The following is a 71,720-nucleotide window of genomic DNA, read 5'->3' on the forward strand; positions in this document are numbered from 1 at the left end:
TTTTGGTCGACCCTTTTTTCAAAACTTTTGTTCGTATTTTGTGTTTGTTTATTTCCTTTTCCATTTCACAAGCTTTTTTTGTTCCTCGAACCTTTTTCGTCATTACTTTTATATCCAAAGTTAGCCCCTAGGGCATTTTAGACACGCTCCCCTTTAGCAACATGACCTCCTGGTCCGGTTTCTCTTATGGTTCACTAGATTTTATTTTTGGTTCACCCAAATTTATATGTTTTGAAACTTTTTATTTTTGCATTTCATTTCCTTCATTTCCTTTCCCCGTTCACAAGATCATTGTCAAAAAAATTGGTTCACCCAAATATGTGAAAGTAAATAGCTCCTTTTTTGTTCACATATTTTTTTTATATAATATTCATTGTTTTTTTATTAATTCCTCATTTCCTTATGTTCACTTTAACAACACATGTGCAGAGTTAAGCACTTTCTCTAATAAAAAAATCTATCACAATTTTTCATCTTCGACTATAGCATTAAAGAAAAGACTATATTCAATCACAATTTTTCAGCACCAAATAAGGTTTTTAAATGTCTGAATCAGCAGAGTATCCAGATAATTATGTGATTTTCACAATGAAAATAGTATATATGTTCTATATTTACTATTGTCTTTCCGCTTGATTTTTTTTTAATTTCTGTCATTCGACCATATTTTGTAGATTTTGCTTGTTAGAGAAACCTTTCACCTTCATATGCACCTATTTGTCTCGCTTCCTTCATCGCAACAACATTTACTTTTTTTTGTTTCCTTTGCTTCCTTGAGGACCCTTGCTAGATTTTCAATTCTTACTTGTGTTTTCTGACGATTCTTAGCTTGTTCTAACATCTTCCTTCTTTTCTTCACCTTTCTCTTTATCTTTACCATTCTTCTTCATCCTCTTTTTCTTTGATCCAGGTATCATCTTGTTACCTTTCCCAACTAACTTTGAATTTCCCAGTGATGGATCTTTGAATGTTACGAGAGAATTGGTTGCATTTTCTTTATCATGCATCTTATCAATCACATCCATGAAATGCCGGCCTTGTCTTTCATATGTCCATATATCCGAACCAATATATATGTTCATCATCATTGCATAACCCAAAACAATATCTATCATCGATCTCTACAATGTTGCATATAGTTGTGCGTTTTGAAGTTATGCTTCTTTGTACTCTATAACGCAAAAAATATGCTCGTATTTTCATCATCATTGCATAACAAAGAAAGAAGAATGGGTAGCACTCGCGAAGAAATAAAACGGGTGAGTAGGTTCCACCACACCACCTTGCAGCCTAGTCCTGCCCGAATCACCACCTCCCGCCCTTCCTCTAAACCTCCCCTTCTCCATCTCCGGAGAGGCCACGCAGCACCACCCTAAACCCTAAGTCACCGGACCATCTCGACATCCGTACTCAACCCACCTTCCCTAGTTTTTGCCTCAGATTTTGTTGGCGATGCTGCTGCCAGCCATGTTGTCTCCATCTCCGGTGAGGTCTCGGTCTTGCCTCGCCAGGAATGCCATTCGCCATGGCTAGCCGAGTCCTTCGGCAAATGTCTAAAATGTTGGCGAGGTCAAAGTTGGGCTCAAACCGTATTAGACTGCCAGCTATCGTGGTTAGTGGGCTTCATTCCGCTACTGGGTTATAGCCCAGTCTGCAACAAATGCCTCTCATGTCTCATCCGATCCTCTGCTTTTGCAAAAACAAAAATCCGGTTCTCTCCTCCACCTCCGTTACCTTCCACGGACGGCGGAAGCCGGTGAAGACGGCGCACCCCTGTCTTTGCTCGCCATGGATCCATGGACGACGGTGAGGCTGAGGCTGAGGTTGTGATCTCCACGGCCCGTCGTCTGCCTACCAACCCCCACGATCCATCCGGTCTCCCCTTCTCAGTCACGCATTTCGACGCTGTTCATCGAGTGGTTGTGAAGGATAGTACGGAGTACAGTTTTTTTCGGGGGGCTTCATATACCCAGGAAACCTGAATTCGAGATGCCACAGAAAAGCTAAACGGATTCAGATACAGTATGAGATTTGACCTTTTCCTGGCTACTGATTACTGAAATGTGCTTTATATAATTATATCCACATTGGATTTCATTACCATAATTAGCTGGAAGGTTGGTAGTCCAGGTTGTTATTCAGTGAATTTAGCCGATGCTATCTGGTGACAGAAATTTCTCACCTATTTTCACTACAGTTTAGTTCAAAATTTCTAATCTGACAGTATGTAAAGATGGCATCTCTCCATGGCATGATCTAGTCTAGCTATAGCTACAACCATCAGGGTTTGACATTATCTTGCACTTTAGAAAATCACACTTCCTGGCTACAAGACATTGCACGCACTGTCATCTTGTTACTGTTGATGGTAAGTGCGCAAACACTAGATAGTACTAAATTTACTGTTATGTGATGTTCTCCAAATCATTGACTGGCCAAGCCATTGAGGAATCAAACCCACGGCACCTGATAGTAGGTATGTGATAACCTGATCTGACCTGAGACACTAAGAGAAAACTGGAGCGAAGAGATCGTCAGGTGATACGGTGAAGCAATTGGTCACATGTAGACACCTGTGCTCTGAGTACAGTATTTCAAATCAAATGACCACTGAAATAAGATGACATTACCTGGCTGTTGATTGCCTTTCATTTGTGCAATCAATGCAAATGTGGTGGGGTTACAAGGAATCATTAAGCGTTTGAAACACATTCTCCATTGCTAGCTAGCTTCTGCCTTAGATTTTGTCATCTTGTGGTGTAAGTCTTGCAGTACAGGATGGAAAAATGACCTACCACCTAGAGGAATCTCATTCTTATATTAAAGTTTTGCTCCTCCATTATCTTTTTTGTTACTAGGGTCAGCCCCATCATCTTTCTTCACTGTAAAATCTCAAATAGGTCTGTGAAACATTTAAAGTCCAATGTACCCACATGTGTGGATGCAGTTCAATGTAGAAGTATTGATAATCTTAAATTCAAAAGGTTATAGTTTGATCTATGTTCTTATTGCATTTCAATGCAAATTTCAAACACGTTAAAGGTTTGCATTTCCGTAGGTATATAATTTTAAGATTGATCTGATGTTTCTTAGGGATGCCAAATTCTAGTTATTTCTCCAAGTTTATAGAAACCTCACCTCTCTGTTTGGTAGCTGGGTTTAACTTCTTTTCAAATTATCTTGTAGTATTATGTTTTCATACCTCAAAGTTAAATCTTTCATCATGTTATTCATTAGTTACTGACGCCTTCCATGCAGGTTAAGGGACCAGCCCCCAAAGTGCCAGGACAGGAACACAGCTCCTGCCTTGTGCTATGATGATCAGTTTTCTCAACTGAATATCATCATGACAGCCATTGCATAACATTCTGATCTTATTACCAAAACTACACAGGTTAGTACCATATGCATATACATTTCTCTCGCATCTTACACAAGATTACCTAAGGCATGTGTTTTTTCATAGTGCAGAGATACACTTTATTGGCAGAGCGGCCTAGGTAAGACGTGAACCACATCAGTCCACACTCGACACGTTTAACGCAGAAAAGATTCTTCAGAGTGGCTCAGTTTCCCAAAATGACATCACCAAATTGACATTATTCTTTCATTACAGGACGCGGTCATTTATTGTCCTAGTTGCTATGTCGGTACAATCAGTTCTGTACCTGCAGATAGTTACTTTGTCTGCACATGTCATTTCTCTATCACCATTTTTCCTTTTCTCTGTACGTTGTCTGGAAAATAGTCTCAGAAAATGAATCCAAGTTTTAGAATTGTGAGGAGAGGTTGTTGCATTATTATGCCTGGAGTAAACCAAATTATGCTACTATGGATAATCGTTTTGGTTCCTTCTGACAGAATATAGTATGAGCTGTATTGCTAGCTGAAAGGACTCAGTGTTGGGTACAGTCCTCCAGGCAGTGTTTTCTCTGTGGACCTAACAACATCTTTCAGTGTTGACGGATAAACGCCAGGACGACTGGGATTTGGTCGAACTGCTTATTACAGGATGTCAATTGGTATCTACAGTTCTAAGGAAGGCGATGGACGGTAGTGAGTAGAAATTGCTGCATTGTTATAGCTGGATCAAAGTAAAAATTATATCACGGCCGGTAGATAATGTTTTTGTTCCTTTGATGGAAATCGCATATTGAAACTGCATAATATGTAGCTGAAAGGACTTATTGCCGGGTACCATCCTCAAGGCAGTGTTTCTCTCTAGACCTAACACATCATCTTTTGATATTGACAGATAAACGCCAGGACGCCTGGGATTTGGTTGGATTGCACGGATGTCAATTAGAACTACAGGCTCGAGGAAGGCGATCGGCATCCGTGACCCTGTTTCTGCGTGGCTGATCGCACATTGCCAATACGTGATTCAAATGTGGCAAAAGGTTAGTGGAGTACAACTCTTACCGACCTAATTAACACTATTCCTGGCAAGCTACAGGTGATCCGTATATTGTGACTCTAAAGACTGAATCAACCTTTTCATTTTTGTGCAATCAAATTATACATTAGATCCAAGGCATTCCTCAAAGAAACGCGTATAGACGATTCGCCCCTGTAGCTGATGTTAGGAGTTCCACTTTTCATTGAGTAACGAGTACAAAAGTACAGGCACCTCTCGATACATAACATGATTAGGAAACTGGATTTGGACTTGCCCCTGTACATGGACAGCTAGCTAGAGTGACATTGTAGCTGTGCACTTGCTCTCGCTGCAAACCATTCGATCGAAACACAACAGCGTATATAGTCGCCGTATCTGGGGTCGTCATCGGGTTGCTTCTCGGCCGCGTCCTCGCTTGACCTGGTCGGTTGGTTGGTCGGGGGTAACTTAGCTTGCGTAACTACAGTCTACTGCAGGTCCGAGGAAGGCGACGCCGCCGGGGCAGACGGTATGACCGACACGAGACGCTGCCGGAGCCTTACGAGAAGCCACGCGGCGGAGCCCCGGAGGCCGGGAGGGAGAGCTAGGTAGCTAGCTAGGGGCAGCGCCTTGCGCGCACGCAAAGGCCATGGATTTGCCTCCCCCACATCTACATTGCTGCTGGGGTCGATGGTGTGGGGTGGATGACGGGGTGGTTGATGGTATCCTTGCGTAAGGGCGCAACCACGGCACGCCGGACATGAAGGTGACATGCGTGTGGGCGTGGAAAACGGGAGCGGCAGATTAAGACTTGAGGGCTTGAGGCACAACACAACGAACTGTAGCACTAGCCTAGCTTTGTGCGTGGGGTGGTCCGGGTTAGTACTGTTTTTTTTTTGACATGTCCGGGTTAGTACTGTTGATGTTGAAGTAGACGAACTTCGAGAGGAAATTCTGGTGAAAACCTTCCGGCAGACATGCGCAACAGACGACTGTAGCCTTCGATCGTGTGCGTGGGTGGTCCGGGTTAGTGTACCTTGATGTGCTCAGCTGAAGAAACTTTGAGAAAAGAAAAGCAGCTAGCTTCTTGTTAATGCCAGACTTGTGGCTGGCTAGCTTTTGCGCAAAGGAAGACCTGAGAGTGTTTCAGAATCAGATCGACCAAGTGCTCCTCGTGGGCTCGGCCTGTCTCCTCACTCTCTCTGCCTTTGCCGTCGCCGTCGCCACAGCGCAGCTTAAAAGAGGGCTAGCTTGAAAACGGGCCTATATATATACTCACACGCGCGCTCGATCTCAATTGCAGTTCCGACGCACTTGTCACGCACCTTTCTCGTCGATGCACGCTTCCCCTTAGCTAGCACCACCGTCACACGCCGAGGTTGGTAGCTCTTCGCCGGCGCCGGCAGCCCAGGACCACGTACATCGATCGATCGATGGGGCGGCAGCCGTGCTGCGACAAGCTGGGGGTGAAGCGTGGGCCGTGGACGGCGGAGGAAGACAGGAAGCTGATGGCCTTCATCCTTGGCAACGGCGGCCGCTGCTGCTGGCGCGCCGTCCCCAAGATGGCGGGGCTGCTGCGCTGCGGCAAGAGCTGCCGCCTCCGCTGGACCAACTACCTCCGCCCGGACCTCAAGCGCGGCCTCCTCACGGACGACGAGGAGCGGCTGGTCGTTGACCTCCACGCAAAGCTTGGCAACAGGTACCGTACATTATTTCGTTGAAAAAACATTTGGTCTCGACCGCTGCACACACGGCTAGCGGCTGGCATCACCGTTTTGTCTTTGGTTGCGGATGTACAAATGCACACCGTACCATACCACAAATGGATACTACTAGTACGTGCGATTGAGACGATTAAGCTCTCTAGGGCCACTCACTTGATTGCCCTCTAGGTAAGACGGGCAAGTAATATTCATGCATGGTGCGCTTAGTTAATGCGCATACAAGAGAGACTATATACTAGCTAGCTCCACGCAGGATAAAACTAAATACAGTACGCACTTGCCCTAAAAAAAATACAGTAGGCACTTCGGCACTTGCCTCAAGAAAAATATACAGTACGCACAATCACCTTATCATGATCGAACGCCAACCACAGCTAATATTTCTTGAAAACGACGCACGTAAACTTAACTACGTGATCACACTCGTGTGGTGTGAACTATAAGCAAGCGATTACGTCCGGCCGTCAGTGCGTGTGCATGACATAGTAGCGACGTAGGCATGCTAGGTGCCTAGGTACGTAGATTAGTTAAGAGCTTGCGCGGATGCACCTGCAGGCCGATCGATAGGAGTCCTCAACGAGAGAGGAAATACACTTTGTTGCTTCAGAAACCAATTGTGGTCAGCAGACTCGGCATACACAACAGTACTAGAAGTTGTACCTTACTATTAAATTGAGTCCATTATGACCTTAAATTAAAGTAAGCTCATGTAATTTTGCTGCAAAATATTACTACATCCATTTGTCAATATATATGACGCCATGATGCCTAAAAAGCATGTAGTCGGACTTTTCTGACTATAGGTTTCAAAAGAAATTTATTTTGACTATGGTTATAAATATATAGGAAAATATTTAGATTTGTAAAGTGAAAATAGTACTCCCTCCGATCCATAATAAATATTTAGATTTGTAAAGTGAAAATAGTACTCCCTCCTCTTGTACTAATGTAGTACTAAAGTACCGATACTTATTGTGGATCGGAGACAGTATAGTTAATTAGCTACTACCTCCATCCCAAAGCTAAGCCTTATAATATTTTTAGAAATTCAAACTATGTCAAGTTTGACTAAGTTCTTACTAAAAATCATTAACATGCAAAATACAAAATTAATATCATTAGATAGAAATGAAATATATTCTCGTCTGGTATCTACAAAATATTATATTTGTTGATAGATTGTTTTAAAATTTTGGTCAAACTTTACTTGGTTTGACTTTTCAAAAAAATATAAGCCTTAAGCTTTGGGATGGAGGTAGTATGTCATAAAAACTCTTATAATACGAAGTTTCATAATTTCTACCAATACACTCTTAATAAAAAGTATTGGTCAAAAGGTGTATATTCAATAATGTGTCAATGTCTAAACGCCATTTAGAATTCATATATTAAATGATATCGCAACTAGTGAAGGTTTAGTCTGATTGGCAAAAGTTATAATACACATGACATCACTGAAAGATGAATTGTTTTATTGGGTCATTGAACTAATCCATTTATGTTTGAATTCCCGTACTTGATTAGAAATAGTTTCTCAGAATTGCGTTGTAAATTAGCATGCAGATCATTAAAAAAAATGCGACTTGGAAGTTAGACAGCTTCTAGAAGAATTTGGGTGCCTACAAGTGAGAGAGCAGGCAATGGTACTCGAACTTACGATCTCACGGGCAGGGCAGGTATCAACACCTCCTAGCCATCCAGGCTATGTAGATCATATAAATGTAAAGTACAAAGTGCCTGATATTCTAGATAACCTATGCCTAAGAAAAACTAAGGCCACACATTTATACCATTCAATTTTACAAATTATTGCGGACACTGAACAAATTTGTAGAATGCTTTTTTGGCAAAGTCTCACATACCAAACACATGCTATTATATATTTTAGACAAAATAAATCGAAATGATAGACTAATTAGGTTTATGACAAACATACGTATTGCAAATTCTTTGGATTTCAATAATTATATCTTCCAAAGGGTGGCATGCACTGCTCTTAGGTCAAAGAGTTGAAGCGTGACATGCAGGTGACCTATTGCAGTCTTACGAGGTACATGAAACATCAAACACATTCATAGAACTAGCTTTAGACAGAAGCTATATTACTAGTGTGTCGTTGATCCCCTATCATACCAACTGATGCTAATATTTTGAAAACTAAATTGTGCACAAAAAATGATGGTGCTACCCACACAAAAAATTATCTTCAAATCCAGAAAATACATAAGACAACTATTGGTCCATATGACTCCAGTTCTTAGGCAGCACAAATTTATGTCCCTATTTCCCAAAAAAGGAAAATAAATTAATTTTAATGTGCCTGTAAGAAAGTAATGCCACACAATCGGACAGGCTTACAATCTGTCATTGCAGAAAATTCCAGAAACATGGCCACTGCTTTTTTTCCCTTGTATCCATCACTGTCTTGATGAGTGCGCTAGCAGCCACACCACTAGCTTTGCTTGTGGGGTTGAGGAAAATTAACCTAGCGTTGTTGGACTCAGAAATGGAAAGCATCGGGCTTAGGTCAAGTTGCCCAGCACTTCAAACTTTTTTAAAGGCCACTCTCGCTCACTCTACCAACCACTTCGTTATTTTATCACTGATAAAAGGCTACTACTACTCAGACACAGATAGCTTAAAGAAACAGATGATGTCGTTGTGATGGAGAGTGAACCTTAATTCTTATTGTACTCCATATCAGCAAAAAGTTTTTCCATGTAAGTGTTCAGTAGTTATCAACATGCATATATACCGCTATGTACATAATTGAAAACAGGCATAGTGAACTTTTAATCATCATAAGGAATTTTGGTAAGCAGTAGCACTAAGCAACCACGAGAAGGACGTAAAAAGTTTCTTTTCACTTTTACCTAAGCATGCACCATAGCATGAATTAACAGGTACACATTTCGTCGCAACTACATATGAGAACTTTGACCATTTTATCTGTATATGTTAGAAGAAAATTGTAAATAAATGACTATTGCAAATAAGGTTTCGTGAAAAATAGTACGTGCCAAACTCCTCTCGTCAATTTGAATATTATTTATTTATTAATCATCAAAGTTATGGAAGTTTGACCGCATCCTGAGAATTTCATTTCTAAAATGTGAATGCCTTGTAAATTTTGTCTGTCTCTATGCAGATGGTCCAAGATTGCTGCCAAGTTACCAGGAAGGACAGATAACGAGATTAAGAACCATTGGAACACACACATCAAGAAGAAACTTATCAAGATGGGCATAGATCCGGTTACACACGAGCCACTCGACGGACGGAAACAACCGCAACAAGAAAGCCCCACTACCACATCCGCACATTCCTCCACCGTCACGGCTGAATCCAAGTCTATGGACGACCAACAAGAGAACAAACACGTTAACGACACAGACAAGGATGTTACATCGTCTGGGGAAGAGTCTAGCATGCCACAATCGTCAAGCGTGAACACTACGACTAGTGTGGGCATCACTAACCATGACCAGGACCCGTTGGTGAAGTGGCTGATGGAAGAGGAGGAGGACATGCCCATTGGCGTTGTTGATGAGTCGTGGCTTGACTTAACAGCTAGTGACAACATCGACGATCTCAACATCATCACCGCTACCACCCCATGGGACATCGTTGGAGCTACGGACTGGTTGCTCGACTACCAAGATTTTGGAGTAGAGGAATCGAGCTTGCTAGTGGACGTCTCTATGGTCGACAACTCAAGCAGATCAAATCTCTAGTGGTCTACCTACATCTAGCTAGCAAACGGTTGGAGAAGATGCCAACATGTGTTGTATAGTGGAGCAGATAATAAGATTCTCTCTCATCTGGATCCATTTAATTCTTGGATTGAAGAATTGAGTGATACATAGGTTAGTGTTATTGTGTTGCATATTTTCCCCTTGTGGTTCAAGGGGCTTAATCAAATTGTTCCATTAGAAATATATGTTTCCTCTCAAAGAGAGAGGCTGTAGAAGTCATAAATATATGTATTGGTCTGCTTGTATGTAGATGTTTCCAATACAAAATGTTTGTGTGAGAAATGCATGTCTGTTTTTTTCTTGCAAATACATGGGTCTGAGCTTCCATCAAATCTTAGAAGCTAGAAAGTCACACATTTATCTGAGAAAATGATCTAAAACATTTATTCAATAGTCTTAAGTTATAACATCATAAGAATTATATATCGATTGGTACATTAACTAAGATGCATTTATAGTCTTTATTAGAATGTATATTTTTATGACAAGTAAGTAGTAGAACTATATGAAATAGAAACTAATTCAGATTTTCTGCCATTAGTAATTCAGCTAGTTTGTTTGGAGAGACTACAATAAATATATATTATTGGCTATGTTGCATCTTTAATAGCATCCTTAATTATGTGCAAATCGCATGCATATGTGGTGCTTAACTTGAGTACTAATTAAGCAAAGATATTTTTTATATACTTTTCTCTGTTCATAGTTAGAGAGGTTCACTACAGTAATTGTGTAGGTTGATTAGTTACCTACTTGCAAGTTTGCTATTTTAAATCTTTATCGTTAACACGATAATATTGTTTAAGGAAAATGTTGTCAATTTAATGATGCAAGGGTTGTAACTGTAACTATAAAATGTTTAGTAACATTTGTCGCACTATAAGTCATTGCTTTAAATTTCAAAGCAAGCAATTTGTTGGAGGGAAAGTGGTAAAGAGTAAAAGACCGGGAGAAAAACAGAATCATTGGATGTGAAATGTAAAAAAGCTAAGGAGATGTGATGGGCTTTCATATTCTTACCAGAGGTCACAAAAGAATCAAAAAGATAACAGAGGAGACACATGACAATGAGATGGCCTTTTGGCCGGATGCATTTTCCACCATAAATAAAGGATTTATAAATCTGGGACTTGCTTGAAATACTGATTTCATAGAAAATGATGTAGCTAGTGTCTATAATATCAATAAGATTTTTTAATATCTTTTGAACAGGGGAAAAAGCTTTGCTGCGGTATGATGTTTCCAGATGTTTCTCTCCAACGATGCCTCAGATTGCTTCTTTTTAATCTTATTAGTGAAGATGGCCATCGTCATAGTGGGGGATGTCTCTAAAAACTCATGCATTGATAAGCATGATATAAGCAAGGCAATGATCCTTCTACGGGCTGCCTAAAGATTTGTGCTGGAGATCCACCATCTCTTAACCGTGAAAGAGCTCCAACGGTTGAAATTCCAATCCGTGAGCCCAAGCCATTGACCTGCCATCCTCAAATGCAGATAAAAGAAAACTGGCAACCGAAGATGAGATGGATTGCCATTTCTGGCTCCATACGACACACTAATCGATGTCAAATTACTTTGTTAGTTTTTATGTTGAAGCAATTTTTTTGAATATACTCAAGTTGGCAAGATGCATGTTGCAAACGTACTAGATTGCAATCAATACGTGCATGTACGTTCACTTGTGAAGTTAATTAATGGACGTGTTATCGGAAGTCAAAGTTATTAGCTGTCGATCCAGCTCAAGTTGGCATATCATTTGCATGCAAGAAAACGATGCAACTTAATTAGAGGAGAGCTGGCTGCCTAGCTTATCTGGTTATCTCTTGGCCATACTTCTCTTGTGGAGTACATGATGACATATGCACACGTGGAGTATCCCTAAAAAAGTTATAGACGTGCAAAGGCTTGAATAGTTGCAGTCGCACCGAAACGACGATGTGTCGCGTTCAGTGGTAAAGCATATGGCCGTGCGGCCCGTGCAGCCGTGCTACCAGACCAGGCAGAGTGTTTGCCCCTGGTGTACCACAAACTAAGCACTTGAAGTCTTGAACACACGTCGAGAGACACGCGAGGAGGTTAGCGTAAGAAACGGCCAAATTAAAGATAGATATAGCACGGTCGAGAGGTCGAGAGCGAGCACGAGCTAGCACGAGGGCGCACTTGACCTGAAAGCTGACAGCAACACCAACGCAGCACAGTCCACTGGTAGTAGCTTGTACACTTCACGTGTGATTGGACGAACGGGACATATTTCTGCCGGACGAAATTCACCAGTATTTTAAAAAATTGCTTATACTTAAAGTTCTTTTTATATATATATTTTGTACAAATTTGTTTGACAAATCTCGGACAGCACTTTGATCGGTAATTCCGAAAACTATCAAAGAAAGTTCAATCAAGTAAAAAACCTTGGTCGCAAGGTCGGATTTCAATAGGGTGTACCTGATGCACAGGTATCAGGGTCAAGCAAAAAAATTAAGTCACACATGAGATAACTAAGGCTTGTGCAACAGGTTAGACATAGAAAAGTGCATCAGGGAGGCTATAGTTTAACCTAGCAAGGTTGCAGATGTAGAAATTGTACAGAGAGGCTATTGGGTGATAGTTTTCATGGGTGACTCAATATAGTTGTATTGGATGGTGCACACAAAACACATACAGTCCAATGGCTGGTGTGTAGTCATGAACAAGAACTTGCTTGCCTCTCCAGTGCAATTTGTCCCTTGGCCTATCATTAGGGGGACATGAACTTCCACAGGGACATGAGCAGCTAGCTTGCCAAAAGGAATAGGTCATCTGTAAGACTGTAACTTGACACCTTTTGGACTCCATATGGACTGCCTGTGTCGCCGTCAGATTTGGTGATCTCCAGACAAGGTGAAAGCTTCAGCATAGATAAGGTGGGTTGGTTGGGCGATCCCAATCCCAGCTTTGTTTTTTATTTTAACGTCACTGATGTGAACCCCTGTCTCGAGATCTTCCACAGGGCCTCCACCAACTAAAGCATACATGCATGATGATATACAGATACCCCCTTCGGTGTTTTTGAGGTGTCGTTTCATAATACATGTCGCGACCTTCCAAACTTCGACCAGAAAAAGAGTGTCTAGCTGCGTGTAGATTCATCATGGAAGACCTTATCATCATGCTTATAGTTTGTGTATTAACCTGTATAATTAGATAAGATTATGGTCAAGTGTGTACTGTAGACTATCATAAAGAACAAGTAGAAAGTACGCACTAAGTAGGATATCAAGTGCTGATACTGGTCCTACGTACAAGATTCTCTACGATGCAAAGCAAAGCCAAGCACTGAAGATTGGACATCAAAGCAAAAGAGGACAAATTAATCGCACAGCGTGTATCATTCATGAGTGACTTTCATGACTGACATGATATCACTCTGAAGAACAGTGGATAGGTTGCTGTCATGGAGAACTAAAGCTTGGTTCTTTCTCGAGGGAGAAGAAGGTCGTCAGTGATTGGTAGGGTATTCCGTTGAATGGAACTGGGCAAATGCTGTGATGATGCAAGGCATGCTCAGGATGATGAAACCAAATGGTTCAGTGGCGAGGAAGACGCCTTTCTGTAGCAAACAAGGAAAACAAGGACTGTTTAGGATGGCAGGCTGTAAGCATGCACCTAGAGGCTTCAGTCATACCAAATGGAAAAAAAATAGTTTCCTATTAGTATATAATAAAAGAGTTTCTATACAACATCAAAAGGAGAAGATAAGGATAATTAAAATAATCAAGTGATAATAATAATAATAGTACTAATGATGCTACAATTCATTAATTCGTCGTCTTTGAGGTTTAAACTGGGCCAAACACTTCGGAGATCCAACTCCCTAGTACCTACCATGGAAAAGACACTAGCCAATTTCCTCCAATAAAACTTCCAACAATTCATTTTGCTGGAGGACAGCTCAGTGAAGTGATTACAATTGGCTTCCCTGAGAATATGGAAGAGAAAAAGGGAAATAGAAAGAGCAGTACATCCAATTGGCATGAATAATCATGAAGTGTCTACATCTATGCCATGTCGAATAAAACAAGTGGAGTGCAAGTAAGTACCTGCACAATGAGATCAAAAGCATGTGTGATTAGATTGGGCATTACTTGTACTGTGGGGTTCAACGTTGATTCTCTGGTCCAGATTCATAATCAAAAGCAACTTTAGGAACCACTAATAAATCAGTTGGAAGTGCAAATTGCATATCACATTCTGCCAATTTGTCATGTCAAAGAAAAAGGCCCAGTGCTAGTTTTTTCTTTCTTTCAATTGCAGTTGCCAAAATAATCGTGTGGAACATAGAACTGATGTACATATGCAATTTGGCACATCCTGAACAACTCGTTCTCTTTTTTTTATGGAACTGCTGGAAAATACATGGCATCAATGTGTTACCAAATGGCTCTGACGATGATGTTATACATACAGCCCACAGGTAGGGTTCCGTGAATTCTAAATGTTACCTAAATTGCCTTGGACTTCTCCAAAGCTGGCTTAAGTTCAGACTCATTCACTTTCATCCATTCAGACAGTAAGGAGTTTACTTCATCGGGAACTTCATCATGTGGAGCATGACCTGTTGTGTTTCATCATGAGAAACAAATTCAAACATGAAAAGCGAGGAGGGGTGGGAGGGAAAGAGAAAATTCAGTCACCTGCATTTAATTCCCTAATCTGAACCTTGCTGCAATGCTCTCTAAGCATGGAAACAAATGACTCGGATTTTATAAGTGGATCTTTCATTCCCTTTTCAAAAGAAACGGAAGTTCAAGGTTAGCCTCATAAACGTCAACAGTCGCTAAATAGGTACTGGTGAACAGATATGATGTTTGTGGGTGATATTGGGCACACACCTGAATAACTAAGATGTTTCCTCCAAAAGAATCAAACAGAAAATTAAGAGGAATTGAAAGATTGAAGTTGAATATGCTCTCAATAACTGTTGTTGCACCAGGGTCATATGACTGCATTTGTCTGTCAAGGAAAAAGTATACAGAATATATAGTGCACAAACTGGGAATTAAGCGTGTAAAATATACTGTGTGATCTGAGGATACAGCCCTTATAATCTCTTCCACGAGTGGCTTGTCAACCCGTTCAGTTCTCTACACGCGAAAAGGTTGGTATTGCTTAGTAAATAGTAACAAATAGGAAGCCCTCCGCCCAAAAGGATGTCGCAGATTTGTCTAAATTTGGATGTATCTAGACACGATTTAGTGTATAGATACATCAAAATTTTGACAAATCTGCAACATTCTTTTCGGAACGGAGGGAGTACTATTTAAAATAGCTACACACTTGAAGATACACATACAGTCGGATAGTATTTCTTGAGAATGCCTCCTGCCCTTGACCTCAAAAAGAGCAAAAGGAGGCGAGCCTGCAATCCTGAAAGCCATGAGGTTCGTCCTTCCTGCGTGTATTTGAATCTAACAGCATTAGATTTAACATATAAATAAATGCAGCTCAGATGTCACAATGCAGAAATTATGCGTTTTTTGTTTATTTCTTCCATATCATACTTCTCCTGGGACATTGGTTGAATATAAGTATCAATGATATATATCTGAGCCATAAAACTTTAACCCCAAATACATGTGTCAACACAGTTGTGAATGCTTCCATAATTAGAAAAGCTAATATCAGCATAGCATCTGAAAATTCAAATCAATTTCATAATAGAGCTTTTAACCGCTGACAATATGCTACTACACAACAAAACATCAATATGGATCAAACAAATATTACCAAGTTACACTGCATATGTTTTAAATGTTGTTGTGGGACAGCAGAGACATGAACATGTATGAGAGACGCCAAACATATGGAAAGGCAGTATCTCAGCCAATTAATATGATAAAATAAAATTATTGTTCTTGATTTTCACAACAAACATATGGTATTTTATGCCATTTCAACTGATGCAAATATCACTACTCATGTTTGACCCATAAATATCATACAGCACAGAATCGGTAAACATTATTTAAATCAAAGTAATTCGAGTGAAGTTTTGTTGCCTTACTTTATTCAATGGGATGAAGGAGTAACTTGGAACAACTGAACCAGCTGAGTTCAAAAGAACCAGAGAATTTGCAAGAGAAGGCCATAAGCCAGCAGCAATAGCACAAATATAACCTGAGAATATTACAGCAAGAGAATGATTTAATTAAGATTGTTCCAAACAAAGGAGTTATTGGCTTATTGCATGGCACCGAGCAATGTCGTACACCCAAGCATACCTCCAATAGAGTTGCCAACAAGATGAACAGGCTCCCTCACAACATCAACAATAAAGTCCCTTAGTAATTCTGACCACAAAAGTTCTGAGTAGTCAACATTTGGTTTCTCTGATCTGCCAAAGCCAAGAAGGGTAATTGCCCAAACTCGGTGTCCTCCATCAGCCATGCTGCTGATATTGTCACGAAAGTGCTGCAGGGAAGCTCCAAAGCCATGCACAAGAAGAACTGCAGGACCTTCACAACCAACCGAAGTATACTGCCAAATTTGCCAATAGAGCTTGGATGAGGAATTTCTGGTAGGTGATCTAAACAAAATTGTGTTCATTTATAAATTTAATTGCATTAGCACGAGAGGGGCCAGAAAAAAAGGTACTTCCATTGTGCACAAGCAGCTATTGAAGCATAAAATGAAGAATGTAACAAATATAAATAAGTAAAGAATACAAGCTCATTAGAGTTTAGAAACATGATCATCAAGCTATGCCTCCAGTCTATTTATAACATCTCCTAACAAATTTACGTGAACGAAACTACTCCGCGTTAATATATATGACATACAATTCTAATGATCAATTCATACGATGTAGGGTTCCACCAAAGGCCCTGCAATCAGATAGGGCAAGCAGACGGGAACCACTCCTTTTTTAGTTTTCTAAAAAGAAAATAATATGAATTTGAGAAAAGAGGTACTGCCTGGTGCATGGTTGCATGCTTCATTTGGAAGCCTGGTTAGTCTCTGTGATGCTAATTTAGCATGTGGTATATTACCCACCTGCATAGGCAGTATCCATATCTAAAATTAAATTGGACAGTATGAACTCAAATATCCAGCTGCTAGACCAAACTTGAAAGTTATATGGATCACAGTGAGTTGCCCGTATCCCTAGGAGGTGGAAGGACACAAGTGCAAAGTAGAACAACTAAAGAGGCCTTTTGAGAAATGTTGGTGAGCTCCAATTGTTGGCTGAGTCATCTATATTCGATCTAAGGACAAGGATTTCTACTTTTCACTACACGGACAAGTAATACAGCCTATAAATTTTGATACTTAGGATGCTGACCAATGGAAGCAAAGTACATTATCCTATGTACAAGAGAACATGGAACTTGAAGAGATATACTGCACCTGTATAAGATAACCCTTCCATCTCCAAAACTTCAAAGGATACTTTCCCTCAATGCATACTTTGGATTTCAAGGCCAAGAGCCAGGACCACTTTCATATGGACAAATAGATTGTTAGGGAGTTCAGAAGAGGTGAAAAGGGCAGGCTACTGAAAATAGGACTGGAGAGATATCAAGTTAAAGTACCTCCAATGAACAGATAGCATCTACTGCCGATGTCACTGTAGGTGTTGAGTATCCAAATGGTGATACAAAACCAGCATTGCGATCTCTCTCATATTGAATAGTTTCATGGTAAACTCTCCTCCTAGATATGACTCCAAGCTGAATTGCAGGACCAAACAAGGTGTAAAATGAAGCACCATCCCTGGTTTCAGCAAACCGAACTTTATCATGCAACCTGCACAAAGAATTTAAATGATCTGCTATCAGATGTAACTATTGATTTTATCAAACGTTGAGACTACATTGCACAAACAATCTGTTCCACTGGGAGCTAGGTAACATCCAGATACAAGAACGATGATAAGGTTGGTAAGTATGTAAGCTGTAATGTTCAGTTTGTGTGGACGTATCATCCGATGAGAATCTGATTAAACAAAACAAAAGGTAGGGACACATACTCTTGCCAACTAGCTTTTCCTGTGCCTTCCAGGTATTTCAAGTAAGCATCTAAAGCATCCAGAGTAATATCTGTTCCACCTCTAACTTCAAGTGAACTTTCTAATGCAAAAAATGAATCCTTAATTCTCCTCCCCGATGCACCAGCGTTTGTGGTGATATCTTCTATGTTTTCGCCATCGCTGACACTGAGTTCAACGTTACTTTTAATCTTTCTCTGTCTGAGGGTGGCTTTTAGAATAGATTTTGCTGACATGATCTTGGTAGGGACCCAATCATCTTGTGGCATTCTACTCTCTTTCAGGAATATTTTTAGTTCTTCAAGTGTGGGTAGAGAACCTGAACAGGAAACTGTTTAATACCTAAATAGACACAGCAAGATGTTCAAGGAAAGATAATTATCAGCCAAAATAACTGGAAGTGAAGTGCACCTGTGTCTAACCCCACATTTAGAGCAGTAAAAGTTGGGGAAGAGAGAGGTGTGGGCATCGGTAGTTTCTCCTTCAAAAATTGATCGCGTGATGCTGACAACTCCCTCAAACTCTGATGCAATGATCACTTTAGCAGGCCATACATAATCAAGTTGCTAGTTGATAATGAGAGAGGTTCAGAACTTCAGATATCAAACTTTAACTACCTTATAGTCATACAATGGGGCACTCCAAACCTCTATCTCAGGAGGGTTTACCCATGTAAAAGATCCATTAGACAAAGACGATTCAACATCGGCTAGAACACTGCACACACTGTGTTCAACCTCCTCTTCCGTATAAATGATGCCCGCTTGTACCTGTTACTCCACCAATGCATCCAATCAGGAGATCCGGATATGTTAGGAAGGTATGTGTAAACTCTGAAATCTCAATTCTCAACATGAACCTTGCGTAGCGACCTCATTTGCAAGCTTCAGAACAACATCTTCAGCATTTCCCAAGGCTATGAGCAGATCAGACTGTTGAAGCTTCAATGTCGACTTAAGGTCTTTCAAAGCAAAAAGTAACAGTTCCAACATTGTATCTGAATAACCTGTAAAGGACAAAGGGGTTGATACTAATGCCAACTATCAATATCTTCTCAAAAGTAAGACAACAGATAAAATGTCAGCTAAGAGCATCTCCAACAGAGGCTCTAAAATTTGGCGTTGTAAAAGTCGTTTGCAGCGCGCTCGATTCGGATACAGCGCGCGGCGCAGTCGCGAGCTTTACTGGAGGCTCTATTTTACAGCGCAACTAAGAAGCCAAAAAACAGTCCTTTAGCAGAGGCTGTAAAATAGAGCTCCACAAACAAGTTTCATACATACAACAAACAAGATTAAACAGATCACAAATAAATCTGAAAAAATCAACTAAATTGTACAACTCTACTGCGGCTTCACAGAGATACAGCCCCAGACCAGCAAGTACTGGCTCCTGAAGACGGAGCCGGGGGAGTGGTCATGGTCCGACCAGGCCAGCGCCCCCGGCGGCGTCGGGCCGTGGGACGGCGTCCGCAACCACCAGGCCATGAACAACCTCCGCGCGATGCGCTGCGGCGACCAATGCCTCTTCTACCACTCGGGCGCCAGCGCCGCCTCCCGCCGCGTTGTGGGCGTCGTGGAGGTCGCCAGGGCGAGGAGGGGGAGGCGACGGTCGGCAGCGCCGTGGACGTGCGGGCCGTCGGGCAGTTCCAGAAACCTGTGAAGGGTCAGCGCTGTGGCTGGAGGAAAGAGCCTTCCGGCCCAAAGCAGCACGGGGCCCTCGAGCAGCGACGCCGCGATGGGGCCCACGGTGGCCGCGGAGAACGCGCCCGCGGCGGTGGCGTGCCTCGGCGGGGGGCCCGGGCGGACGGCGGGGGGCAGGAAGGGCGTCTTCGCCGGCGGCGCGCGGAGGGAGAGCGGGCTGGGCACAGCGGCGGCGGCGGCGTGGAGGAGGTAGTCGCAGCGCGAAGGGCTGGGCAAGGCTGGGCGCGGCCGGCGGAGCTCCTCCTCGCAGCGTGGAGGCGAGGCCAAGAAGTTTCAGAGTTGTTTTTTTCGCGCGGTGGGAAGAATCGCTGTGCCAAAATACAGCGCGCGCTAGCCGGCGCGTCAGATATAGCGCTCTGGATAGCGCAAACTGCCGCGCGCACTAAAATATTTACAGCGCGGCCTGTTTTGCAGCGTCTGCTGGAGGGCGCAAAAACATGTTCCGCGCTGTATATTGACGGGTTTTTTTAGCGCATCACTAGTTTACAGCCTCAGTTGGAGATGCTCTAAAGTTCATCAAACTTCAACTATCAAATGTATGTACTGGTGTCTGATTAAACCATGTTGGCAATGTTCTAGAAAAGTCCCACGCCACGCCTGAAGCGTGCAACGAGGCATGAAATCAGCTCCAACGAACAGGAGTCTTACGGCATTGCGCCGAACACACCCCGTGCACTACCCCGGTTCCTCAACTCCGTCAGACCGTCACGATCGTAAGCCGTACGTAGCACCTAGAGGCTAGAGTGACCCGAGCAGCAACTCACCGGCGAGGATGCGGCGGTCGAAGACGTAGAGCGGCACGACGGGGCGGCGGCGCTCGGCGCAGGCGGCGACGAGGCCCGGGTGGTCGTCGACGCGGAGGTCATGCTTGAACCACACCACCGCCGCCGCGCCTCGGCCGCTCACTTGGGCCGCGCTGCAGGAGACGACGAGGCGCTGGTGGCTGCAGCTGCGGAGGCGGCGGCGGCGTTGCGCGGGCGGGGCGTGGAGGAGGTGGTGGTGGGCGAGGCGGAGCGTGAGGAGTGCCATGGAGTGAGAGCGGCAGCAGCTGCCATGGGTGGTGGGGATAAGAAGGGCGGGGCTAGCGCGCGCCCATGGCGAAGTTGTGGCGGAGGACGGCCGTGCTCCCTCCGCTCGGCGTAGGAGAGATCTGTGGACTGTGGTGGACGGTTGTTCAGTTGGTCACTGTTCTGTCCGCAGCTCGCAGGGAGGGGGTTCGAATCCTGACGGGCGCAATTAATTTTTTACAACAACACACATGCAGCTGAGCCGGTCGGACCGGATGGCCGGTTACTGCAGAAACCGGCAGTTGAACCGCGGTTCGAGCGGTTTATTCCGGTCCACCTGCGCGTACGGTCCAGTGCGCTAAAAAAACCAGCAGGAGCGCCGGTTCCGGTTTTTCCCAGTTGAACCGCCGGTCCGGTCCGGTTTTTAAAACTATGGTCGAACCGCCGCGGAAGAGCAACCACAGGCTTCTTCGTTATACACGTCATCATTAATCCCCGCAGAATATAACTAATGTCTTCTTCTTCTTCTTCTTCTTCTTCTTCTTCTTCTTCTTCTTCTTCTTCTTCTTCTTCAACACCGGCTAGCCAGACGCCATGAGCGACTACACCCTACCGTCGGACCCGGAGAGCGAGGGCAAGCCGTCGGGATGACAACATTGGTGGGAAACCCCTGCGACGCCAAACGACCCTGGCTCCACGCCCAGCAACCCTGCCTCCACGTCGAGTGAGGAGGAGGAGGACGGAGGCGCCGCTGCCAGCGACGACCAGGAGAAGGAGGAGGAGGACGGAGGCGCCGTTGGCAGCGACGAGGAGAAGGAGGAGGAGGAGGAGGAGGAGGAGGACTCCGACGCCAGGTTCGCCCGGCTAGAGGCGCAGGAGGCGGCGGACGAGAAGGCGGCGGCAAGGAAGGAGGCCAGGGCCCGGGCAATGATTAATGATTTTTTATTGCTACCCATATCTTAGACATTTGACCATTATTTTTTTACCACAACTCATATAGAAAAAAATAATAAAAGTATTTTATTATAGTGATACTTTTTGGAGAATGGGCTCGGTCTACATGTAGGCCGCTTTTTAAGCCTATGAATTTTTTTATTTCAAACATGTTAATTTTTTTAAAAAAATACTGTGGTATAGACAATATTGTAATCTAAAAGTGTGTAAATTTTCAGAATAAAATATTTTATATTTTTTGGACAACAAAAATAACAAATCTTGATTTCATCATTGGTGAACAGTATACTAAATTCTAGATTTTTTCATTTTGTGAAATTTTATCAATTTTACGGAGGGAAAAATATAATGTATTTCAATCTGAAAATTTAAACTGATAAACTACAACATTCTCTACATCAATTTATTTTTTCTAAAATTTTCTAGAACTGTTAAATACAAAATTTTGAAGTTTTAAAACAAGAAAAAGAAACCAGGCTACATTTGAGGTTTTCGTGCTTTTTGAGACAAATATAACCATAAGATTACCTGTGTTTTTTTACTTCTTTTTAAATAATACTTATCGGCACTTATTGTTTTTTTGACTTAAGACCTGTCCGGACCGACATATATTTGTGATATGGGGACAGTGCCCAAAGGAATGCAAAACACGTGTTGTGATTGACCTCTTATCTTATTTTTTTGCGAATTAAAAACAATTGTCGTCACAGTTGTGAAATTTATAATAGATGATCATCCCAATTTGGTGACAGCAAGAAAAATAAGACTAAAAAGAGTTAAATTGCTTCAGAACATATATATGTGCATTAAAAACATTCAAGAGATCGAGTTCAGTGATTTTGACAAAAGTATACTCTGATTAAAAAACTTATGATGACTACATATACACCATAGATCAAATTTGCCACACAAATAAGCAAAACTATCGAGGGTATCTCGCAGATAGCAAGACCTCCTCTTCTAGGCTATAACACCTACTGGATTCGCCTTGCTTTGCTCGTTTGCTGGTCCGTAGATAATTCATTGCTGCATATGTATTCTCATTTGTTTCTTCTATCAATTCATTCACACTCTCATTGGGTGTTTGAAGAGCTTCCAACGTCATCTCCACTTGCCTCATGGTCGGTCGTTCTTCTCCTCTTAATTTAATGCACGATGCAGCTATAGTAGCTACTTCTTTGACTTTGCCACCTCCCTCCTCTACAACTTGCGGATCTAGTATTTCAGACAGATTGTCATGTGCAAGTAGTGTAAGAAATTGCATGACAAGGCCATCGCCTTCAGAAGATCTATACAAAGAGGGCTTCCTCCTAGTAAGCAATTCCACAAGAAGGACCCCAAAGCTATAAACATCACTGTTTTCGGTGAGGTGGCCTGTATAATAATACATAGGGTCTAAGTACCCTATAGTTCCTTGCACTGCCGTTGCTATTCCTGTTTGATCGATCGGAATGTACCTTGAAGCTCCAAAATCTGACACTTTTGCTGTTAAGGCATCATCAAGAAGTATATTGGAAGGCTTGATATCTCTGTGTATCACGGGGACTGAAACGGCAGAGTGAAGGTAAGCAAGAGCTTTGGCTATTTCATTTGTGATCCTTAACCTAGCTTTCCAAGGTAGTGACCGTGGTTCTTCCGTGTGAAGATGGTCACCAAGCGTTCCATTGGAAATAAACTCGTAAGCCAGTAATGGGACTTGTGTCTCGAGGCAACATCCATGGAGCTTCACAATATTTCTATGGTTGATCTGGGAGAGTATAGCAACCTCATTTATGAACTCGTCGATTTCTCTTTTGACAACAATGTTTGACTTCTTGATGGCCACAACATGCAAGTCGGACAGGATCCCTTTGTATACGGTGCCATGCCCTCCACCGCCGAGCCTACGAGCTTCATCGAAATTGTTGGTGGCCTTCTCTAGCTCTTCTAAGGAAATGAGCATCCTTTCTGCGATGTCTGCCCTGTGAGATACCAGCTGCTTCAACAACTGTCCACGATTTTGACTAAAGAACTTTTCTCTCAACGCCCTTGCCTTGCGTTGCTTAAGATCGCGGCTTATTAGGAGAGCGCCAAGAACCAAGAGTAGAATACATGGACCACTAGCAACCGACAAACCAATGATTAAACCTAAGTTACCTGAAAATGAATACGCAGATCATGTATGTTTACTAGTACGTAGTATTATTTGTTCATTTGGGCATATATAGATGGAAGAAACGGCAGAACTAATTAACACTACTTGTTCCATTCTTTTGCTCATCATATATACCTGCGATTATGTCTGCAGACTTGACGCAGCCACCGGCCATGGTGTAGTTGCCGCTGGTTCCTTCCGGGCACCAGCACCGGAACGATCCCGGCAGTTCCTCACAGTCGCCGAAGCAGCCATATGTTTCTTTCCGATCACATTCTTTGATATCTACACATATATTCAGAATTTATTACTCATCATGTCTCCACTAAACAGAGACATGTGCGCATGTAAACTCACCTTGGCATCCGCCAGTGAGGTAAGGGTTGCCCTGGTAGCCCTCCTTGCACTGGCACGAATAGCCCTTGAGGGTAAAATGTGACTCGTCTCTGCAGTTGCTGTTGGCGCTCTTGCAGACGCTCAGGGCAGCGTCGCCCGGGCACGCCCCCATCTCGTTATTGGTCAGCGCCGCGCCGTGCGCCACCGCCCACTGGAGAAGCACGGGGGCCCGCGAGGCAAGCTCCATGAAATTCTGGCTCAGATCAAAGAACATCATCGGGTAGAACCAGCCCACCTCGGCGATGAGCACATGCACGCCCAAATCGCCGGGCAGGCTGTTGTTGAGCCGCTTGAGCTCCACGCCGTAGGATGCGCTGCCGATGACGACGGACGACTGGCAGCAGCCCATGTTGGAGCAGGTCATGGAGTTGATGTCAGCGCCCTCTGGCCGGTAATACTGGGTGTACCCACCACCACCGTCCGTGATTGTGGCGCAGAAGGAGACGCAACCGCTGATGATGCTCCCGTTGCCCAGCAGCGTTGCTTGCACGTCGCACCCCGTGAGGATGAACTCGTTGGACTCCGGCTTCAGGATGTACGGCGACCCGCCGGCGCCGATGGTGTCGCCGCCGAGGCTCCATCGGCCGCCGCTCATGTGGCTGACGACGCGCACCGTGACGTTCTCCAGGGAGATGTCGAGGACCTCGAAGGCGTCGGCGCCGCCGTCGCCGAGGAGTAGCCGCGTGGGATTGCTTCCGTGGTCGCAGGTGAGCTTGAATCCCGGGAAGTAGCACACGTCCGGGCCTATTCCGAACGGGTACGGCACGCTCACGTTGCCGCAGGTGGTGTTGCAGCCCGGGAGCCCCATCGTCATCGGCAGATCGCCGGCGACCGCCGGCAACGAGATCAGCACCATCGCTGCAATGGATACCCACCAGCTGGTTAGCATCATGGTGAAATGGGGACAGATTGACTTGTCGCTACAGTTGGCTAGTTGGGAAAGTTGTTTCAGTGGACCGGTGGACTTCTGCTATGTAGGAGCCCACCATTCGGCAACCACAAGGTGTGAGGCAATTTCTGCGCAGTTTCAAATTTCGTGCATTTTTTTTGTGATTTTATAACATCTGCAAATACAACAAAACTAGTACTTGCAAAAAAATATGTTAAACTTTTTTTCCGTCCAATGATCGCCTTTGATTTTAAATTAAACTAGAAAGTAAGGCATGCCTTATTTTTTCCGAGAATACACCCTAAAGACGTATCAATCATATAGAAGAGGCCGACACTCATACAAGGCCAAAATGCTACAACTCTACGCACACCCAAGACGATACAAAGCTAAGTGAAAATAACAAAATACCACCGGCGCAATCCTAGGACTATGCGCCGGCGGTAATTCGTGACCTAGGCCTAGGCCAGTTTCGACTGTGGCCCACACTTATCGTCGGCGCACACTTTCGTTGGTGCGCCAGCGGTATTTTCCAATTACCGGCGATCCGCATCAGCTTGTCGCCAGCGGTATTTAGCACCGGCATATGCCTAACCAGGCGCGGCGGCGGTAACCCTAGCGGCTATAGGCCTTTCACTAGTAGTGACCTCTCCCCTTGGCTGCCACCCTCCTCTAGGGTTTGGAGGGGGCGGCCCATCATGGGCCGCTGGCCCCTCCCCCTTTGTGGTTTGTGGCGTCCCCTTTAATGGCCTGCCACATTGTGGCCCATTAGGGGGCAGCCCTATATAAAATTCATTTAAGTCTCCGAACAATTCATGGACTTCGAAACTTCTTCTGGTACCTCTCCGGAACAATTCTAGAAGTCTCTGTTATTACTCTGACGATCCCGAATCAAACCTTAAGATTCGTATACCCTTAAGCGTGTCACCCTTAAGTGTGTCCATCATATCATTCATCAAATGGCATGAACCTAATGTTAATTGACAAAAATGTCCATGACCGGGAAACCTCAATCATCAGTTGACCAATGAGTTAGTTCGCACGTGGGCTCGCTAGGCACTCTGGTTTGTTTACATACCACACGTGTGCATCAATGTTTTCGATTAATACAGTTACAACATGGCATACAACTTACTATGAATATTAGAGACATGACAATATCTTTATTATTATTGCCTCTAGGGAAAAAATCCAACTTGACTGATCGGCTTCTCCCATATTGATTTAACCAAGTCCGACAAACCTTCCCGATGCGGCCATCCAAGTTCGAACTTGAATGGACGTTTGCTCGGTGGTCTAGTTATTTCGGTGGCCCATACAGAAACCAATCGATATTTTAATTTCCAATTGGAATCCATAAGGACGCGATCCAATTTCTCACGGGAGGCACCTCGCGCGGGAAATCCTATACACCGACCAGGTCGGTGTATACGGAGCGCCGCACACCCCTGCATTCCTTTTGGGCCGGCCCATATTTGGTGGTCGACTGTTTCTTCTCCTTTTCGGCTCGCTGTTTCTTCTTCGACTTCGTTCCGTCCAGCGCCGCCCCCCCGACCCAGTCCTCGTCTTGCGCCTCCGCGTCCGCCCACTGCTTCGCTCGAGTTCTGCCGTTCGCCTCCGCCTCCGCCACTTCTTCGCTCGAGTACTGGGTTTCTTCGTCTCCGTCGATGGCGGCGGAAGGTCAGTATCGCTTGCTTCGTTTGCTCGTACGGGGAACTACTTTGATTCACTCTAGTTAGGGTTTCTTCAGTTTAATTTTTGCTTCGATTCGTACTGCTAAGAGGATCTTCTAGCTTTTTTGTTCCATGTACAGTTGGTCCTGGGCAACATCTCATTTCTTCTGCTTTTGCTAGCAGCTTAACCCCGATGTTTATCATGCTTCACAGCAATATTCAGCCCGAGAGTTCAGCCCGCTTGCTATTTTGTTCATGTCACTGCATTTTACCTTTTGCTCAACTTCTTAAACACCAGAAAACTAGTCCTCCGTAGAGCTCTAGGAACTTGTTCCATCCAAAGCCAACAGTTTCGTTTGCCTGTGATGCAAAGTTATGCAACTTCTTCAGAATCTGACCCCTTATTTCGCCTCCAAGTTATCTTTACTTTGTGTTTCTGTCATTGTTATTTGCTTATGATTTTATAGACATTAAGGTTGTTGTTTGTACTACTATCACTTAAAGAATACTGTTGTTGGGGCTCCAATGGTTCATTAGTTTCACCCACCACCGTTACTGTTAAGAAGATCTTCTAGCTTTCTGTGGCATTTGACCTTATGTGTTTTTATGTTTTCATGATGATGCATTTTTTTTAATTCCATGTACTTCAGCTTTGGCATGACACTCTTGTTATCATAAATGTTCAAAAGGACCAGGGAAATGTGTAACAATACTTTTAGCTCGGCCTTCTTTCTTTCTTCTTCTACGACGTCGTCAATAGCCCCATACTCAAATGCAGAACAAAGATGCGCACACACTGTTTAGGACCATCACTCTATTGTTCCTTTGATCTATGATATAGTCCTGCAGCTACTGTTAACGAATCACATCGTTCCATGCGTCTACCATTTTTGTTGCCCTCATATATATCTACTCCGCCTTCTCTTTTTCTTTTTTCACTAAAATTCTACCGGTAGCTCTTCAGCTATGCATCCTCTGATCTAGTACAACTGTCTCCATCGTTTTTATCTAGCAGTAGGCTAGCAAAATCAAACAGGGAATTGGTTGATAGGATTTTTTGTTGGGATTTTGCACAATTTTTTTTTGTCTATCATATACACCAGCTGTAGATCGTTCTAAAGACCAAGGATGTGATGTGAGAAGTGTAGTTGGGAGTAGCAGGAGTAACCTGATGAATAGGAATACTTGGAGACCTCGCTCTTTTTTTCGCAGTTGATTTTATTTTTATTACCAGATGAAGGCGGATTTTCATTTTGATGTGAATGGCCCCCGAGTTGAGTGAGAATTGTGCTTTTTTGGATGGTTTATGTAAGCAGTTGGGGCCTAAGAGTTTTTTTTTCATGAATATATGGTGATTAGATTCAGTTAATTCCCTGTGTGTTTTCGGAAATAAAATGTCCTTTACTGTCTAAAGGTAGAAAATACTGTTTTAAAAAACCGTCATCATAATATTATTTGCATTATTCAGAAGCATGGATTGCTGCCTCGTAACTGTTTTCTGTTCCTTCTCTTTTATTCATAGTGACGTACTACCACTGGCCTCCTCCATGAACTTGCTCCTCCATGGATCGATGTACATATCCAGCTGGTTGTTACACTTCAGTACTGCCACAGTAGTTGCACTTTTTTTACACTTGCAACCTACGTATGTACATAGCAAATGCAGTTAGAACCGGATGGCGTACGCCGATGACTTGTCCGGACTAAAGACCCTGAAGTGCTCTTCCCTGTCTCGATACCTGTCTTCTGGTTCTCATCAAACATTTGCAAAATATATCTGAAACATGGCGAAGATACGGCCGTACTGATTCAGTTTAGATAAAGCACCCAGATTATACCTAGACACGCAACCTTTTTTAAGATTGTATTCATGAAACAATTGTTTCAGAGTAGGATTTTTTCGGGTAATACTGCTAGATATCTTTCTAATCCTATAATGCATGGTTCATATATATACTCCTATAGTACAGACAATTACACTTTGCTTTTTAATAATTTCTCTAATACATGTAAAATCTTATGCAACTATTTTTTGGTAATTCCAGGACAGTTTTTCTGATTGTTCATACCTGCTTTTCTATATTGAGCTAATATTTTGTTGCTTCTTTTATTTTTTTTGTAGTCAATGTTCTTGATATTGTTCCACCATGTAAGCCTAATATCAATCTAGGTTCTGTCGTTTTTCACATGAAGGTACATTCATCTTAATTTTTTTACATGTCTCATGTATTTCCTTTTGTGTTCTTTCTGTAGTCAACGTACCAAGCATACAATCTAGGTTTTCGATACTCAGATACATGAAAGTAGTAAAAAAATTTAATCCTATCCAGAGGTCTTTCATATCCAAGCATGATTTGGATAATCTATTGAAGCTCCCTGATCACCTTATGGTCCCTATGAATCTCCTGCAGTGGACTTCACATGGTGAAGAAAAAGTTTTTCTGCACAAAGAAAAGAATATCAACTTCAGTAAGGAAAGAAACCGTAACATAGTATCCATTCAAGGTTGGCGTCAAGTAATTTTTTGTGTATTTTTTCAGTTGTGCTTGCAGTTTTTCCCCATAAATGAGGACATATATTCACCTGATTTTATTATCATTACACACAGAGAATACCATGAAATACATTGGTGATGGAATACCAATTGGTACTAGGAGGCATTGGCGCGGCGACACGCCGCGCCCGTGGCATAATATGCATAATATCTGAGAGCGATGGCAGAGCTGTGTGCAAATGAGCTTCCTGTGAAGGTCGAAACTAATCTCTATAAATGGTGGCACAGCTAAGTTAGCTACACCTGCACAAGTATGAGGGCGCTATAGGGCAGAGTAACACGGTTGAAACAGCAGAATGCTTCATACAATCATATACGCAAACGTAGTAGTGCAGAGACATAGAAGTATGCTTTTAAGTTATTACACACAGCTGGGTAATAGGTACTTAATACTACGGTACATCAACTACACATTGTCTTGTCTAGGTTGACCGGTATTTCAATAATATTATACATAACTGATCTGTGGTAGCACACGAAATCTTCACTACACGGAACTTTTTCTGCTAATAGCTTCCAGGCTGGGTCGAGCCGTTGCTGAACATGAGGCTTTGCTTCTCTGCGAGAACAAAGAGGGAAGTAAAGTTAGGGCATCTTTATACAATTGAACTTTGTATGCTTAGCTTCTGTCTTATTTGTGCGGGAAGAGTGCCTTGTTAACATGATTCTTGGCCGATACTGAATTTGCTTGTTCGGTCTTCCTTTTTTCAGATGCAAAGCGACGCCCTTTAGCGGGAAAAAGAGGTGTTATTCGATTTTGGATTGTGTCATAGTTGTGTGCCTTTTAAGCTTGTGTTGCTGGGAACTAAGAGAATAGAAAAAAATGAGTTTGCACTGACCTCCTCTATGTCGGATTCAACCTTTTTCTATAATCTTTTCAGGAAATACATTTGTACACCCAAGCATGGGTGTGGATGTTGTCCTAGCCGTTTGATTCTTTGAGATTCGGAAAAGATAGCATGTGAGAGAAACATTTTGAGCCAATTTCCCAAATTTTACACTGTGTGTAGGTCCCATCAGAATAGTCAAAAAGCCCCTAGACATGCACCCCTCACCTCCTGGTCTTCTCTCCCCCGACACTGCTTCTTTCTCTCTCTTCCTCACGCATCCTGTTGGGCAGCTGGCTCTGGTTCTTCTTCACCATCCCCTTCCCAACTCCTCCACCATCCCCTCCTCCACTCCTTCCTCCCTAGCTGCACCATGTCTCGATATTCTCCCCGCTGCTGCAACGCATCTGGCCACCACTCCAGGGGCGGATCCGGCGGCTCGGTGGCTACGCCGATGGTGCGTACGGCGGCTGCTCCGGTGGCGGCTCCTCGAAGTCGTTGTCGAGGCGGAAGTCCGCTACACACTTATTCAATCAATGCTTCTTTGTCTCCCACGTGTCTTGGTCTTCTCCAGCAGTTGTTCTTCATCCCCTCTGCCCCTTCTCCCATCTCTGAACCGGTGGTGTGAGCCTATGGTGAGACGAATCATCTCTTTGCAGCAGCTGCGGTTCTGCCTTGGCTCCGTGGACTCAGCCCCGCAGTTTCAACGTAGACATGTCCCTCTTGGCTAAAATCGAGATTACGATGCAGAAAAGGTATTAACAAATGTAAGGAATTTTCTCCTTTTTCGTTTTAGGATTCATCTGGTTTTGGTACCATTTGCAGTCTGCGATTGGATCTAGTTTTGGGTTTGCCTTCTTTGTAACTCCCCCCATTTCATTTCTATTTTGCCGCATGAAATACATGGATAAGATGTTGCGAACAAGAATGTTGGAGAATCTTCAGAAGGAGCTGGCGGCCGTGCAGAAAGAGCTGGAAGAGAAGAACGAGGCACTCTGCTGCAGGGAGAGAGAGACGACGTACGTGCGAGCAGCCGTCGCCATCAAAGACGCCAAAGAAGTGGGACATGCTGGAGCCGGACAGGAAATCCGGCCTGACAGAGACGGCGTCCTCCATCTCACGACGGTGGCCGCACACGGAGGAGAACCTGTACCTCGGGCAGCGGTCGGGGTCCTGGGAGGCCGACGTGGCTTCGGGACACGGCGAGTCAGATAGCCCGAGCCTCTGCTTCTTGCCGGCGCTAGGGTACTCCGTGGCCGACTCCCCGAGGTCGCTGTCGAGGCGGAAGCACTTCTTCTCCAGCTTGCGGCGTCGTTTGTCGATCACACGGAAGACGCTACCGCGGCGGTAGTGTTGCAGCAGAAGCGCTCAGCCGTACCCCGGAAACGAAGGGTGAGGTGGTAGGAGAAGGGGAGGAGATGGGCAGGGGAGGCGGGTGGCCGTCGCCGTCATGGCGGCCAGCGCCCGATAGCTACCAGTCGTGCTCACCTTGTTCGATGGGCATGGCTGCTCGCACGTACGGCGGGCATGCTTGTTAGCTCCTGGCTCATTACTAATGTCTGGCTGTGAATCTGTGATACTGTATGTTTTATGTAGTGGTAATGTATCCAAGTTGTACCTCTGATGTTGCTAGCTTAGCCAGTAATGAAAAATCATGTCCAGTCAAAATCAGTTGTGATGGTTTGCTTCTTTTTGTCTTCGTTCCATTTTGTCAGATGAACACATAGCGCTCTAGGTTATTTTTAATCTCGCTTAAACTGTTCCTTGCTAATCTAGTAGAGGCTTAATCCAGATGAGGCTTCGACATGTACAGAACGGTCATACTTATTCTCCTCCCCACTTTTCAGGCTCTTTCCTACTCCCTTTTGCATGGTGGACAAAATTTCTAGCTGAGTGGTCAAATCAGCTTCTAATCTCTGGGGTATCCAGAACTTGTACCGGCAGCCATTACCTGCACGTTGCCCCATCGTCGTCAGTACATCAGCAAGGCAAAGAAGAGCAATGAACTCAATGGCGTCCAGGACAGCCCTATATTTTTTGTATGTTTTGAATAGGAGGCAGCCGGCAGCTTCTCTACCTACACCTACCGGGACCTAGGCTGCGACATGTAGCTGGCCGAAAGGCAAGGCTATCTGCGGATCAGGCGCAGAAAGTAGGAAATGATGGGACAGATAAAATGGGAAGTGAAAAAGGAAAATGGTAACACGTCCTGCAGCAGCAGCCATCTTGATGAAAGATCAACGGTCAAAGTAACACCCACACCCATGTGTGGGTGTACAAAATCCACACTCTAATCTTTTCGCTTGGCGCGGAGCCTGAATCTCTTATATCTTCTGTTCCATTTGGTACTTCGTCAGGTGGGGAAGGTGCTGGAGCTTTTTCTTGACACAATGTAGTTTTTGTGGTGCTTGTTGATGACAGCGGACAGCGGACGTGATATTGTCAGCTTCGGAAGCTTCCTGTGTGACACAGGCAGTGACCAAACATTTTGTGCCAACAACATTCTGCACAGCAGGTGATAAATCGCTCGCTTTTCCTCTGGTCGTTGCAACAACCAGCTCTTCATCATGGCCTGTAAGTATTTTACCATGATCGCCAAAAAACATGAACTCGCATATGAACTCTTTATTTTCTTCATTTGGTTTGATGTCTTTTTCCCTCACGCGCAACTTGTACCTGAAAACAATAGCAGCTTTACTTTTTCTGTTTATATGAGCAAGGGTGGTTTTGTCGGTCTAAGCAATACCTGTGTTTCTCTTCTCTGCAGGGGCAGTCACCAGTGCACCTGTAGGCGTTTCCATTAGGGACTGTCTTTTTCCAGCATACTTTGCAGGAAGAGCCAATCGCATGATAGACAACTCCACAAATCTTAAAAACATATGGGTCATTCCCAACATTAACATTCCTGCCAACATGATGTCGGGAGGCGGAAGAGCGGAAGAGATACCATGCCATCTCGACAGCAAACAGTATATACACAATGATAAGTCTTGCCTAAACGTTTATTACGCTCCGGAGCCCAGTATGAAGCGCCATAGACCACCATAGTAAGACCTACCAGGACAGGCAGCTGCAAAGCACAACCCAACACAAAATGAGCAAGAAGAGAACAAACAGCTCTAAAATAAGAAACCAATAAAAGAAAGAACAACTTTTGCAGCCTACCAAATGGGCTTATATCATAGAACAGAACAGAGAAAGCATATTTTTTGATGAAATGATCTTGTGATATGTAGGATAGAGTAGTTTAAATGTGATAGATGAATAAGTGAAGTGGGGTCAATTTGGCCAAAAAGAAACCCCTCAGGCCAGGGTAGTTAAACTGGCATATTGACTTGCATGTTCTTAAATTTTCTTGTACGATGACTGCCCTGCAAACCAAAGAGTGGCTTCATAGAACCATCACCTATACGAACGTACTGGCAACTCCTGTCTGTATTATTTTGTGCTGCTCCTTACGCTGCCTGATTCGACGCAGCTCTTTAGCACTTATAGTAGTTCTCTCAATTCCATTGCTAAACCAGTGGCCTACAATTGCTTCTCTCTTAATTAGCCGGACTGTAGTTTGCACATACGCCTGGTTGTATGTGGTTAGTCAGAACCGGTAATAGGCCTCAGAAACTTCAGCGTTAAAATGGTACAGGACAATTATTTATTACTTGCAGGACACCAGGGATGATGAAATGAAATCAGAGGAAATCTGATAAAATGTAACACCTGAAGGTACACCAGGGAATAGCACTGACATGATTTTCAAACCTGAAGAGTAGACTGCAGTAAAAGAATTCTTTACCCTCACACTTGAGGAGGCCAAAAGTATCCAGCAGGAGCAGATAACACCTCAATAGATTGGAGCAAAGTATCCGGCATAGCAGGACCGGCACAGTAGGCGTGAGGCGAGTCCTCAGAGTCATAACCAACAGTCTGAAGACGACCCAGTTAATTCAGCACCTACCAAATAAGCCGACGGCAGAGGAATCCAAAAGTTCGGACTCTACAGGGACGACAGGCAGCTGCCATCACCATAGCAAAGAAACCTGAAAAGGAACAATAAAAAAGTGAGAGAAAACAAATAAAAGGTACCAAGAAACAAAGAAAGACAAAAGCAGAAGAACGCAAGCAACGAATCATCAAACGGTAGTAACTATCTGAGCACATAGCATACATATATTAGAAAATATGGCCAGACTAATGGATCTACCTCAAACCGTAATCTTTAAACGCCTCTAAAGATGATGAAGCACCTATATATAATATTTATCTGCCACCTCCCTCCTCTTACCGCTACTTTTGAGGATAAACTTTGGTAAATTTCATGTCAAATAGGGTCAGCTAAAACACAGAAAATGAATTAGATACCTCTAGATTCTATTCCTAAATTAAGATATTGATTAAGCCTCTTCTCTCAAGCATCATGTCTAATAGTTTCGAAGTGATATGCTCCATGACATGGTTGAAACACAACAATTAGATGAACAATATCACACAGAGGGGTAAAGGTAATAATCAAAACGAAGATAGCTAAGGAGAACATAGAGGGGGTAATGAGAGGGAAAGAGATCCGCTGGACCCCCGCACACCTCCACCACGCGTTCACCGCTGCGGGATCCCCTGTGGCGCCTACCTTCGATGAAGCAGCAGCAGCAACGCGGCCATCCACCGTGTTTTCACTGCCGCGGAATCCCCGGAGCGCCTACGTTTGATGAACCAGCGGGAGCAGCCTTCCCCGCCGTCTCCACTATCGAGGAGGTCACTGCCTCTGCCGGGATAAGAGATGAAGCAGTAGAAGCTTCCCCCACCATATCCACTATAGAGGAGGCCGCTGCCCTCACCGGCGGCTCCATGGCTACCTTCTTGCTGCTTCCCGCCACCGTTTTCGGCCCCGCAGCGTAGGCGGCGTGGGCGACGCGGAGGGACGGCTGGCTGGCCAGCGCGTAGAGCGGAGCTCACGCGGCACCCGTGCCAGGGCGGCGGCGCGCGACGCGCACGGAGCGGCAAGCGTGTGCTGGGGCGTGGGAAACGCCGGAGCCGGAGGGGATGCCCACGGGCTGGCTGAGGCAGCCATGGGAAGGATCTCATCCAAAGAGAAGGAGGCGGATGGAGGTGGAGATAGCGAGGAAAGGTCACATCTGGAGGATGCACGATGCCACGACGCAGTGCATAACTGCTGGTTTGTTCGGTGGTGGGTCCAGCACCGCTTTGACCAAATTAAATCAAATTAAACACGGTAAGAAAGGAAACCGGAAGGAGATCGGTCACCAATACACACTATAAATTCGTTTGCCGGTAGCCGGTTGCCTCATCTTAAGGAAAAATAAAGGAAAGGAAAGTTACTGCTGGACATAAAAAAATTAACAGACTACGTGTCGTTCAAAGGAAGGAATGTTAGGCATGGAAAATAGCCCATCTACAGTAGACAGATCAATTAGGGAGCGTTAAACCGTATAACTTTTATATAGGGTATAATGTCTTATGATGGGTCTCCTGTGACCAATACAACAGGAACAGATGCAGGTAATTTTTATAACTTTAAAAAATTATTGTCATGTTCTACAAGCTGTTACTTTCCACTGGTTCTCTGACATTTAATTCGGATGTATGTTGTTCTTTTTTTTGTCGTACGAATGGTGAACAATGATGTGATTGTAATGCGTGGAACTATATCTGATCGGAATAGTTTTGAAAAGAGGAACATCAATAAGCGCGCTGCAAAAGCAACAACACATGAGAGGAACATGCCAGAGTTGGTTATAGATCATTTCATTGAAGCATTCAACAATAAGCATCTCAAGATCAACAGATTCAAGAAACCAAACCAGTAAGTAAAATCTCCCTGATTTGGCCAAGTATGAATATTGTTTTTAAAAATGACATGTAATTTCAAGATTACTTCCTTTTCTTCTTTTTCCATAATGCTTGCTCCATCGCATTTATACATGTTTGAAATGCCAAAATAATTGTTAGTATTTTTTTATTGAAACTTTTTTGGATGATGTATTGTAAATAAATATATAGAGAGGTCTTTTATCATAACTACATGTATTTAAAAAAATCATTGAAGTAAACCGTTCATGTTTTTTAAAATGTTCAAGAAAGGAAGCCGTTCATCCCAAGAATCCGTTCATGGTTTCTTAAATGTTCATGGAAGGAAACCGTTCATGACAAGAATCCATTCATGATTTTTTAAATGGTAATGGAAGTAAACCGTTCATGCCAAGAATCCGTTCATGCTTTTTAAAATGTGCATGGAAGGATACCGTTCATGAAAAGGATCCGTTCATGCTTTTATAAATGTTCAAGGATAGAAACCGTTTATAAATGTCCAAGGATAGAAACCGTTCATGCCAAGAATCCGTTCATGATTTTTTTAATGTTCAAGGAAGGAACCTGTTCATGACAAGAATCCTTTCATCCTTTTTAAAATGTTCATGCAAGGAAACCGTTCATCCAATAATCCGTTCATCCTTTTTTAAATGTTCATGCAAGGAAACCGTTCATGCCAAGAATCTGTTCATTCTTTTTAAAATGTTCATGGAATGAAATCGTTCATGACAACAATCCGTTCATCCTTCTTAAAATGTTCATGGAAGGAAACCGTTCGTGCCATATTCGTTCATGCTTTTTTAATTGTTCATGGAAGAAAACCGTTCGTGCCAAAATTCGTTCATGCTTTTTTAATTGTCCAAGTAAGGGAACCGTTCATGACAAGAATCCGTTCATGCTTTTTAAAATGTCCAAGGAAGGAAGTCGTTCATGCCAAGATTTCGTTGACGTTGTTTTAATTCCAAGGAATGAAACCGCTCATGCCAAGAATCCATTCATGCTTTTTTAATTCCAAGGAATGAAATCGCTCATGCCAAGAATCCGTTCATGTTTTTTAAAATGTCCAAGAACGGAAACCATTCATGCCAAGAATCCGTTCATGCTTTTCTAAATGTTCATGGATGGAAACCATTCATTACAAGAATTCGTTCGTGCTTTTTAAAATGTCATGGAAGGAAGATGTTCATGTCAAGAATGCATTCATGCTTTCTAAAATGTTCATGGAAGGAAATCGTTCATGACAAGAATAAGTTCATCCTTTTTTAAAAGTTCATGGAAGAAAACCGTTCATGCCAAGAATCCGTTCATCCTTTTTAAAATTTTCATGCAAGGAAACCGTTCATGCCAAGAATACGTTCATCCTTTTTAAAATTTTCATGCAAGGAAACCGTTCATGCCAAGAATACATTCATTCTTTTTAAAATGTTCATGGAATGAAACCGTTTATGACAAGAATCCGTTCATCCTTTTTAAATTGTTAATGGAAGGAAACCGTTCGTGCCAAGTTTTCGTTCATGCTTTTTTAGTTGATCATGGAAGAAAACCGTTCGTGCCAATAATTCGTTCATGCTTTTTTAGTTGTTTAACGAAGGGAATCGTTCATGAAAAAAATCCGTTCATGCTTTTTAAAATTTCCAAGGAAGGAAGCCGTTCATGACAAGATTCCGTTGATGCTTTCTTATAAATGTCGAAGGAAAGAAACCGTGCATGCCAAGAATCCGTTCATGCTCTTTTAAATGTTCATGGAAGGAAACCGTGCATGCTAAGAATCCTTCATTCTTATTTTTAAATGTTCATGGAAGTATTCCGTTAATGACAAGAATCCGGTCATTCGTTTTAAAATTTTCATGGAAGGAAACAGTTCATGACAAGAATCCGTTCATGATTTTTTAAATGTTCATGGAAGAAGCCGTTCATCCTTTTCTAAAGATATCACGGTTTGTAACATATGACTTTAACATGATATATTTCCATTCAAATACTCACTGTTTTCTATGTAAGAAATGACTGATTGCTATTTCTTATATTCTAGGATTTTCTCCCTAGAATATGTAGGCTACAGAATGCAGGACTGGTATAGTTTCTAAAAAACAATCCTCCATTGTTTTAACCAACTCTATAATTCCATATAAAGTACATTATAGTTATTTCAGGAGAAACTAGCATAATTTTTTAGTGTTAAGTATGTTCATGTGCCTAAACAAAACTTTAGGTGATTACCATTCCTGCCATCTTATCTTAAACACTATTGCTTATATTTTTCTTATACATAAGCTTATCAGGGCATTGCCATTTTTTCCTTGAGCGCAGATATGACTCTGGTTTTGTTATCCAATACATGAGATGCTACAATGGAGTTGAAGTAAAACAATTCTCAAATGTAAGTTATTCTTCCATTAGAAATTTCTATTTCCTGTTCCATTTTTGGTATTTAAAAAAAATACATATTTGATGTTTCTAAAATACAATAGAAAATCTGGAAATATTAATTGTCTATCTTTTTTTATAATTTCTAGTCTGCATATATGTTTCAATAAAGGTTGACTTGCAAGCAATCCGCGAGAAAGTCTCATGCCAGCTAGTGATAAACAAATTTAACGAGCAACAGGTCCCAATAGCACGAGAATTCATTTCGAAGCATGTAAGTATAGTTAATTTTTAGTTAGCTATCCTTTTCTATGCACTGACATAAAATACATACCCACAACACTAAACAAGTTTAACTTACACATTTCTGTAAATTGTATTTATTTTATCACAGGCTCCGCATCTTCTCCATTGATTAAGTTACCATTTATTCAAGGAGACAGATGATGTATAAAAAATGTAAGTCCCTTCAAGGTGCCATTTTTTCCAATTGAATTTTATATATAAGATCATTATAAATATATGATTTTTCAAAATGTTTATGTATTTCCTCTATTGCATTTTTTTTCAGAGATTTCAGGATCAAGAAAGAAGAGAAACAGATACTTGAAAAATGAGATCTTATACTTTGTTGAACAAAATCTTTTGTCATAGTTCCTTTCTAGTGGGATTATTTATTTTTAGTGATTTGTGGGTGACCTACATAAGTATGCACCACATGTTTTAGCCGGAAGGAACACGTTCTCTGGCATTTTGACCTTATGTTTTATGTTTCCTGATGGGGCATTTTTTGATTCCCTGTACTTTGATGTCGTGACAGCTGATTGACAAGTTACTTCAACTTTCTCTGGCAGAGAATCACTTTTGTACTTCTTACTGTCTTTTCATTTTTTTTACTAATGAAATCACTTTCTCATACTTCTTATTGTTTTTTAAAAGAATTGTAATACTAATAAATTACTAAAAGTTTCATGATTTTTTTCTTTGTGCACAACCTGTCCTCTTTTTGAATAAACTCATGCACCCATCTTTAAGAAACATTATCTGAAAGAAAAATCATGTATGATACCTAACCAAAATAGACTGAAAGAATGCTCAATTTTAACCGGAAGGAAAACAACTGACTGTGTTTCAGTGAGCAAGCCGAAACTTTGTAGCAGGAAGCTGAACTGCTTCGTGTATTCAGAAAAAGAAAGCTCGAGCGAGAGCTCGAGCGTGACCGCTTCGTATATTCAGTATATTCAGAAAGAGCGAACTGAAACAGGGCGGGAGCTCGAGCGTGACTGCTTCGTATATTCAGAAAGGACAGCGAACTGAAATAGCCGGTCAGGATCGTGGGCCGGGCCCAACAATGGCCGGGGGGCGTGCGGCTCCTCGCTGGCCACCGACCAGGTCGGTGTAAAGCACCCCCCGCCTCGCGCGGCCGCACGCCCTGCAACGGGATCACCTGCTTCTGAATGACTATCGGGACATGGGTCTATACGCTCACTCCATCGCACCGGCGAGCAATGATCTAGGATGTGGGAAGCTGTTGGTGGAAGCGTGTCAGGAGGAAAGGCCGGCCAGCTGCAGCACGCGAGGGTTGTTCGTCCCAGTACAAGTTAACCAGAAGGCGTCAGCCGTACCAAGACTAAATAGTTTCGTCGGCCACCATCCAAGGGTGTTTTGCTATGGACAAAACTACATATAGCTTAGTACTTCTGAATTTCTAGCTCAATCATTTGTCTTCTACATTGCTTGCACGATTTATTTTTGAATTTGCACTGTTCTTTCACTCTAAGTGCTGGCACTGCGTATCTCATATCCAGCTCACCTGTTCCAAAATATCAGGGTTCGGATCACGAGGACCTGCTAGATATGTTCTTACATATATGGGCGGGCTGCGGGCAGCAGGCTGCGGGCTTGATTGAACGAGTAACACTAGACCTACGGGATGTTTTCTACGGAATAACATCTACGCACAGACGTGGAGCAAGGGCAGAGGGATCACGACCCGAACATCACGGAAGCCAAAATATTTGCACCAATCAGCTACACCCACGTAATCCCGTAAGAAGGTTTCCGTAACAAACAGCCAGTAAGTGATTGAACATGCTAGGTCATGCTGACGCGTGGAACGAATATCCTAGTCTTTTCTCTCTCACTTGATCGGCATGGAGCGAACGACAGAGCTAAGACTAAGAGACACACCAGGTGCCCAAGCAAACAGGTCGATCGGCCATCCAACAATGGATTTTTCTTTTAAACGGACAATGGAAATTTCTGAATATGACTTTTTCGCTGTACTGCTTATTTACTTCTGAAATCAAGTAAAAAAGCAATGTTACGAAAATTCACGAAGAAGCCTCCATAGCCACTCATCGGTGCATGCATCCTTTCACTTTGGGCCTTCAAGTAGTTTGCCATCATTCTTATTTTGGCTAACACTTTATCACGAGTAAGGTTTATGTATTCCTTTTGCCTTCCATGTAGGAAGTGTCAATGCAAAAGAATTTCCTCTCTTCTTCCACTAGGCGTTGATACTCCTATGGCCACCTTCTTCTCTTTCAATGGTAACTTCCTCTCTTTGGCGGCCGACATCCAATGCCACCCTCTATGCCTCGGCTTTCGAGCTCCTACCCACCTTCATGTCCTGCGTTGTGTCACAATTGCCTCCATAGCTTTCGCTAGATCATCTTTGAGAGTCTTCTTTCCAAGCAAGGGCCTTCTTGTGTTGGCAACTGAGTGTGGAGTGGAGCTTCTCTTCTTGTTGTCATCACTTGATGCATCATCATCTATGATAGTGGCGGCTTCGGCGGCTGCATTCATCCATTTTGTGTGCATGTCCATCTCATCACGGTTTTTCCACTTATCCTCATTGCCTAGCTCTTCATAGCAATGGTGCAACACAAATGACTTTCCTATAATTTTCTTGCCCTTGTTGTTTCTCTTCCCCCCATATTTTGAACAAATTTTGAGCAATGGTCATCAACATTGTGAACATAAGAGAAGAATGAGTCATAGATAACAACAGACATGTGTGCACGAAAACGAGATAGTATCACACAATGAAATAACTTACCCTATCCACTTCACTCATGTCGCTTGGATTGAGTGCATCAACCGCCTCCAAAGCACCCTCCCATTTTTGACAATCGGTGTTGATGATCCTCCACCGGGACCGAAGAGAACGGTGTTCATTGCCACTTGTGTTGTGTGCATGAAAGTAGTCCTTCATTCTCATCCAATAATTATCTCTTGATTGGTACGTGATACGCGTACAGCACGCGTCCGTTGGGAACCCCAGGAGGAAGGTGTGATGCGTACGGCGGCAAGTTTTCCCTCAGAAAGAAACCAAGGTTTATCGAACCAGGAGGAGCCAAGAAGCACGTTGAAGGTTGATGGCGGCGAGATGTAGTGCGGCGCAACACCAGGGATTCCGGCGCCAACGTGGAACCTGCACAACACAACCAAAGTACTTTGCCCCAACGAAACAGTGAGGTTGTCAATCTCACCGGCTTGCTGTAACAAAGGATTAGATGTATAGTGTGGATGATGATTGTTTGCAAAGAACAGTAAAGAACAATAGCAGCAGATTTGTATTTCAGATGTAAAGAATGGACCGGGGTCCACAGTTCACTAGAGGTGTCTCTCCCATAAGATAAATAGCATGTTGGGTGAACAAATTACAGTTGGGCAATTGACAAATAGAGAGGGCATGACAATGCACATACATGATATAATGAGTATTGTAAGATTTAATTGGGCATTACGACAAAGTACATAGACCGCTATCCAGCATGCATCTATGCCTAAAAAGTTCACCTTCAGGTTATCATCCGAACCCCTTCCGGTATTAAGTTGGAAAACAACGGACAATTGCATTAAGTATGGTGCGTAATGTAATCAATAACTACATCCTCGGACATAGCATCAATGTTTTATCCCTAGTGGCAACAACGACATCCACAACCTTAGAACTTTCTCATCACTGTCCCAGCATTTAATGGAGGCATGAACCCACTATCGAGCATAAATACTCCCTCTTGGAGTTAAGAGTAAAAACTTGGCCGAGCCTCTACTAATAACGGAGAGCATGCAAGATCATAAACAACACATAGGTAATAGATTGATAATCAACATAACATAGTATTCTCTATCCATCGGATCCCGACAAACACAACATATAGAATTACGGATAGATGATCTTGATCATGTTAGGCAGCTCACAAGATCCGACAATGAAGCACATGAGGAGAAGACAACCATCTAGCTACTGCTATGGACCCATAGTCCAGGGGTGAACTACTCACTCATCACTCCGGAGGCGACCATGGCGGTGAAGAGTCCTCCGGGAGACGATTCCCCTCTCCGGCAGGGTGCCGGAGGCGATCTCCGAATCCCCCGAGATGGGATTGGCGGCGGCGGCGTCTCGGTAAGGTTTTCCGTATCGTGGCTCTCGGTGCGGGGGTTTCGCGACGAAGGCTTTAAGTAGGCGGAAGGGCAACGCGGGGGCCACATGAGGGCCCCACACACCAGGGCCGCGCGGCCAAGGGCCGGGCCGCGCCGCCCTGTTGTGTCGGCGCCTCGTGGCCCCACTTCCTTTCCCCTCGGTCTTCCGGAAGCTTCGTGCAAAAATAGGACCCGGGCGTTGATTTCGTCCAATTCCGAGAATATTTCCTTTGTAGGATTTCGAAACCAAAAACAGCGAGAAAACAACAATCGGCTCTTCGGCATCTCGTTAATAGGTTAGTGCCGGAAAATGCATAAATATGACATATAATGTGTATAAAACATGTAGATATCATCAATAATGTGGCATGGAACATAAGAAATTATCGATACGTCGGAGACGTATCAGCATCCCCAAGCTTAGTTCTCGCTCGTCCCGAGCGAGTAAACGATAATAAAGATAATTTCTGGAGTGACATGCCATCATAACCTTGATCATACTATTGTAAGCATATGTAATGAATGCAGCGATCAAAACAATGGTAATGACATGAGTAAACAAATGAATCATAAAGCAAAGACTTTTCATGAATAGTACTTTCAAGACAAGCATTGATACGTCTCCGACGTATCGATAATTTCTTATGTTTCATGCCACATTATTGATGATATCTACATGTTTTGTACACATTATATGTCATATTTATGCGTTTTCCGGAACTAACCTATTGACGAGATGCCGAAGGGCCGTTCTCGTTTTCTGCTGTTTTGGTTCCGTAAATCCTAGTAAGGAAATATTCTCGGAATCGGACGAAATCAAGGCCCAGCATCCTATTTTTCCACGAAGCTTCTAGAACACCCGAGAGTCGCCAGAGGGGGGCCACAGGCCCACCACACATGACCCTGGCGCGGCCAAGGGGGGGCCCGCGCCCCCCTGTTGTGTTGCCGCCTCGTCGCCTCTCCGACTCCGCCTCTTCGCCTATAAAAAGGTCCCTGACCTAAAACTACGATACGGAAAAGCCACGGTACGAGAAACCTTCCAGAGCCGCCGCCATCGCGAAGCCAAGATCTGGGGGACAGGAGTCTCTGTTCCGGCACGCCGCCGGGACGGGGAAGTGCCCTCGGAAGGCTTCTCCATCGACACCACCGTCATCTCCATCAACGCTGCTGTCTCCCATGAGGAGGGAGTAGTTCTCAATCGAGGCTCGGGGCTGTACCGGTAGCTATGTGGTTCATCTCTCTCCTATGTACTTCAATACAATAATCTCATGAGCTGCCTTACATGATTGAGATTCATATGATGATGCTTGTAATCTAGATGTCATTATGCTAGTCAAGTGGGTTTTACTTATGTGATCTCCGGAGACTCCTTGTCCCACGTGTGTAAAGGTGACGAGTGTGTGCACCGTGTGGGTCTCTTAGGCTATATTTCACAGAATACTTATTCACCGTTATGAATGGCATAGTGAAGTGCTTATTTATATCTCTTTATGATTGCAATGTGTTTTGTATCACAATTTATCTGTGTGCTACTCTAGTGATGTTATTAAAGTAGTTTATTCCTCCTGCACGGTGTAATGGTGACAGTGTGTGCATCGTGTAGTACTTGGCGTAGGCTATGATTGTGATCTCTTGTAGATTATGAAGTTAACTATTGCTATGATGGTATTGATGTGATCTATTCCTCCTTTCGTAGTGTGAAGGTGACAGTGTGCATGCTATGTTAGTATTTGGTTTGGTTATGTTGATCTGTCATGCACTCTAAGGTTATTTAAATATGAACATCGAATATTGTGGAGCTTGTTAACTCCGGCATTGAGGGTTCGTGTAATCCTACACAGTTAGTGGTGTTCATCATCCAACAAGAGAGTGTAGAGTCTAGCATCTATCTATTTATTCCGTTATGTGATCAATGTTGAGAGTGTCCACTAGTGAAAGTATAATCCCTAGGCCTTGTTCCTAAATATCTGCTACCGCTGCTTGTTTACTTGTTTTACTCGCATCTTTACTTCCTGCAATATTAATACCATCAATCGCACGCCGACAAGCACTTTTACGAGTGCCGTTACTACTGCTCATATTTATTCATACCACCTGTATTTCACTATCTCTTCGCCGAACTAGTGCACCTATTAGGTGTGTTGGGGACACAAGAGACTTCTTGCTTTGTGGTTGCAGTGGTTGCATGAGAGGGATATCTTTGACCTCTTCCTCCCTGAGTTCGATAAACCTTGGGTGATCCACTTAAGGGAAACTTGCTGCTGTTCTACAAACCTCTGCTCTTGGAGGCCCAACACTGTCTACAAGAATAGAAGCTCCCGTAGACATCAAGCATCAATAAGACTTGCATAAGAGTTAACTCATAAAGCAATAAATCAAAGTAAAGGTATTGAAGCAACACAAAGGAAGATTAAGTTTCAGCGGTTGCTTTCAACTTATAACATGTGTATCTCATGGATATTGTCAACATAGAGTAATATAACAAGTGCAATATGCAAGTATGTAGGAATCAATGCACAGTTCACACAAGTGTTTGCTTCTTGAGGTGGAGAGAGATAGGTGAACTGACTCAACATAAAAGTAAAAGAAAGGCCCTTCGCAGAGGGAAGCATCGATTGCTATATTTGTGCTAGAGCTTTGGTTTTGAAAACAAGAAACAATTTTGTCAACGGTAGTAATAAAGCATATGTATCATGTAAATTATATCTTACAAGTTGCAAGCCTCATGCATAGTATACTAATAGTGCCCGCACCTTGTCCTAATTAGCTTGGACTACCGGGATCATCGCAATACACATGTTTTAACCAAGTGTCCCAAAGGGGTACCTCTATGCCGCCTGTACAAAGGTCTAAGGAGAAAGCTCGCATTTTGGATTTCTCGCTTTTGATTATTCTCAACTTAGACATCCATAACGGGACAACATAGACAACAGATAATGGACTCCTCTTTAATGCATAAGCATGTAGCAACAATTAGTGTTCTCATATGAGATTGAGGATATATGTCCAAAACTGAAACTTCCACCATGATTCATGGCTTTAGTTAGCGGCCCAATGTTCTTCTCTAACAATATGCATGCTCTAACTATTAAAGTGGTAGATCTCCCTTATTTCAGACAAGACGGACATGCATAGCAACTCACATGATATTCAACAAAGAGTAGTTGATGGCGTCCCCAGGAAACATGGTTATCGCATAACAAGCAACTTAATAAGAGATAAAGTTCATAAGTACATATTCAATACCACAATAGTTTTTAAGCTATTTGTCCCATGAGCTATATATTGCAAAGGCGAATGATGGAAATTTAAAGGTAGCACTCAAGCAATTTACTTTGGAATGGCGGAGAAATACCATGTAGTAGGTAGGTATGGTGGACACAAATGGCATAGTGGTTGGCTCAAGGATTTTGGATGCATGAGAAGTATTCCCTCTCGATACAAGGTTTAGGCTAGCAAGGTTATTTGAAACAAACACAAGGATGAACCGGTGCAGCAAAACTCACATAAAAGACATATTGTAAACATTATAAGACTCTACACCGTCTTCCTTGTTGTTCAAACTCAATACTAGAAATTATCTAGACTTTAGAGAGACCAAATATGCAAACCAAATTTAGCAAGCTCTAGGTGTTTCTTCATTAATGGGTGCAAAGTATATGATGCAAGAGCTTAAACATGAGCACAACAATTGCCAAGTATCAAATTATTCAAGACATTTTAGAATTACTACATGTAGCATTTCCCAATTCCAACCATATAACAATTTAACGAAGAAGATTCAACCTTCGCCATGAATACTATGAGTAAAGCCTAAGGACATATTTGTCCATATGCAACAGCGGAGCGTGTCTCTCTCCCACACAATGAATGCTAGGATCCATTTTATTCAAACAAAAACAAAAACAAAAACAAACCGACGCTCCAAGCAAAGCACATAAGATGTGATGAAATAAAAATATAGTTTCAGGGGAGGAACCTGATAATGTTGTCGATGAAGAAGGGGATGCCTTGGGCATCCCCAAGCTTAGACGCTTGTGTCTTCTTAAAATATGCAGGGGTGAACGACCGGGGCATCCCCAAGCTTAGAGCTTTCACTCTCCTTAATCATATTGTATCATCCTTCTCTCTTGATCCTTGAAAACTTCCTCCACACCAAACTCGAAACAACTCATTAGAGGGTTAGTGCACAATAAAAATTAACATTTTCAGAGGTGACATAATCATTCTTAACACTTCTGGACATTGCATAAAGCTACTGGACATTAATGGAACAAAGAAATTCATCCACCATAGCAAAAGAGGCAATGCGAAATAAAAAGGCAGAATCTGTCAAAACAGAACAGTCCGTAAAGATGGATTTTATCGAGGCACCAGACTTGCTCAAATGAAAATGCCCAAATTGAATGAAAGTTGCGTACATATCTGAGGATCACGCACGTAAATTGGCATATTTTTATGAGCTACCTACAGAGAGGCAGGTCGAAATTCGTGACAGCAAAGAAATCTGTTACTGCGCAGTAATCCAAATCTAGCATGAACCTTACTATCAAAGACTTTACTTGGCATTGTATCTTATCTATGTAAGTTTCAGAGGCTCCCTTTTCATTAGTCTTAGGCTTGATATTTTCATCAAACAAATTTTCGGGAACAAGCCAAGCATAATTATTTTCTAGTGCCTCGCACATTCCTAAGAGTTTGCACGGTATTGAGGTTTTAATATCCCCCTCATAATTAACTTGATTGGTATACTTTTATCTATCTTTTTCCATTTTTTCGAGGGTACTGGCAAAATTGGTATAAGAGCCTAGCATATTATATTTAGTGAAGACTTTTCTAGCTTCTCTTACTACTCCCCCAAATTCTTTAAGAAGGGTTTCTAATACAAAATCTTTCTTTTCCCCTTCTTCCATATCACCCAAGTGTGAGAAACATGTGTTGGATTATAGGATTAAGATTAACAAATTTAGTTTCCAACATGTGAACTAAAGAAGCAACAGCAATTTCATAAGTAGGAGCAAGTTCTACCAAGTGTCTATCTTCAAAATCTTCAGTGGTACTAACATGGGTGAAAAAATCTTCTATATTATCTTTCCCAATTATAGACCCACGTCCTACCGGTATGTCCTTTAGAGTGTACTTAGAAGGAAACATGATGAAATAAATAAAAAGTAAATAAAGTAAATGCAAGTAACTAATTTTTTTGTGTTTTTGATATAGAGTGCAAGATAGTAAATAAAGTAAAGCTAGCAACTAATTTTTTTGTGTTTTGATATAATGCAGCAAACAAGAAAGTAAATAAAGTAGAGCAAGACAAAAACAAAGTAAAGAGATTGGATTGTGGAGACTCCCCTTGCAGCGTGTCTTGATCTCCCCGGCAACGGCGCCAGAAAAAGAGCTTGATACGCGTACAACACGCGTCCGTTGGGAACCCCAAGAGGAAGGTGTGATGCGTACAGCGGCAAGTTTTCCCTCAGAAAGAAACCAAGGTTTATCGAACCAGGAGGAGCCAAGAAGCACGTTGAAGGTTGATGGCGGCGAGATGTAGTGCGGCGCAACACCAGGGATTCCGGCGCCAACGTGGAACCTGCAGAACACAACCAAAGTACTTTGCCCCAACGAAACAGTGAGGTTGTCAATCTCACCGGCTTGCTGTAACAAAGGATTAGATGTATAGTGTGGATGATGATTGTTTGCAAAGAGCAGTAAAGAACAATAGCAGCAGATTTGTATTTCAGATGTAAAGAATGGACCGGGGTCCATAGTTCACTAGAGGTGTCTCTCCCATAAGATAAATAGCATGTTGGGTGAACAAATTACAGTCGGGCAATTAACAAATAGAGAGGGCATGACAATGCACATACATGATATAATGAGTATTGTAAGATTTAATTGGGCATTACGACAAAGTACATAGACCGCTATCCAGCATGCATCTATGCCTAAAAAGTCCACCTTCAGGTTATCATCCGAACCCCTTCCAGTATTAAGTTGGAAAACAACAGACAATTGCATTAAGTATGGTGCGTAATGTAATCAATAACTACATCCTCGGACATAGCATCAATGTTTTATCCCTAGTGGCAACAGCACATCCACAACCTTAGAACTTTCTGTCACTTGTCCCGCATTTAATGGAGGCATGAACCCACTATCGAGCATAAATACTCCCTCTTGGAGTTAAGAGTAAAAACTTGGCCGAGCCTCTACTAATAACGGAGAGCATGCAAGATCATAAACAACACATAGGTAATAGATTGATAATCAACATAACATAGTATTCTCTATCCATCGGATCCCGACAAACACAACATATAGAATTACGAGATAGATGATCTTGATCATGTTAGGCAGCTCACAAGATCCGACAATGAAGCACATGAGGAGAAGACAACCATCTAGCTACTGCTATGGACCCATAGTCCAGGGGTGAACTACTCACTCATCACTCCGGAGGCGACCATGGCGGTGAAGAGTCCTCCGGGAGACGATTCCCCTCTCCGGCAGGGTGCCGGAGGCGATCTCCAGAATCCCCCGAGATGGGATTGGCGGCGGCGGCGTCTCAGTAAGGTTTTCCGTATCGTGGCTCTCGGTACTGGGGGTTTCGCGATGAAGGCTTTAAGTAGGCGGAAGGGCAACGCGGGGGCCACACGAGGGCCCCACACACCAGGGCCGCGCGGCCAAGGGCCAGGCCGCGCCGCCCTAGTGTGTCGGCGTCTCGTGGCCCCACTTCCTTTCCCCCTCGGTCTTCTGGAAGCTTTGTGCAAAAATAGGACCCTGGGCGTTGATTTCGTCCAATTCCGAGAATATTTCCTTTGTAGGATTTCTGAAACAAAAAACAGCGAGAAAACAAGCAAGCGGCTCTTCGGCATCTCGTTAATAGGTTAGTGCCGGAAAATGCATAAATATGACATATAATGTGTATAAAACATGTAGATATCATCAATAATGTGGCATGGAACATAAGAAATTGTCGATACGTCGGAGACGTATCAGTACGTGCCAACCACCGGGTCCATGTCAATTTGCAACCATGTTTAGCAAAGCAACATATACTTCTCCATGGTATACTTGGCCGTCCTATCTCTCGGCGGTTCAATCATACCTTCACCATGCTCATCCACTACAAACTCCTCTTCTTCTTTCCCAATTTCTTCATCGAAATGGGAGTTGAGAAATAAGAGCCAATATTCATGTGTGTCATGAATGTATCATCGTCAACACTACATTGCAATTGAATGAAGACATCTCATTGTCTACATTCATCTGTCTTAAAACAAAAAGAGAAAAGAGGCATTTTTTACTGTTTTGTCGCTTGGTCGAGCAGGTTTCGCGCGCTGAAAGCCGCTCCAATCGATGGCGTCGGTGGTGGCTGCTATGGAGCGCTCGGTGCAGGAGGTCGAGCGGGGAGACGAGCTACGACTTTCTTGGCCGCCTTATTGATTGGCATTTGGGCGCCCGCCGACGCGGTCGCAACCGAGCGCTTGGAAGCTCCGGCCCTTCCTTTCGACACGAGCAGCGGCACAGGAGGCACGGCGCCAGGCTGTGACTTCGGCCACAGCGGCACGAATAAGGGCACGGGTGAAGGCGGCGGAGACAGTGTTAGGGTTTGCCGCGATAGGCGACAGAACTACTATGCTGGCGCCGACTGTGGAAGGGGTCGGCGGAGTGGTTGAGGACCCGTGCATCGCCGGAATGTCGCCAGCGACCACGCGAAGACGAATGGGAATCGAGAGCGCGGGCACGGGGAAGTTTCCGGTTGGCGGTTGGGTGTTCGCACACGAGCCATAGCGATAGTGCACGCTGGACTGGAATTGTCAATTTTGGAGCCCGGAGGGTGCAAAATGGCGTGCGTTAGAGGACGCAAAACGGTCGCGCGCAGCTGTTATTTTAGCTCAGACCGGATATAGCGCCTCTATTAAAATTGCTCTAGGATGACTGTTTGAGAGCCATATTCAGATCCGGCCACCGACCAATCACGATTCACAATTCCATCCGGACAAGCCGTCCGCCTCTACTTCCTTTTCGTTCATAGGCTCACACTAGTATATTATGGAACCGTAATCCCTTCCAGCTGATCCTAGCTCAAGTTTTGTTTACGCTCTAACTCACGTTGGCGCCATTGCAATGTCTCATCGCGGGAATCACGCGAGTGCAACCAGTACAATTGCTGCCACCGCCGCGCACCTCCCAGGAGACATCCTCGCCAGCATCCTACTCCGTCTCCCGGCCAGTGACCTCCGCCGCTTTCGCCGCGTCTGCAAGGAGTGGCGCGACATCATCTCCGATCCAATCTTCGTAGAAGCGCACCAGGTCCAAGGACCACGCGCCCCAACCCACACCATCGTGTTCGTCCCCTCCTCTCTCCATAGCACCGGGTTCCTCTTCGACGAGCAGTGGCGACTCACGGCCACGTTTGCGGCCGGCGAGACGGGGAACATGGTGGGCACGTGCAACGGTCTTCTATGCTTCCTCGACGTCGACCAGGGCGCCATCAACGTCGTGGAGCCCTTCACCGGCGAGTCTCGCGCGCTGCCGCTGCCGCCAAAGACGGGGAGGAGGCACGAGCTGGACGCATACAGCTTCGGCTTCGACCCGAATACCAGGCGATACAAGATTATTCACCAGGGCGAGAGTTTGTACATTGTCGGGAGTCAAGTGCTGCTTCGCGTCTACACGGTGGGGGCAGGCAAAAAGTGGAGGAGCTTGCATGTCGCCGACGTGAAGCCCGGCTACTCCTACGGCAGACCCGTGTGCGTCGGCGGAGCCGTGTACTGGGACGTGATAGGGACGGACGAGCAGTGGAAGTTCGCGCGCTTGGATCTCGCCACTGAGGAGGTCACGACGCACTTTATCCAGACGAGCCAGCAGATCAGCCTAACTGAATCAGACGGATGGGCGTTCCTGACGGCCAATACGTGGATGGGGATGCTGAGTGCCTTGTTTGTTCGAGAGGGAGACTGCTTGGTGTACAAGCACATTGGCCAAGCCGTGAAGCTGCCTCTCTGGCGGCGGCCGACCGAGTTGCAAGCCCTGCAACGGGGGCACCTGCTGCTGCACGACTCCGGTGGCCTGTACGCTCACCCGATTGAGCCGGATGGTCATGACCTAGGCTTGGGGAAGCTGCTGCTGAAAATGGGTAATAAGGAGGAGGGGGAGGACGAGGAGCTGGACAAGAACGCTGCCACGAAGACTAGCTGCAATACACCAGGGTTGTTCGTCCCCGTCTTGTTTAATCACGAGCCGGCGGCTGTAGTAACACGATCAGTCCCACACAACAAGGGCAGAGCAAGGGCATTTAGCTATGTCCCGTCGGTCTCTCCTGCTCCCTTAGCACACTACTTTGGTGACCTTTGAGGGTTACACACAATTTTGGTAGAATGAATGGTTGATTGTATCATCTCCCATTGATTTATCTTTTCCATCTGACTATACTTACACTACAACACCGACATGTTTGCCGTGGTGCCTTTAAACGCCAAGACTGACTCGTCCGTAATGGTCCTGCTCGCGCTAGCACGGCAAAAAAGCCGTCACGGATGACTTTGTCGGGAAAAACTACCGAAATTGATATGCGAAATTAAGTTCTGGAAAAAATCTCGGATGTTCACAATGATGTTTTCTGTGGTACTATAAAATTTCAATGCGAAATACTTTGTACTTCGCCCTACACAAAAATAACAATACTGAAATATCTGATGGTTTTCGATTTTTGCACTATTCACTACCGAGGCTGTTTTTTCATGCATATTTTGTGTTTCCTATGGAATTGCCCCCTCTTATGTTTTGTTCACCCTCCGCCACTGTGTACATATGCGGTGCCCAACGATATTGATTAAATCGGAATGGAGGTAGTAGCTTCTAAGATCATTGGAACAAAAAAATCATGTGTGCTCATGCAGAAAAATGTACCTACGCTACATCTTAGTATCTAAATTGCAATGACAGGTCGGTTTGGAACGTAAATTCACTCGTGAAACCAACCTGACCGGGAAATGTTTGCATGAGTCCATCCAGCTAATTGTAGGGCACCCTAAAATTAGAAAAACTTGCAGCATGCCCGCGTGTTTGCTGCGGAACAGCAAAAGAACGATGACTTGGGTAGAAAATTAAGATGAGCGTGCTTACAAGTAGAGGCTTCAGGCATGCATGGCATGTCCAAGCCAGGGCATAACAGGATCGAGTGGGGATTTTCAAAGGAGAAAATAAACAAGACCAGCTGGATCACGTGTATTTTCTTGCCCATGAGTGATACTTCAGCTACGTTTTTCTACCCGTGAAGAAACCCTCTTGGACGTGTCCTTGGATTTTCAAAGGAGAAAAAAAACAATATTACGAAGAAACCTATGTTTAGGCCCGTAGCCTACATGCTCGAAACTTATCCCAACTCGTTCCGGATCACTAATTCGAGGTCCATGTGGAGGCCGTCTTCCTCTACTCCTCTTCATAAAATCACAAGCTTGCATATATATGCAGTCCTAATCAATCAGGAATCGGCCAAGCCAACGAGAGTTGAGGTCTACGCAATGGCAGATCCTCGGCCCGGTACCATCATGAAGCATAGGACAGCCGACGACGCCAATGCTGCTGCCACCGCTTACCTCCCGTCGGACGTTCTCGCTAGCGTCCTTCTCCGCCTCCCGGCGAGCGACCTCCACCGCTTCCGCCGTGTCTGCAAGGAGTGGAGCCAGGTCATCTCCGACCCTGTTTTCATCAACGAGCACATGGACCACGGACCCTGGGCCCTGACCCACACCATCGTCTTTTTTCGCGGATGTAGCGGGCCTGCTCAAGGCGCCATAGAGCCGCACAATGGCCACGGGTTCCTCTTCGACGAGCAGTGGCGACTCGTGGCCACGTTCACGGCCAGCGAGTCGGAGGAGATGGTGGGCACCTGCAACGGCCTGCTGTGCTTCCTCGACGCCCACCAGGGCGCCATCAACATCGTGGAGCCCTCCACCGGCGAGTCGCTCGCCCTGCCGCTGCCGCCCGAGACCGAGAGGCTGCACGAGCGTGGCGCCTACTGCTTTGGCTTCGACTCCAGTTCGAAGAGGTACAAGATCTTTCACCAGGGTCTCTACTGGCACTCACACAACACCACGGAACAAGATATGTATGTGTACACGATCGGGGGAGGCGAGAGCTGGAGGAGCGTGCAAGTCGTCGGTGCGGCGGCAAAGCCCGGCGTGCCGTTATACAACAAGGACCCCGTGTTCGTCGACGGAGCATTCCACTCCTACGCCGAGACGTGGTATCGGCTTGCGCATGTCGCATGCTTTGATCTGGCGACGGAGAAGACCACGTCGGAGCACGTCACCGACTTCCTTCAGGGGGATGGATATACGGAGTTCCACGTGATGACGGACTCGGATTCGCGGGTGTGCGTGATGACCGTCGGGGCCTTCGATTTGTGGGACGTTTGTTTTAAAGGAGAGGCCGGCAGAGGGACACAAAATAGCCGCAGCGCTGTGACGCTTCCCCTCTGGCGGCGGCTGGCATTGCCGCAGGCCCTGCAACAGGGACATCTGCTGCTGGAAGACTATTCCCGGGAAGGCGGCATATACGTTCATCCGGTTCCCTCGGCAAGGGATAAATACTTTGGCTCGGGGAAGCTGCTGCTGAAGATAGGCAAGGAGAGGCATGAAGAGCCGGCGAAGAGCAGCAGTATGCGAGGGCTGTTCGTCCCCGCCTTGTTCAACCAGGCGCCGGAGATTCTAGAGCGAGTCCCACCCGAATGGAGAACTACGGGTGCAGCAACCTTTTGCTATGCCCCGCCACTATCGCCTGCTTCCTTGGCACACCGATGTGGGTTCGCGTGTGGATCGCCACAAACTCCTGGGGAGAACAAAGGTACAAGTAGATCATGATCAGCTATACACTTTATCTACAGAATTTACAGTAACAAAAAAGACATGCTATTCCAGGTGTATTTCGTAGAGCAATCTGACTGCCCTCTTAGTTGTTGCATCGATATCCAATCTAGCGTTCCCTTGTGCTACACTCTCATTTGTTGTATCAAGCCACATAAGCGTCTCAGCGGGCCGACGGATCAGTATGTGCAGCCGAATCCTTTTTCACCGTGCATATATTCTTCTGTTTAATGTAAAACAGTGGGGAAAAATGATTTGACTGTTATCGTGACTACAAAGAATCATGTCCAGTTAATTAACAGAAAATCAGATGAGACCCGATACAAACACGGGCTATCAAGGAACATGATAGCCTCTAGGGCACACCCGACCAACCTATCTCACACAAGATTCACTACATACACCGCTGAGAAGAAAAACAAGACCGTGGTTACACATAAGTCCCATCGTCAACACTCCTACTCGAGCGAGCAACGATTTCACCACAGACAACAGCCGAAGCCCTCACCACAAACAATGACACGTGATGCCAAGCTAAAATTGCCATATGATCCAATTTACACTTTGGATTTTTTAGGTTATTATGAGAATTATTTTTTAAAATAAACTCACTGAGCCATGAGTTCCATTTTACATTTTCGATTTTGACATCCAACTGAGATGGCAGAGTTCCTCACGTTTGCATTCTCGACATGTTTGAGCCATAGTGTACCGTCTACACCACCGATGTTAATGAATCCATCACAACTCGGTGTGTACATCACGTAGAACTCACCACAACTCAGATCCGAACACTAATTCGAACTCCATACGAAACCATCCCCTACTCCTCGTAAGCTTACAGCTATATATATTCTCATAAATCAGCCAAGCGCTTTTGTACAGCCACGGGTTGGCGCAGTTGCAATGCCTCGCCGATGCCGCGGTAACATCAAGAACACAGCAACGTCCCCGGATGACAGCGCCATCGCGTGTCTCCCGCGAGATGTCCTTGCTGGCGTCCTCCTCCGACTTCCCGCGAGCGACCTCCGCCGCTTCCGCCGCGTCTGCAAGGAGTGGCATGAGGTCATCTCCGACCCTGTTTTCGTCGACGCCCACATGGACCACGGACCGCGGGACTTGACCCACACTCGTGTTCTTTTCCGGAAGTAGCATAGTCTACACAGCCAACTTTCCCAATAATCTCCGAGATTTCTGTACTGAACAGCCGCACAATGGGGGAGGATACCTCGTCGACCAGCAGTGGCGAGTCACTGCCCAGTTCACGGTCGGTGAGTCGCAGGACATGGTGGGCGCCTGCAACGGCATGCTCTGCTTCCTCGACATCCTCCGAGACGCCATCATCATCGTGGAGCCCTTCACTGGCGAGTCCATCACCCTGCCGCTGCCATTGGAGACGGAGAAGTGGCATGACTACAGGGCCTACTGCTTTGGCTTCGATCCCAGTTCGAGGCGGTACAAGCTCCTCCATCTATCTAGGGTCAGGGAGCAAGAACTATATGTGTACACTTTGTATGTGTACACAATCGGAGAAGCCACGAACTGGAGGGGTGTGCACAACTTCGTTGCAGAGCCTGGCTATGAGTGGCCTACGATCATCGACGGAGCGGTGTACTGGTCCGTGCGAGGGAAGAACCGGCTCACCAAGCTTGCGCGGTTCGATCTGGCGACGGAGGAGGTCACGTCGGAGTTGATCGAATTCAGGCTGCCGGGTGACCAGAGTCACTTCACTCCTTTGTTCCGCGTGCTGGGGTGTTCGGATGCAAGGGTGCGTCTGATGAGCGGGCTGCACGGCATGTTATTCATCGGAGAGGGTGCAGGCTGGGCGAACAACAGCACCGTGAGGCTGCCTCTCTGGCGGTACCTCACCTGGCCACAACCCCTGCAAAGGGGGCACCTTATGCTACATGGAGATAGGAACGGTGGCCTGTATGCTCATCCCATTTCGCCGGCGAGCGATGGCCTGGGCTTAGGGAAGCTGGTGCTTACGATGGACACTACGATCTGGCAGGACCGCAGCACGCCTGTCACACCAACATACAACACACCAGGGTTGTTCGTCCGGGTCACTGCAGGCCAAGAAAGACGAGTCCCACACAAAGATAGGAAGGCAACGACGTTTTGCTATGCCCCGCCATTGTATCCTGTTCCTTTGGCACACTACTTTGGCAAACTTTCAGAGTTGCACAAACTATAGAAATCAGTAGTAACTTGTATCTCTTTCTCTGTGATTTATTTTATTATCTCTTGACCCATCGTCACTCGTGATTTTGATTCTGAATACCGCTTAAATCATCTGACACATCAATATACTGCACTCCTTGGAATCATCATTGCTCCAGAAATTTTGCTAGTGCTAAGCAACACGTAAACACTGACCCCATGAACATATTTAACAGGTTTATCATGATTTCATTGACGAAACAAAGCTGCACATCAATTGAACAAAAAAAAACTGTTAAGACTGTAACACATCCTTCATGAGGGCTTCCATCACAAATTTTCAGAGGGTGTATGCAACCAATAGCTCCAGCTTATACTACCTGGCTTAATCTACATACTACCTGGCTTACCTGGCTTAATCTACGTACATACCTCAGGGAGAACGGGGCACTTCTGCTCCAGATGGGTGATCGTCTCTTGTTTCTAGTTACTCAAGTTGCATCCGCGGATATAAGGGTGATCATACTTTATATACCGTGTCCAATATGGCCGGTACTTGGTCATTGGCAGCTCCAACAATGGCTTCATATTCCCATTGTATTGAGCGACGGCAGCATTGTCTATCTCTCAGCGCCGTCAGCGGCCTATGCTTGGGTTGTATCATAATCCGAGGACATGACACAATTTATCGAGGGGATGTGTCAGCTTGTAGATTGTCATGAGGCCAGGTGGGAGTGTCCCGAGCTTCCAAAGAACCCTGTCTTCATTCTAGCGCAAGAAAACAGTAGGACAATGTTAGATATGATGGTGTGCTTGAACAATGAGATCAAACGACGATAATATTTGCAATCTCACCATGTTTTGCCACTTGTGGTAGACCCCGGTAATATCTTTGTTCTTCCACTGCTCCAGATCAAAGATGCTCATCCCATAAGCCCAACCACAAGCATTAGGATCAAATTTCCAAGCAATATACGGATTGGAAAAATTAAGATACTTGTCAAAACGGTGGAAACTCTCTCCATACTCCATAGGTCTCCACTGCACCATTGACCTTTGCATTAAGAATTGAGAATAACATCCCATAATCCTGTCAAATCTTTCTGCACAGTTATGCCATCGTCGAGGAAAAGTATCTTATCCAGCTTTGGATAGATCTGTGGGAGATAAAATCTCAAGTGATCCAGCATGAATAGGTACTTGGGGTTCAGGTACTTTAGGTTTGAAGAACCTGCTAAAAGAGTGGTGGAACGATCAGCCTTGAAATAGTACTCTTTCATGGCAGCAGACTTCAGTTGCCGCAAAACAGGACAGTATGATGAGTCCAACCAATTGAATTCATCCACATTCTCAACATAGATGGTCGCCTTGCCAGGTGGATTCAGGAAAAAACCACATGCTCATGGCTCCAAAGTTCAACTTATCAGTCACAAGATGGAAAACATGTTTCTCAGGCTCCTAAAAAAGTATTATCAAAAGTAGCCACGGGTTACTTTCGGGCACTGGCACCTGAACAATTCCAAAAGCTGTACTCTTTGCAGCAACCTCAAACTCTTCAGATTCATCCGTCATCGCTGAAGCAGCTTGCAATAGCTTCCACCCTGGCACTGTAGAACTACCAATGGTTGTCAGCCTCTGTTTCCTCAGCCATGACATCCACGCCTACTTCACTAACCTTGTAACCAAGTATCTAGATGTCTTTTTTTATCCATACTGGCTTCAAATTAAGCATTTTGATCACCACCACATCAGCAACCTTAGGTGATATGTGAGCATGATCTCACCTTTGAGAAACGAGGTGTTTTGTCAAGCAGCTGCATTCTAGAAGCAAAGATGTCTTTCCGCTCCACATTTTTGCACTGTGTCTTCTTATCTTTCACAAAGCTGATTGTTCTATGACACCAGAATATAAAGAACACAACCGATCGCTTCTTGCATTACTGCCTCTGCCACAGGTACCCCTCGACATCATGTTCGAGCAGCGCTGCATTTTTTCATCATTTGCAACAAAATCACCTCAACATAGTCCTCGTCGTTACAAACGCTTCTGATCACTGAGCTCCATGTCTCAACATGTGGAGCCATACCAAGTTGAAGCATCCGATTCATCATCCGTGCAGCCTCCTCTACCTTGCCAACCGTACAACACCCCTTAATCACCGAATGGAACACTGAAAAATGTGGCAGAATCCCTTTACCCACCATATCTTCCAAGTAAGTCTCTGCCTTGCCAAACAGCCCACTGATGCACAATCCATTGACTACCGCTGCATACGACGCCACATTCGGAACGCAGCCACTATCCGTCATATCCCCGATCACCTTGCAGGCATCCAGTGGCCGCCCCTCACGGCACATTCCGATGATGACGGTGTTGTAATGCACGATGTCAGGAGAGACCCCGCGGCCTCGCATGAGGCACAGCAGCCGGTAGGCCTCCCGGAGCTGCTTCTTGCGGCAGAGTGCGTTGAGCACGGTGGTGTACGCCAGCGGGTCGGCAGGGATGCCCCTGTGCAGCATTTCGTCGAGCAGGGTGGTGGCGGTGCGGACCTGGCCGCGGCGGCAGAGGGAGTGGGTGAGCATGCGGTAGGTGTCGGCGTCGGGGGAGACGTGGAGGGAGCGCAGGCGGTGGAAGAGCGAGAGCGAGACGGCGAGGTGGCCGGCGCGGGCGGCGGCGTCGATGAGCAGGTTGTGGGAGGCGAGGACGAGCGGCGCCGGGAGGGGGAGGCGGGAGGAGACGAGCCGGAGGAGGTGCAGCGCGGAGGGGAAGTGGGCGGCGGTGGAGGAGAGGGCGGAGAGGAGGCGGAGGAGAAGCTGCGGGTGGAGCGAGAGCGGGCTGGGGCCGGAGACGAAGAGGGTGTTGAAGGTGGAGAGGAAGAGGTGGGGCGGGCGGCGCAGGCGGAGGACGGAGAGGAGCAGCGGGAGGAGGAGGCGCGGGGACGGCGGGGACGGCAGGCGGCGGAGGAGGGCGAGCGCGTGCGGGAGGTGGTCCCGGCGGCGGGAGAGGCGGAGGAGCAGCGAGTGGAGGGTGGCCTGGTGCGGCGTGGTGGTCGGGGAGGTGACGGTGACGAGCTCGAGCGCCAGGAGCGGGTCCGTCTGCGCGGTCACCAGCTTGTGCAGCCGCGCCGGCGAGATCGCCGGCGGCGACGGCAGCATCGATGTGGAGTTGCGATAGAGATCACGGGATCGAACGGGCTACAGGAGAGAATGGGAGATGCCAATGGGTTTGGAGATGGTCCAGTCACAATATTTGGGCAGTTTTAGCCGTACTGGCCAATGACCCAGGCCAGGCGTCTCAAACCCATAATGACCATTTTCAGGTCCGTGTTAGAGTTTTTTTTTAGATGGTGTTAGAGATCTTGGTGATATCGCAATTCGCAAGTTCCAAAATAAAACGCCTCTTGAGCCTTACTCTAAAAATTCTTCTAAAAAGACTTACAAGATAAATTTGTCGATTCCGCTAAAAAAAGATGAATTTATTGATTAAAAAATATTAATACGAAGATGGTACAAACCCAATCCTTGTTATTGCATTGGGTTAAGGGCACTTGAGACGTTACAAATGCAAACAACTAACCTACTGTAAAAATGAAGGAAAAAATAGAAATGACACTCTGTAACAAGAAATATCATCAATCACTATCATAAGAAACACACGATTTGCAAAAAAGTTCTCCAAAACAATGTCTTCAATAAAAGAACCACACACAACATTCAACCTCGCCACACAAATCATTGAAGGTGATAAAAGTCCCACCAATAAATGTCGCATGTATCAGTTTTATCAAACGAGAACCGAGATAAAAAAAAAACGCTGTTTCCAAGTTTAACCATTGAATGTCACATGTATGAGTTTTATCCTAGAACTCGAAACAAGTTACTCGATAGAAGAAACCTTTGTTGCCACCTCCAAATCAGAGACACAAGTAAAAAAAAAATGAATATTATATTTCATGGCATGGCGTGTTGTTTCAGGTGCTACTTGGTTTATTCTAAAAGAAATGATTGGTGTAGTCTATTTTATATGGTATTTTCTTTGAGTCTAACCTTATGTCTCATGATTTATCTCAGATTAATCAAGGAATTGTTAATTATATTTAGTGTGGTTCAATTATTTATGCGTTGTAGGATTTTAGGGTTAACTTACCTCCCACGGACACTTGCATGTCATCACCGCTACTTTTGGAGCTAAAATGGACGAGAAATAATAAATGCATTTAAGGGATTACAAGAACTATCCTCAAGATAGTACCAAATGGATAAATTATTAACGACGCTGCTCCCCACGGGTCGACGCCATAATATTGCTACCATATATGGAGCTACACCTCCATGCCCCTTATAAATCATACGTTGGCATCTCCTTGCAAATGTGTGGCTTGACTCCCCTTTCGATATTTGAGTGTCTTATAGTATAGGCTTTGGTAATTCTACGATGTTGCTTCATACTCATACATGATTATGTTTAGACCAAATCCTTTGAGATGTCACATGAGTGCACACCTATGCTCTCACTTGTCCCACCCGGCTATGCTCTCTCTAACTTACCCCACCAGCACGCTCAAAGTAAGTTCTAGATCATCCATTGAATTGTTAAATTTTCCATCTTACAACATTGGCTTCACTGGAAAAAGACTATCTTTAGTTTAGCACGCATGGGATATTGCAGTGATTAGGAGTTAAGGTTTTAGAAATTTACAATTTATGTAGCCAATTATTTGAGATATGTGTAGTACAATCTTGCATATAAACCTTAGTTTTCTGTAGAAAGTACAATTACATTTATATGTACAATTTTCTTAATAATATGAAATACCTATTTTCAAAAATCAATCCGGCACTAGCCGTGACCCCTCCCCATTAGGAGGTACTGGCCCGATGGGTATACGCACATGGTATTAGGTTGCTCCTGAATTTACCTTTGATTGTTGCATCTTTCCATAGACTTAGCCTGTGCCTACAATTATGTATCACTCGTCATCTAGGTAGTGTCGGTGTTGTGTTATTGTTTTATTATATTAGTTTACCCCATCCTTGTTTACCCATTTTGGTATATGGAAATACTTAATTATTAGGTTATTTGTAAGTTTATGTTTGAGTGCAAATGGGGTTATAATCAGGGGCAATACTATCCGTGGAAAAGGGAAGACACTCAACCTCTGCTCCCTTGGCTCGATAAATTTCATAAAAATAGATTCATTAAAGCTACAACGATCCCATGTGTGGTCATCAATAACAAGGAGATATTTGCATAAACCGCCACATTTGGTGCTATATTCGCTAAAAATCACCACCATTTGGGCACATTGTTGCACATAACAAAAAAAAGTATTTTGAAGTATTGTCATAGAAACTGACATGGGCCCAACCGCCGGGTGGCATGGGCCTTTTTGTTTGGGCTTCTGGGTGCTTTCCACGAAAAAAAGCAACCCGAACGAAACAAAGAGCATGGCTGTGCGTTAGAGCATCCCCACTCGTTGGCGCTCCCCACGCCCAAATCCGGCGAAATTTTCGTCCGGATTGGATGAAGATTTGGCGTGGGGAGCGCCGAAGTTCCAGCCGTCCCCCCGGCAGGAAACCCCCAACCTCGACCATTTGACATATTTCAAACAAATTCAACATAAAATTTAACAAGTTCGGCAAACAAGATGACGAGAATTGCTGAAACAAATTCGGCGATAACGAGTACAATGTTTAACAAGTGCTGAAACAAATGAAGCACACAATTTCACAATTTTTCAAACAAATTAAGACGAGACTAGTTGGCGTCGGCGTTGGCGTTGCCTCGGAGCCTCCATATGTGCTCCACCGGATCATCTTGCGACGAGCTGGTGCATTGTAGAGTCTCGAATCTCCTGGCGCATAGCAATGAATGCGGCCCATGATGGAGGCACACTGGTGATTAGGGCGTGCAAGAGGACCCTCTCTCTCATATGGTGCTTCTTGCTCGACCGGAGGAACCGGATGCTTTCGCTCATCTTCAATAATCATGTTGTGTAGGCACACACGGCAGTTCATCACCTCCCACATCGATCTTTGGACCAAGTCATAGCGGGGAACCGGACGACGAGCAAATCTCTGTCGTAGGACACCAAATGCTCGCTCGACGTCTTTTCGGCAAGCTTCTTGTTTCTTGACAAACTCGCAAAGTTTGGGGGTGCTAGGATTGGAGATCGTCTTCACAAATGTTGCCCACTTTGGATAGATACCGTCTGCAAGGTGGGGTGGTGCCGGCGGCGAGAGAGATACGAGGGGTGGGGGAGATTTTGAGCGACGTGGCGGTGGGGTTCGTGCGTCGAGTCACCGACAGATCGGGCCCTTCCCCGCTTTTCACTCGTCCGGAGTCCCCGAGCGCTCCCCGGGGGCCGGGGATGGCGTGGGATCGCCGGATGGATTTAGGCCCAAATCCGGACGAAAACGAGGAACCGGGGGCGCGACTGGGCCGAATTACGCCGTCCGGATGGAAAAAACGCTCGCCGGGGGCCTGTTCGGGGGGACGAGTGGAGATGCTCTTAGGCTTCTCCCGAAGCTGGCCCTTTGTCCGCACATCGGAAAAAAGCACGTCCACGGCTTGCTCCGCTCGCTCGATGCGTGCCTGGGAACTGGAGGAAGGTTTGACTTGTAGGTCCTGGGCTGCTGGGCCTTGGCTGCCGTTGGATACAAATGGATGGTGGATGGGAGGCTCGGGGCACGTCGTGCCCTGTGAACCTCAGGGCACTGGATCCCGTCCTGGAGGTGCTTCCCGAGCTTTTCTTCGTCCAAGCCGAAGCGGTATTCTAGTTTGACCAGTTTGTTTCACGAATTTACGGGAAACTGCCACCGTAGTCCAGGAAAAAATAGGAAATAAACGCCCCACCACCTGTTCCTCCCCGTACGGCAGACATGAGAAGGAGGCCACCGCCACCTGTTACGCCGCCGGAGCTCCTCCTCCGCCCCTGCCGCCCCTCTCCTCTCCTCTTCCGTATCCTCAACCAGCTGCTGCCGCAGCAAATCGTCCCCATTCCACTGCCCAATTTCTCTGCCCGTCACCTGCAGACCGAGCCGCTCGATTTCTCCCCCCGCCGCCGCAGCACAAGCTTGTCCGCCGCCTGTCACAGATCCTTGCGGGCGCTCGTCCATGGCCGCCCGTCCGCTGTTCCAGTGAGGTGGGTGGTGCTCATAACGCGAGATGGATCTTTGCTGGCCGGAAATTATTAGTATAATTTGTGGTTGCTAGTACGAGGACTACAGAGTATGATTAATGGCATGGACATGTATGTATTTTGGATAACGTGGCATGTACGATGGATATGTAGGATAGATGAGTATTTTGTGTGCAGATTCATGTCTATTGATATCATATAGTGATTAATTAAATTTTAATGAGCGATATATATTATGTAAAACAACAAAAATACACATTATCATGACTTTGAGGATAGTTTAGACAATTCCTCGGTTTACAGCCAGACAGCCAGCCACCCAGCCAAAGAGTAAAACTCAAATCAGCAACTTTCTCTAGACAGCAGCTTTTCCTGCACAGCCGAACAGCCAGCCGCAGCCAGCCCAAACAAAAAGGCCCTAAGGCACTTGACAATCGGGCAACTTGTGCGGCTTGGCACACCCTTTACATTGTTCATCTCGAACCAACCACAAAATCTCTCCCTCTCTCTCTCTCACCCTCCATATCTCTATTGGTTTCTCTTAGTGGTGGCGGAAATACCATGGGTATGTTAAGAAGCGAGCCCATCTTACTTGGTTAGGGAAAATTGGTGTACAAAAACATGTGCAAATATATTAGTTAATAATGAATTATCTCCCAACAAAAGTATTAAATTTATCCAAAATGGACTAGTAGTATATTTCCAAAATAAATTTTGCAGCTTCAAAGTTCAAGCATTAATAAAATTCAATGTTTTAAATCGACATGGTGAAACTTTGGTGACATTTTAACCAAAGTTTCAAACCTCGAGATTTATTAAATTTGATAGTCTGAGTCAAGTATGAGAATGTTCCTATTAGCTAAAATTATTTCTAACTAAACCATTAAAATTTCAGCTAAAATGAACTGAAATGTTACTCTTACATTCAATATTTCTTTTTTATACTTTGTTTTCATACTCTAAAATGGTTCAGAGAGACCAACATGGTCCCCTTTCGAAATTTTATCTTGTTGAAAAACCCTAAAAATGTGTTGAAAGCGCAAATTACGTTCTAACTAAATTGTTAAAATCTCAGCTAAAATGAACCAACTGTTTACGGATGAGCTCTCGCGGTTCGTTTGCTACAACGTTTCGGTCTATGGAAAAAAGAAGTGGTACGCTTTATGAATTTACCCTTGTAACCACAATTAAAGATTAATATATATCATCTTCTCTAGAAAAAGTGAAGACGAAACAACCCAATGTGATTTTTTTACATGAATAATTGCTTCATATTAGTTTTCTAAAAAATTACACGTTAGATCATGTCGGTGTTAAGATGCAGCTGCTGCATGCCAGCTTGCCAAGTTGACAACCATACACACAGGAGCGACATTGACCATGGCTGCCTATTGCCCGCATATATACACGCATATCATGATCTCGAAGAGGAGTACAGTGTAGTACATCCAGCTGGAACCTGGAAGATATTTCATGGAAACGAACCTGCATGATTCTTGTATCAAATAAGTTCTATTCTGTTACTTAATCATATAGTCAAATTTGTGACCAAATTTTAAGAGGTCCAACCCTTATAATTAATCTCTAACTAACCGAGGAGGGCAGTACTGCATGTTGGAACGAGATCGTGCAACAAGCTCGATCCAACAGGGTGACTTTGATATTTTGATTAGCTCTCGCGTGCCGAACAGAAAGATACTACAGTACTCCCCTGATCGATCATTAAGTGGAGTGTTAATTATTCAATCTTTTCGCCCACGTTTCCGTCGATCCAGTTTTGAGCAACAGGATCGCGCGAGCAGCGAGCTGCTACTGGCCGGCCCAGCTCCACCTCTGGTTCCACCGCCACTTGTTTATTCCCCGCTGATCCGCGCGCGCTTTGGATGGATCGGTTGGTTGGTTGGTTCACCCAACTTGTGAAAAAAGAAGAGTGATCCATCCACCTGCCGGCGGCCGAAAGGTAAAACAAAGATAGGGTTGACCCAAACCATTGGTAATTGGTAAACCCAAGAGTTCAGCCCACGTAAAGTTGTGCTTAAATAAATCCGTGGGCTTTGGTCACGACAACGTGTGGGATTTATCCTAGCCAGTGCAGAGGTTGTTTGTGTTAGAAATAGGATAGCTTAGGTTCTAAGCTGAGTATGTAGTTAATTTTGTCCAAACGATGTAACCCCCAATGGATGCCTCTGTAACCGCCTTATAGGCATGTTCGGTAGATATATATATCCCCAACAATCATCAATGAAACGCCATGTGATTATCTTAATCATTCATTCTCAAACAGTTTGCCTCCCATTGCTCCAGGTGCTTCTGTTCCAGAGCAATGAACATGCATGCACACATGCAGCTAGCCCGCCATCCGTTCACCTTGGTCGATGGATGGGACGACTGAAAAGAGGTGGCGAGAGTGAGAACGCGATCGTTCTTCACAGGGCCGGAGCCAGGATTTTACCAGATAGGGGCGACCAAAAAATAAATAAAATTTTAAATGCTAGCATCAATAGCAGAGCCTTTTAGGCCTATATCCTCTAATGCTAGTATCAATACAAGACTAGCAGCATTTGTTTTGCTGTCACAACACTATGGTGCGTACGCTAAGTCCATTGCTGATGATATTATTTTACCCGATGTCATTGAAACAAAACGGTTGCAACACATATGTGCATTGCAATATATTATCAAATCATGTTTGGCAATACAAAAAACTAGGTTGAAATTTCATTAGATATGTCGCACCTGTTGAACAAGCTGATAATCTTGGCAGTAGGAGTAGTGGATCTTGAAGCAATTGGCTAGTAAAAACAGTTTACAATTGTGGATGTTTTTCTATTTATTTTGAGGTATCACAAAATGTAAGAAAAAACACATCAAATAATAATTTTAGTTGTGCTAATTAACTAGTAATGGAAGGTTGTAATTTGACAATTCATGAAAGAAAAAATTGAAATCAGCAGCTATAAGAACTTGAATAGGTTTGACCATTTACATGCTTATAGTAACTCAGGGCGTGAAAGTTCTTGCTGCGGTGATGGCCCAACCTGGCCATGGCCTTATCCCTTTCGAGTTCAAAATGAGTGAAAATTCTATATTTTTATACAAATATGAAAATCCCAATAATTACAAAAACAATTTCCGAATAAACCATTAAAATTTCAACTAAAATGGACCGATACTTTAATATTACAAGCATTTTTTTTTAGTTTACTAAAACATGTTTTAGGTTGACGCTGACGCTCTAACAAAGCATGACCTCCTATTGGGAAACCATTGGCTAGCTAATCCGTGGTTTGAGAGCAAGGTATAGGCCGGATATATAGATGCATCCAGCTTGAAGATATTTTCATGAACAAAAAGAACTTGCATCCCGAGTTCCCGACGTGCTGGATCGATCCAATTGGCCAGATGGCCAAGATATTTTGATTTAGCTCTAGCGGCAAGTGGCGTCTGGCCGAAGAAAAAATACTCCCGTGCTCATTAATTATACTTACAATCTTCTCGTCCAAGCCTCCGTGGACTCGAGTGAATGCGCCCCTCATTCCACCGCCACAGCTCCACCCCTCGTTCCACCGCCACTTGTTTATTCCTCGCTGATCCGCGCCTAGATCGCCGGTGAGAATGTTCGACGGTTCGGGTTCTATCGACCGCTCGACGGTCCACAATAGAGGCGAGCGGGGGATGGTGAAGGGTCCGGCGACTCCAGCCACAGAGCTCGAACGTGCCGTGGAAAAGGGGAGGTGGGTTGGGGCATCGGCCGGGAAAAGATCTCGACTCTCATGCCCTCGTCGAAAAATTATGTGTCCGGCCACGTATACGTACGTACGCGTGCAGGAGTTTGCTGGTGGCTGCCGGGCTGTCGGTCTCCGCGGGCACAGCCGGCGGTGACCCGCAGCGCGGCGCACATGCACAGCGCAGCCGTTGGATCGTGTGGTCGCCGTCACGTGCGGTGATGTGTCTGTAGGCGCCGACGGCGACGATGTGCACTGTGCACATGCTTGTCCGTCATCCTCATGCAGCGTTGCTCCAATCAACTCTGGGAAAGATCGATGCTGCTGGCGATCGAAGTGGTGGATGGTGGTTGGTTTATTACACCCTAAATACCGTTTAACTTTATTATACTACCAAACCGAGTCAAGTTCATGTTGAGTTGAGGTGATATAAGAACCTTTGTGAAATACCGAAATAGTAGTTGTTTGCAAAATGACGTCACAATGCCACCAAAAGGCCGTGAAAACTTGAATAGAAATTTAAACTTCTCGTAAACATATTAGCTAATCATGAATTATCACCCAGGAAAAGTATAAAATTTTAGACAAAATAAACTACTAGTTTATTCTCAAAGTCAATTTTGCGATTTAAAGTTCAAACTGAGTGAAATTTATTGATTCTCGAATAATTACGGAAACTTCTAGAGTTGTAGCAGCATTTATTTCTTACTAAATCATTAAAATTTCAGCTAAAATGGACCGATAGTTTACTCTTACATCCAAAATTTTGTTGTTATACTTATTTGCTGATAAAAAATTAACTTTTTTTTTAGAAAAACTTACAAAAATGGTAAGAGTGCAAATGAAGTAGTAACTAAACTGCTAAAATCTTAGCCAAAATGAATGAGTTATTTACCCATTAGCGCTAACCAACATTCTCTCGGAAGCTCTAACCAACATTGGAAACAAGCGTTTGGGTTATGCGCAACAACATGTTTGGACTGTGGTTGAGCTAACCGAAGTAGTAGTTTTACGGAATTACCCTTACAAATACACTTCAAGATTTGTACCAATTTCTTCAGAAAAAAGAAACGACGAAATAACTCCGACCTGATTTTTTTTACATGAGAAATTGCTACACGTCAAATCAAAATTCTGAAAAGGTTACACATTAGATCAAGTCGGTGACAATGGCCAGGGTATATACATTGCATACTATAACCAAGGGGAGGAGAGAAGAGTCTAGTAAGGTGTAAGTACATCCAAGTCCAGGATATTTTCCCGAACGAACTTGCAACTCGGATTCCAACGAGCTCGATCGATCCATGGGTGAGGAAGATAATTCCTACCCTCTCGCCACAAGGGGAGAAAAAAGATACTCCCGTGTTCAACTATACTACAATCTTCTGGCCCAAGCGAGGTGGTGGCCGCCGCAGCTCCCACCTCTCGTTCCACCGCCACTCGTTGATTTCTCGGTGATCCGCGCGCGCCCGCATCGATCTCCGGCGCGCTGGAGAATGTTGGATATCCGGCTTCGGTTCGACGCACACATTTCCACTGCTCCATGGTGTACAATAGAGGCGGGGTGGAAGATGGAGACGGGTCGTGCGATCCAGGCCACTGAGTTGGAAAAGGAAAGATGGGTTGCGGCATCGGCCAGGAAAAGATCTGTTGGGCATGTCTACCGGGGAAAATATCTGTGTATGCCTGGCCACGTATACGGTATACGTATGTACGCGCTCGATCAGGCGTTGGCTGGTGGCTGCCTGCTGTCGGTTTCAGCGGCCGCGCGCGATGGATCGTCTGGTCGCCGACGGTGTATTCACATACTAGGCCGTCGATCTAGGTCCAGCAGCTCCAGCCTGTGTACGCATGCAGCGCTGCTGCACGTAACTTGGGAAAAAAAGGACGCCTGGGTTTCGGTCGCGACAACGTGTGGGATTTTACTTATATCTCGTCCATCAACCGACCGAAAGGAAGGTCAAAAATGCTACGGCCGAGTCCCACCGACGTAAAGCCGTGCCTAAACATGTGGGTTTTGGTCTCTCTTTTTTTTTAACAGGAAAGGTCCCGAAGGACCGAGACCTGCATTAAGTCAACACGGTTACAGACCAAATTACAGGAAGGGCCTCTAAAAAGCATGAAATAGTAGACCAGCCCTTTGATTTTGCATACATGACCCTAGCATAAAAATTGGAAACGCGATCAGGTCCTGGTTGTCGCCGGAGAAAGGACTCCGCCATCGACTGCCTTCCACGCCACCGGGGAACAAGCCACTTGGGGCGCGGTCAGCAAGGATTGTCGACGACGAGCCGGAGAAAAGCCTCCATGTGGAGGTAGATATCCTGGAGAAGGGCCGCCCTCGGCCATAATATGCAGGGGCATGGCGATGACGTCGGTGAAGAGCTTCCCATGAAGAACGCCGCTCCGACAGCGACGTTGATGAAGCAGGCGCAGCTCCAAAGCACTTGTGACGCCGCAACCAGTGCAGAGAAGCAGCAACACCATTGATGTCCTCACCCTCGCCGCCACGGCCGGCTGAGAGGAACAGCTTCGGTGTGCTACCTCCACACCAGAAGCAGCAGGGATAAAACCTCCAGGAAGCAGACGAGTTGGTGACGACGTGGTTGTGCTCCTCCTCGCCTCCACGGCCGTCCAGGAGCTCCTCAACGATGTTGTTCGCCGACGTGCGCGCGCTTTCCCCCTCGCCTCCAAGGCCGGCCAGGAAAAGACGCCGCCCGCCGCTTCCGCGCTGCAACAGGTGGTACACCGCCGCTCTTTTATTAAAGGGAGCATCAGTCCTTTTCTCCCCTCTCCCCTCCAACCACCGAAGAAGAAGAGGAAGCAATAGAGTACCTAAAACAGCTGAGATCCAGGCGGCCAGATCCCCTCCTCCGCTCCCACTACTGGGCATCAAGCCCCCTACTGGCATGTTGCCACTAAACCTACCTACTCTATCTACTCCGGTGCCTCCCCTCTGCCCATCTCTACCGGTGTCGCCGGTGAGATCGGCCTCGGGTCGGCCCGGCACCCTCGAAGGAGCTCTCAGTTACTGTGGATAAGAAGAGAGAAAGGAAGGGGGGAATGGGACACTTTTCGTGGGTTTTGGTCTCGGCAACGTGTAGCCAACGAAGGTTTGTTGGTATTTTTGGATGCTAGAAGTCACTAGGAGTCCAAAATATGATTTTAAAGAAAATTTATAAAATCTTGTTGATTTAAGAAAAGTTAAAGTTAGAAGGGCAAAATATGGTATTTTGATAATTTTCCAAAAATAGCCAAAAATCATCTAAAGATTTATTTTGATTTTTAGCAAATTTATAAAATCTTGTTGATTTAAGAAAAGTTAAAGTTAGAAGGGCAAAATATGGTGTTTTGATAATTTTCCAAAAATAACCAAAACTCATCTAAAGATTTATTTTGATTTTCAAAATATCGTCCCTGTTTTTAGGACTGATGAAAACTACCAATCCATTTAATTTTAAATGAATTATTCAAACCCAAAAAAGGAGTTCTTAACTCCTTGGTAAAACACACAACGAAGGGGGAGGTAACTTAAACCATACCGCATTACATCAGTATGCATAAGTGCATAAATTCCTTCTTTAAACAGTGTCTTATCAGATAATAACGTTTCTTTTCAGAGTCCGAGGTCCAGGGTCAAATCGAACCTTTGAACTACGTTACCTTGCACTCTCAAGGTAAGTTCAACACTTTCTAATGTCATTGAAGTATTTATTATGAAAGTATTTACAAATTTAGTACTCACATCGTTCTTGGATTGAAAGCAAAAGATCACTTTCCAACAGTTATGAATGCGACTGTGTGTTGGGTGATGGAACCATGATATGAGTTCATGGTGGATATTCCATTGCACTTGAGTTTACTCAGATAGGATTAACAACAAATGTCTTCCAATGATCCATGTGCCGCATATTACACGCTGACCATGAGTTCTAGAATGGAACAAGAAAGTCAGCTGGATCTTCTTCCTTCCACATAATTTGAGATATCTACTATGAGTGCTGGATTGGCCAACAATTTTGAATGGACTAAACGTTCCCATCGAGAGCCTGGGGTGCCATATACTAGAGAATCTATGAGGGATTGTAGGATATCATCGATGGTGGAGTGTTGATGGCGGAACTACAAAGGGTAGGTGTGCGGGGTCGTGGAGAAGGGCAGTGTGATTGTCTTGGATAAATC

At 44.6% G+C, this 71,720-nt stretch overlaps 4 protein-coding genes and 1 pseudogene across 5 annotated transcripts; 1 reads left to right on the top strand and 4 right to left on the bottom strand.

Annotated features, from left to right (window-relative positions):
* The first annotated feature begins 5,720 nt into the window (after positions 1–5,720).
* Positions 5,721–10,040, top strand: LOC124653821 (MYB-like transcription factor ODO1). The gene is made up of 2 exons (XM_047192887.1): positions 5,721–6,077; positions 9,251–10,040. The coding sequence occupies exons 1-2, from the start codon at positions 5,812–5,814 to the stop codon at positions 9,834–9,836; spliced, it is 852 nt and encodes a 283-aa protein (XP_047048843.1). The 5' UTR covers positions 5,721–5,811; the 3' UTR covers positions 9,837–10,040.
* A 4,054-nt stretch (positions 10,041–14,094) lies between these two features.
* LOC124655908 lies at positions 14,095–20,612 on the bottom strand. 2 transcript variants are annotated; one of them, XM_047194736.1, is made up of 14 exons: positions 20,348–20,612; positions 18,756–18,889; positions 18,501–18,653; positions 18,295–18,406; positions 17,866–18,202; positions 17,429–17,642; positions 17,244–17,333; positions 16,118–16,373; positions 15,901–16,013; positions 15,190–15,288; positions 14,933–14,980; positions 14,729–14,839; positions 14,531–14,621; positions 14,095–14,451 (listed from the first exon to the last, which is right to left on the bottom strand). In XM_047194736.1, exons 1-14 carry the CDS (start codon positions 20,610–20,612, stop codon positions 14,339–14,341), a joined length of 2,136 nt encoding a protein of 711 aa, XP_047050692.1. In that variant the 3' UTR covers positions 14,095–14,338. The 2 variants fall into 2 exon arrangements, with proteins under 2 accessions (XP_047050692.1, XP_047050693.1); XM_047194737.1 differs by lacking the exon at positions 20,348–20,612 and having other exon boundaries at positions 18,743–18,856.
* A 1,795-nt stretch (positions 20,613–22,407) lies between these two features.
* Positions 22,408–24,996, bottom strand: LOC124653079 (wall-associated receptor kinase 3-like). Its single transcript, XM_047192132.1, has 3 exons — positions 24,036–24,996; positions 23,814–23,963; positions 22,408–23,680 (listed from the first exon to the last, which is right to left on the bottom strand). The coding sequence occupies exons 1-3, from the start codon at positions 24,964–24,966 to the stop codon at positions 22,467–22,469; spliced, it is 2,295 nt and encodes a 764-aa protein (XP_047048088.1). The 5' UTR covers positions 24,967–24,996; the 3' UTR covers positions 22,408–22,466.
* Positions 24,997–56,897: 31,901 nt separating this feature from the next.
* Positions 56,898–58,090, bottom strand: LOC124652981 (annotated as a pseudogene).
* Positions 58,091–58,626: 536 nt separating this feature from the next.
* LOC124657151 (pentatricopeptide repeat-containing protein At4g01400, mitochondrial-like) lies at positions 58,627–59,827 on the bottom strand. The gene has a single exon (XM_047195752.1). It carries the CDS (start codon positions 59,825–59,827, stop codon positions 58,640–58,642), a length of 1,188 nt encoding a protein of 395 aa, XP_047051708.1. The 3' UTR covers positions 58,627–58,639.
* Positions 59,828–71,720: the final 11,893 nt, after the last annotated feature.

Source organism: Lolium rigidum, chromosome 5, assembly GCF_022539505.1.
Source record: "Lolium rigidum isolate FL_2022 chromosome 5, APGP_CSIRO_Lrig_0.1, whole genome shotgun sequence".
In the NCBI taxonomy this organism is placed as follows: Eukaryota; Viridiplantae; Streptophyta; class Magnoliopsida; order Poales; family Poaceae; genus Lolium; species Lolium rigidum.

What these genes read in the sequence shown, in the direction of transcription:
- LOC124653821 (XM_047192887.1), top strand. Translation starts at nt 5,812, where the DNA reads ATGGGGCGGCAGCCGTGCTGCGACAAGCTGGGGGTGAAGCGTGGGCCG. An exon ending in CACGCAAAGCTTGGCAACAG is followed by an intron (nt 6,078 to 9,250) that starts GTACCGTACATT and finishes GTCTCTATGCAG; the next exon opens with ATGGTCCAAGATTGCTGCCA.
- LOC124653079 (XM_047192132.1), bottom strand. Translation starts at nt 24,966, where the DNA reads ATGATGCTAACCAGCTGGTGGGTATCCATTGCAGCGATGGTGCTGATC. An exon ending in CCTCACTGGCGGATGCCAAG is followed by an intron (nt 23,964 to 24,035) that starts GTGAGTTTACAT and finishes ATATATGTGTAG; the next exon opens with ATATCAAAGAATGTGATCGG. An exon ending in GTCTGCAGACATAATCGCAG is followed by an intron (nt 23,681 to 23,813) that starts GTATATATGATG and finishes ATTCATTTTCAG; the next exon opens with GTAACTTAGGTTTAATCATT.
- LOC124655908 (XM_047194736.1), bottom strand. Translation starts at nt 20,612, where the DNA reads ATGGCACTCCTCACGCTCCGCCTCGCCCACCACCACCTCCTCCACGCC. An exon ending in TCAAGAAATACTATCCGACT is followed by an intron (nt 14,981 to 15,189) that starts GTATGTGTATCT and finishes TTTCGCGTGTAG; the next exon opens with AGAACTGAACGGGTTGACAA. An exon ending in TGGAAGAGATTATAAGGGCT is followed by an intron (nt 14,840 to 14,932) that starts GTATCCTCAGAT and finishes AGACAAATGCAG; the next exon opens with TCATATGACCCTGGTGCAAC.
- LOC124657151 (XM_047195752.1), bottom strand. Translation starts at nt 59,827, where the DNA reads ATGCTGCCGTCGCCGCCGGCGATCTCGCCGGCGCGGCTGCACAAGCTG.